Below are 72,089 nucleotides of genomic sequence, written 5' to 3' on the forward strand. Positions count from 1 at the left end.
AGCAGCAGCCAATGTAAAGGTAAAGGGACCCCTGACCATTAGGTCTAGTCATGACTGACTCTGGGGTTGCGGCGCTCATCTCGCGTTATTGATCGCGGGAGCCGGCGTACAGCTTCCAGGTCATGTGGCCAGCATGACTAAGCCACTTCTGATGAACCAGAGCAGCACACGGAAACGCTGTTTACCTTCCCGCTGTAGCGATACCTATTTATCTACTTGCACTTTGACGTGCTTTTGAACTGCTAGGTTGGCAGGAGCTGGGACCAAGCAACGGGAGCTCACCCCGTCGCGGGGATTCGAACCGCCGACCTTCTGATCACCAAGCCCTAGGCTCTGTGGTTTAACCCACAGTGCCACCTGCGTCCCTGCAGCCGATGTGGTCCCCTCCAAATGCTGGATTGTGATTCCCACTTCACTGATCTCTGGCCATGGTGGATGGGGCTGACGAGAACCTGGAGGGCACCGTCTTGGTTACCTCTGGTGGAAAAAATGTGGGCAGGCAAACAAATATTACCTACACCATTCTGTGCAGGCTCCTATGAATGCCTTCTGGAAAAGGGGTTGATCCTATCAGCTCCCGCTGGCTACATAAAAAGGACGGCTCTGAGCAGGGCTGCTTGGGTCTGGCAGCAAAGTAATGCTGCAGGGCTAGAGCAAAGCAAACAAGCCCATGAAATATGCAGAACAGATCAGATTTCTCACTCTTCCAACAACAGACTTCACAGCTGACAAGACAGACTGGATTCGCCTGTTTATTAGACCAGATGCAGGGAAGGGAATAGGGAAATGTGCTGGGCATTCACCTTCTCCAAAAGAACTTTGTAGGAAATTTAACAGGGGGTCATGGCAATGGCTTATTGCTTTAGAACAATCAAGGAATATAGAAATATATTAGTAGGATCAAAGCAGTTCTAAGCCATGGTAGCTGTGCTAGGCTTGCAAGGTCTCTCTCCCTCTCCCTCTGTGTGTGTGTGTGTGTCTGACGACATGATCCATTGGAGGCAGATGATTAATGCAGAGGCCTTTACATTTCCCATTGAGTTCGGTGTTCCAAATGCTGCAGAACCGAGCGCTCAAAGAATATACCTGGGGGCGGTCCCCCTCTCCTGCTCTGCCAAGCTTCTGGGGGAAAGGAGTCCTGCCGACACCAGACAAATCACTATAATCTTTGCTTCCCATTCCTTCCACTTGGGGAAAGCTATGTTTCTCTCCTATTTAAGTAATAGCCATCTGTTGGGAAAGCTTCCAGCTTGGATAAAGATGACAGGTAAGCTGCAGGTGCCAAGGTGTTTTAACTCAGGTTTAGCAGTGCACTTTTGGGTGGGAGAGGGAAGTGGGTGGGTGATCTCTCCCCTCCCACCTTTAAGTACCTCCCTTGATCTCTGCTGCTGTGACAAGAAGATGGAACTCTTAACCGCATGACCAGAACTGACAAGTGACAAGGGTACAGCTGGCACTGACTGCCAGGTTGATGGGTGCTTTTTCTGCACAAGCCCTAGGAAGCTGGGTGCCTTGGGCTGGTGCTGTGACTCAGTGAGCACCCATTTTGTAGGCTGAAGATCCCTGGTTCAATCTCTGGCATCTCCACTTAAAAGTAAACAGGACCACAGGGATGGGGCTCAGCATTCTCAAAAAAATCCCTTCTTCTTTTTTTTGAAGGGGAAGACTGCCTTGGCCCCAATGAGTTGGCACGCCTGGTTCTGCTTCAGGCATCAAAATGTCTTGTTAGATAAAGGCCACATTTCTTTTGCTACCTCAAAACCCAATTCATTTTCTCATTCCCCAAATGACCCTGGGGAAAGGCACAAGGAAACTTCCTCATTCACCCTTGCAATCTAAACCTCTGTTCTTTCAAGAACGCCGATTCTTCCCGGACAAATCTTCCACTCATGATTTGGTGGTGGCGAGCAAGCAGGCAGGCAGGCAGGCAGATGGGCATGTTTAGGGAGCCAGTTGCTGACCAAAAAAGTCTGGCGAGACACAGAGGGTGGTTTGAACGCTGACTCCAGGCCGTCAAGAGCAGGGCTGCATCTGACGACGCTTGGTAACAGCAATAAATATTCATATCGCTGATTAGACATAATTGGCACCGAAATCAGCCCTCCTTTGCCCGGCTCAAGCATCCTGTGTGAGTGGCATGAGCAGCAGGGAAATGTCAGTCATCAGGTTTTCTTTGCTGAGGAAGCAGCCCAAGCTGTGCCTGGCCATGGACAGTTGTGCCATCGGGGCAGGACCTTGGAGCACAAGTCCACACTCCCCCTGGGCAGAATGAGCAGAAGACCCTCCCCCCCCCCCACTATGCTCACTCGCCACAGTCAGAAACAAGTGGAACGATGCACGTTTTTCTGTTCCCACCCCTTCCAGACAAGAAAGTCCAGATTCTAATTTTAGACTCCACAGGCAGGCAAAACATTTGCTTTCCAAGTACAGTATGTGCTTGCCGGACAGCTTCCCTGCATGCTCTGCTCTGGGGCAGATTGCAGCTTGGTCAGAATGGGCTATATCTCAGATGAATTGCAATGCACTCTGCCTGTCAATATTTTCACACCCTCTCTATGCTCGGATGCAGGATTGAATTGGTGGGACGGAGGTCAGGTGAGAAGAACATCCCTACCACATCACCTGGCTGCCTCGGCTGGCCACTCTGCTCTCAGTTCTGTCCCCTCACCTTGAGGTTTGGTTAATGTCCCCCGAGAGCAAGCTCCTCTTTTTCCACTGTCCTTGAAACATCAGCAGACACTTGTGGCATGAAGACTAGTGTCATGGCCAGTCCCTGATAAGGAAGACACACATTGAATAGTTAACTCTTCACTGGCAAAAGAAACACTTACAGCAGCTTCCATCATGCTTTGGATACTGTTATGTACTGAGCTGAATCCTAGAACAATAGGATTCAGAATCAGCAGTCTGATTGGTCCGCAGGAGCTACCCAATCCAACTCCAGGTGGAAGAGAATCCGCAACCTGATTGGCCTGCAGGAGCAGCCAATCAGGCGGCTGGCAGAAGTGAATCTGCAACCTGATTGGCCTGTAGGAGCAGCCAATCAGGCTGCAGACAGAAGTCAATCCACAACCTGATTGGCCCACAGGTGTAGCCCTGAAGTAGCCAATCACGCAAGGCCCATTATAAGCAGATGGTTTTGGGAAAAGAGCCATTCTTCTTCTCTTCTTCTCCTTGATGACTATGAGCTGAATAAAGAGCATGAAATTCACTTTCGACTCCGAGTATATTTCAGATACACACGCACAAACACTTCAACCTCTAGGGTCTTGGCCCTATGGAGCAGTTGCAGCAACAGTGGGGATCCTCTCCTCTTCCAGCTTATATACCCTCCATCCTGAAACTTCTCCTGCAGGGAAGTTGTCACTGCTCTGCTCTTTTCAAGTCCTTCCTGGTTCTAGGAGATAGTGGGGCAGAGGAAGGGGGAGAATCTACTGACCCATCCCTCGCCTGACCCATCCTTCCTTCTTCTGCCTCGGACTGCCCTGGCTCCTCCTTCATCCCTGCCTTCTGCCTTGTGGGTGCTGCGACACCCCACAAACACTGGTCCCTCTCCTGGTTCATTGTGCATCAAGGCCCCGTAACCACCCTGTTCCCTAAGGTACGAATAACTAGACAACATGTGGCGAGAGAGAGACTGAAAGGCCCCATAGGCCAGGAATTTGGGTGTGGGGCCAAGCACCGCTATTGGCCAGTTGGCACCACGCCCAGGGGAACGCTGTTTGATTCTTGCCAGTGTTGGCCAATTTGGTGGCACGGGGAAGATCTGGCCTGCAATAGGCCAGTTCACAGAGGAGGCCCAGGGCCTGCCTACAAAAGTGCCTACCTGAGGAGCGAACGGACCTTCCCTGGTCCCCTGCCTCCACCACATACTCGCCAGGGAGGAGTTCAAAGAGTTTCAGTAGTAGAGATGCACAGATTTGTGGGGTGGGGGGAGTGTCTGCCCCATGCATGGTCTCTTCCCTTTACTTCCCTATGTGGGACAGGCCCCATTCATCATCATCAAATGGAGGAGGATATATTGGAAATGACACGTGCAAGATTAGACTGCGGCACATCACTGTCACAGTTGCTTAGAGCGGGGATGCAGTTGTGCTCATTAGACTCGGGCCAACTGGGAGCACAAGGCTGGGGCCACAGCAATGGTGACACAGCCCACAAAGGATGGAATTTTTTTAATCCATCTGTCCAGAAGATTTTCTGCTAAATGAAAGCCTGGCTGACGAAGGCTGATTCCCATGCTCAACTGCGTAGAGGTGAAAGGGGGGGGGGGTCTATAGACTTTCCAAGTAACCATGCCTGAGCCCACCATGGACATTTCCTGGAAAGGCAGCTATCTGGGTAGGATGTGTGACCACAGGGATGTGTACAACCTGTGTACACCATTTCGTAATTTGCATGCAGCATTCTGTGAGTGCACAGCCTGAGTACAGAATAGCTGAACTCACAAATGAACACTTGCACATGTGTATAGATAGCTTGCGCCTATGTTCAGTGGGAGCATGGGAACAACCCTCCTGTTTTGTCAGGCATCCATGGGCTGTCTCTGCAAATCATAGAATTGCAGAATTGTACCTTTTGAAGTGACCCTAGGGTCATTTAGCCCAACCCCTTGCAATGCAGGAATCGCAGCTGATTGCTGATGCTGTACGAGGTACCACCCACAGGCAGAAACTAGGAGAACTGACTGCCTAGTCTGAGAGGATCAGTTACATAGAGCAACCCACGACCATACATAGGAATGCAATGTCAATTCTAAAAGAACGCTTTATAATGTCAATAGGGCAGCAAATAATAGTATACAATATAAACAACTCATAGAAGATACTCTTCAATACATAAATAATAAATAATAAAGCAGGATTCAATAGTCTATGAAAGTCTCAACTTAATTTACTTCAGCATCGTTGGAACATTATACCACTTACCTTCCTATTTGATTTTCGACAATTGACTTTTTGAGTTGTGACCAGCAGAGACTTTCATAGACTATTGAATCCTGCTTTATTATTTATGTACTGAAGAGTATCTTCTATGAGTTGTTAATATTGTATACTATTATTTGCTGCCCTATTGACATTCTAAAGCGTTCTTTTAGAATTGACATTGCATTCCCATGTATGGTCACGGACATTGCATTCCCATGTATGGTCACGGACATTGCATTCCCATGTATGGTCATGGGCTCTATGTTTGATTCTCATTTGAATTGCAACACAGGGGTCTTTTTTATTATTATTATTAGTCTGAGAGGATGCCAAATCTGCCCTCCCTTCTCTGGGCTTCCACAAACAGCCAGCCCTGCAGGGATACCCTGTCCAGGCTTCCCTTTCCCCGAAACATCAAGATCAGAAAAGCCACTCCCACTCCCAACTCTATCTCTGCCCTGAGAGGGTGGGTCTGATGTGGGCTCCTCTCAACCCACTCAGGGGAGCCAGTATGCCTCCGAGCACCAGAGAGGAGAGGAACAGAGCAGGAAGCGGGGGGCTCTGCAGAACACAAAGATTCCTTTTTACACCAACGGCCTGAACTGGAGTTGAGCTGAAATGTCTCTGAATATATTTTTTTCCTGAGATTTCTGGCAGGAAGACAGATCAGGAGCGTTGATGTTTCAGGGATCTGTGGTCTGAAGGGAAGCCAGGCGACCATCTCCTGGGAAGATGCGGTCAGGTTAAGTCTCAGCCTTTTCATGGTGTTACCACACCTAATGCCCACCTCTCCTTCCTGCTTGATGCTCTGCTCCTTGAAAGGTCTGGGTTATCCAGTCCAACCTGTGGATATCTGTACCAAACGCCCAACTCATCCAACACCCAAGTCCCTCTAAATATGATTAATTTGGTTTGCAGCTTGCCCAAATCTGGTGGACAGTCCTAGTATGAACAAAAAGCACCTGGGACTTTGGAGTTCACAGAAATTGAGGTGGGGCCATCACATCCCGTGCCTATCTTCATTTGAGCATTTTGCGGATGTCTGCACAAGGCCACCTGCCGTTGTGGCAAACTTGCTAAGATCGCTGTTTGCTAGATCTCATGAAAGGCAGCTTGACTCCCCTGCAAGGGAAACGAAGTTGCTTCGGCCAAACTAGGTGCATCAGCACTGAGATTATATAGGCAGGACATGAACAATTTATCCAGGAGCTCAAGTATCACAAGGTTTGTTAATTAATTGCTAGTTGGCCCCTGCACCACAAGAAGAGATGCCAAAATTAGAATGGAGAAAGAATAAAATGTAAACCTATTGCACAGCCTTAATGCGAAGCACTGCAGCAGCAAACATCCTTAATATATTTTTTTTTGCCTTCAGCAAGCATTTAGGTATCTAATCTGAATGAATGCGAAACATTAAAATGATCTGCCTCGGTTTGCCTGGATTTGCGTTTCATTATAGTTCAAGTGGCAAGCACAGGTGGGAAAAAGAGCAAGGGGAATGTGGGGGTTACATTTTCTTCTCCTGAAGTTATAGAGAGCAGGAATTTTTTTGAAAATCGGGGCTCTGTGCTGTTGTCTCATGGGAATGCAGAGAGCTGCTCTACACTGAGTTAGAGTCTATCTAGCTCAGCACTGTCCACACTGACTGGCAGCAACCCTCCAGGATTTCAGACAGTGGATCTTTCCCAGACCTCCATATGGATAGGTCCGGGGTCCCTTTCAATTCCACAACTCCATGATTCCTGAATGCAAAACAGATGCTCCACCACTGATCTACATACATTTCGCTTCATGCATTCTGCAGAGTCCAACAAGTGATGATGTGGAATTTAATTACCTTGGCATTTGTTTTTTGAAAGCAAGTTTCTAGCCCTCATGGTTGTGAATTATTTCTGAAAACCGTGCATGTAGGCTCAGCAACAAAAGAGGATCTGAAATCCTCTGAAATGGGACTTTCAATAATTAGGACCTCAGTATGTGTGTGTGTCCTCCTGCCTCTCACCATGCCTACCCAACGCAGACACCCTTCTGCCATTCTGGTCCTTAGCAAAATGATAAACAAGAGCCAAGTAGATCACTTTGGATTTCATCTGGTGGGTCACGTGCTAGTTTGTGGTTGCAACACATGGAATAGGGGTTAACCCATAGTTAGCTGGTGACAGCTGGTTTGGATGAGCACAAAACCTGGCTTGAAATTGCATTTGGGATCAGGATCCACAATTCTGCATTTGGGATGCAGAATTACATCTGGAGCCCAAGACTGCTGACTTTCTCTCTACTTCCCCTTCCCTGGTGCCTGCCAAACCCCACAACAGCCCCACTTCTTCATAGTATGTTTTCTGCATCTTGTCCTGCACGTCTTTCTAAACTCAGCTGAACAAAATCCTTGGCTGGCCTCCCAGTTTCAATCTCCTCCGCTGGCAAATGATTTCTTGAAGCCCTTTAAAATGTATTATCTTTCAAAAGAGGAGCTGATAAACAGAGGTGGGAGGGGAAGGTGCAGGCGGGACAAAGCGGGAGCCTGACATATCCCTCTGCTTTATGCCCATTGCCTCCTGGCTTTTTATGAAGATATATCGACCTTTATTATGAAAATAAATTACCAGCTGCACTCAGAAGTCCTTGATGCAGGGGGTGGGTGGCGGAGAGAGAGCCCCAAATGACAGCCTTCGTTTTCTGTCTCCAAGCATGCTTGCGTTCCCAAGCAGGGACGGAAACAAGCTAGCTGGCCGGCAATCCATCAAATTTACTATCCGACAGGGGATTGTATATTCGTATATGTGCAGATGGGAAGGTGTACACAGGCGGTGAGGCAGTGGGCATGAATGGGCTGCTACAAGTCTCAATGCAGGGAACCAATAGTGATGTCTGATGGGGAAAATGTTAACATCGGACCTACTCTTGATGCCCTGGAACCAGGGATGGAAAAAGCTCACCTTTTCATTTTCTCTCCATTTCTTGTTACAGGTAGGTAGCCATGTTGGTCTGGGTCGAAGTAAAATAAAAAAATTCCTTCAGTAGCACCTTAAAGACCAACTAAGTTTTTATTTTGGTATGAGCTTTCGTGTGCATGCACACTTCTTCAGATACTCCTATTTCACTGTATCTGAAGAAGTGTGCATGCACACGAAAGCTCATACCAAAATAAAAACTTAGTTGGTCTTTAAGGTGCTACTGAAGGAATTTTTTTATTCTCCATTTCTTATTATTCCAAAATTCAGTTTTCTACATTTCCACATTGTGTGTGTGTGTGTGTGTGTGTGTGTGTGTGTGTGTGTGTGTTGGAATCCTCGTGAAAATCATCAGCATTCTAGTGCAAATGTCTCCATATACACCAGGCATCCCCAAACTGCAGCCCTCCAGATGTTTTGGCCTACAACTCCCATGATCCCTAGCTAACAGGACCAGTGGTCGGGGAAGATGGGAATTGTAGTCCAAAACATCTGGAGGGCCGAAGTTTGGGGATGCCTGATATACACCCATTTTTTTCCTCTATGGTGTTTTGCCCCATATGCACATTTTTGAAAGCAAATTCCCTGATACAATGCATTTGTGTAATAATTCCATACAGAATTGTCACCTCACCTCAAGAGGGATGTTATAGAGCTGTAAAAGGTTCCAAAAGGGGCAAACAAAATGATGAAGGGGCTGGAGCAACTCTCCTGTGAAAAAAAAGGTTCCTACATTTGGAGTTTTTCTGCTTAGAAATAGGGTGAGTTTGGGGGTGGGGCATAATAGAGGCATATAGAATTATGCAGTGCTATTTTTCTAGAACATCTCCAATGAACATCTCCCTTGTTCTCTTAGAATGGCAATGGTGCCCACCCGAGAGACGCCAGAACTGAGTTGGGAAAAAGCCCTGGAATTATGCCTGGTATGGAGAAAATGGAAAGGCCTCTCTTGTTATGGTGGAACTTGGGACCACCATTCAGGGCAGAAAAAAAGAAAGTACTTTTTTCACACAGTGCATAAGTAACTTTGGAGTTCATTCCCTCAAGATGTTATTGTCACCAGCTTGGACAGCTTTAAAAGGGGATTTGCGGCTTGATAGGACTGCTATTTGTGGATGATAGGACTACTATCCAGCTACTAACCATGATGGATATATTCTGCACCCACCATTGGAGGCAGTATTCTCCTGGGTGCCAGTTGCTTGGAATCACAAATGGAGAGAATGCTGTTGTGCTCAGGTCCCAGCTTTTGGCCATTCTGAGAACAGGATGCTGGACTAGACAGGACTTTAGCTTGATCTAGCAGGACTTTGGCTTGATCTAGCAGGGCTTTTCCGTATAGTTAAAGCTATGGTTTTCCCAGTAGTGATGTATGGAAGTGAGAGCTGGACCATCAAGAAGGCTGATCACCAAAGAATTGTTGCTTTTGAATTCTGGTGCTGGAGGAGACCCTTGAGAGTCCCATGGACTGCAAGAAGATCAAACCTATCCATTCTGAAGGAAATCAGCCCTGAGTGCTCACTGAAAGGACAGATCATGAAGCTGAGGCTCCAATTCTTTGGCCACCTCATGAGAAGAGAAGACTCCCTGGAAAAGACCCTGATGCTGGGAAAGATTGAGGGCACAAGGAGAAGGGGATGACAGAGGACGAGATGGTTGGACAATGTTCTCGAAGCCACCAACATGAGTCTGACCAAACTGCGGGAGGCAGTGCAAGACAGGAGTGCCTGGCGTGCTCTGGTCCATGGGGTCACGAAGAGTCGGACACGACTAAATTACTAAACAACAAAGCAGGGCTTTTCAAACTTTGCGAGGCAGTGGAAGACAGGAGTGCCTGGCGTGCTCTGGACCATGGGGTCACGAAGCGTTGGACACAACTAAATGACTAAATAACAAGAAAGCAGGGCTTTTCTTATGCTCTTAAAGGGGCACCACCTAGAGGGGCCGGGCTGCCCAATATTTTCAAGAATGGCCCACCCATTCCAACATGTCCCTTGGAAGGCGCTCTGGAGATCTCCCCCAGGGAAATGCCAGTGCAGAGCATCTTCATCCTGACACATCCCTTTCATGAAGGTAAGGCGGCTGGGAGTGAGAGTGATGAGCCGAGTCAGCCTGGCCAGGTTGAGAGGGTGGTGCGTGTGTGATGTCATGCATGCACAATGCCCCCCCCCAATGTTGAGGGCAACTCAGCACATCTGTGTTCTTATGGTGGAGAAGGACTAAACTGACTGATATGTTGCTTGATGTGCTATCATTAAATGCATAGGGATGCTCTGGGCTTGTTGCCATTTGGGCGGGTCTGTCTCACTTTCAAAATTAAGCCTTGCTCATGGAGGACAGCAAAAAAAACAGGAACTGGACTTCATATTAGCAGGAATGAACTCTGGAGGTGGTCTCTTCTGGGCAAGTGTGAAGAAATGAAACAAGCCCCACCCCCAACTCTCTGTGCCCTAAGAATAGATTATCTTTTTGCCGTCTCTAGCAAATACCTTGAGCAAATAGTGCCGCCCAAACTCTCCAAAGCGCTTCTGATTCAGAGCCAACCGAAGCGATTGCCAAATTCAACCTTCAATACATATCCTGCCGGTTCATTTCCAGCGGAGTAAAATGCTCTTTCCCCTCCCTCCTGTTAATGCCGCATCTGAAACCCACTGGGATTTCTATTGGGTGGAGGGCTTCATTCTCTCGATGGGTTGGAGGTGGTGGTGGGGGAAGACCCATGGCACGCAGAAGCCAGCAAAATCAATCAATAAGATCCTCGGTGCATTGGCGTCATTAGAGGAAAGAAAGACCTGCGCAATGCCGTCATTAGAGGAAAACCTCTGTGTTCTTCTCCCAGGTCTGCACGTGCCTTGACTCTAAGATACAGTCTCTCTCTCTGACTATTGGAATTAATTCAACTGCCCTGTTGCATTGGCAAAAGGAAAAGAGGAGGGGAAAGTAGATGAACTGGCTGCGCAGCCTTCGTGCTGCAGATTTCCTTGTGGACAGAGCCCCCTTCAGGAGGAGAGGTGAGAAACGAGAGTGGAGATTGCAGATGGAAAGGACAAGGAAGATAAACAAGGAAGGCCAGTGAATGGGAAAGGGCACTGGATGCCAACGGGGGAGAGAGCCAAGGAGAGGGAGGGAGAGAGGTCAGAGTACAGTAGCCTCTGTGCCTTGCACTCTGCATTTGTCGCAGTGGCTTTTTCTCCTGGCTACTGCTGCTTCACGGACCTTATCACTAGGACTGTATGCTGCTCCCCATTTCTGCAAGAAAACCACATCAAAATTCTGCACCCAGGGGAATTAAATGCCGTGTCACAACCCCCACCACGATTTCGCCACCAATTATAAACTATGGAAATGGAATAACTTTGCACAATTTCTTTTATTGACTTTACATTATGCAGAGAAGAACGAGGCAGGCCAGGGCAGCTTATCCCAGCAACTGTTTGGCATGACCTTCTGAACCTTTTGCGAGCTGATAAAAGCTAGGAACTTGCTCTCTTTTCAAAACGAAAGGAGGACTTATCAGGACACTCGGCTCTGAGTCCTCTATCACCTGGTGCTGTGGAAGTGCACCAGGCGGTGGTGGACTCAGAGCTGAGTGCTCCCATCATTCATTTGTACTTTTGTTTTGGGAAAAGAAAGCACGTTCCTAGCTCTTAGGATTGCAACCATCAGCCCAAGTTTAACGGTCTTTCCACTGCACAGCTTTGCAATAGCCTTCTGAGATCTAGGAAGTAACGTTCCAGTTTTGCAGAAGGCTGAGTCCAACTAGACACAGGGCTCATCCATACTTTTGTCTGTCCTGTGATTTCTAATCCAAGGGGCTTTTCCTCTTGTCCCACTGCTTTCCCCAAGAAAACCTGCAATTCACTGCTGAACTGGAACAAACACCAGTCAGGTTACCTGTGGATTGATGCTTGTTCTGATTCAGCAGCAAATTGTGGGTTTTCCCAGAGAAAGCAGAGAGACAGAAGGAAAACCTATCAGACCCTAGAAATCATGGAACAAACAGAAGAACTCGCAGGACAAAGGGAAGTGTGGATGAGCTGTGCTGTAACAGCTCTCTGGGTTTTCAGATACAGGGCTTTCCCACTCTTTCCGGGAGATGCCAGAAATTGAACTCAGGACCTTCTGCATGCAGAGAGTGTGTCCTACCACTAAGCTACAACTCCTTTCCGGTGGACATGACTTACGGTATGTAGCTGGGATTCATTACTCTGTATCTGGGCAAGTTGCTTGTTCGCTGGGCAACTTTTCTTATGAGATTGCAACCAATTGGATGCTATTTTGAATCAAAGACGGCGGACTGAGCCTCTTCAAAACTGCACTGATTTGAACCATCGGCTTCAAAACTGCGCCGATGTTTTGGTTTCTTCGAATTCCCCAGCTAGAAGACTGCATGTATCAAAGGGGGAAAGGAAAGAAGACTTCAGATACGCAGCACTCCTACTGCTTCTGTTTGGCGTTGATAACACAAAACAAAAACAGAGCATAAGAGGCTGCAATGTTTTTTCACATTTTTATTTATAAAGAAAAGTTGTCATTTCTCCATCTGTTTAACCCTGTGTGTGTGTGTGTGTGTGTGTGTGTGTGTAGAAAACTGCACCCTTACTCGGTGTATGTGTGCATGTGTAAGCACATCTGTCATATGTACAGTATTTTTACAATTGCTTGAATTTTATTTATTTATTGCCACTCTGGGGCAATTCATTATTACTATTATTATTATTATTATTATTATTATTATTATTATTACTTCTATTTATAATTTACATAGCACTTTCAATTCACAAAGTGCTCTACACTGTACCATTTCATAAGAATCCAGGGCAGCAGGTGCCCTTATACCCATTTTACAGATGAGAATCTGAGGGTGAATGAGAGCGATTTGTCTGCTCCTCCTGTTACGGGTGAGGCGAAACTTCAATGCATGCCTCCCAGACCAAAGCCCCAAAGTCTCAATCCACCAGCCCAGTGGCTTTCCCCAAAAGGCCAATATAAAATGACAAGACACATACAACCCACCCCTATGCTGGGACAGGCAGCTAGAACACAGGAACCACCAACTCCCTGCTTGACTTTTTACAGCCAGATTCTGCCTGGGTGGTTCTGATTCTGCCTGGGCGTTTCTGTCCTGAAAAGCCAAAGTTCAAAAGAACCATATGGCAACCTCAGTAGGCCGAAAACATAGATGGACTTACTCAGGGCAAGCACACACACACCCATTGTATTGCCTCTCACCAGATGAATTTTATCCTTCATCTTATTATTCCAAATGAGTGTTTTCATTACATACTGCAAAACTCAATTACCCGGAAGGCCATGGAATGACAAGTGAGACAGGAATCCACGTCCACAAGACTTTCCTGATATATAAGTGGCAGCTGTGCAGGTTAGTTGCTCCTTTCCATGATTCTCCTCAACCCAGATCATTGAGCAGTGAATATAAGCTTCCAATCCCTGCTCCATGTGATGCAAATGCAAGAACCTGCTATCTGTTCCTGCAAATGAGCTACAGTGTCAAGTCATGTTAGATTTTTACTCCAGGAGTGAGAAAATGAGACCCTCCATCAGCCTGTCAGTCATTTTTCTTCCTTGGAAAAGGAAGCTGAGGGTGTTTTTTGAGTTCTTTTGCAGGAAGGACTTCATGGAAGCCATTTTCCCCCCTTGAGGTTGAAACATTAGCAAGATGGTGGTCAGGGAGCTCATTTCTTGCTGGCGATCTTTTTCTTACGAGCAGCGACCAGATCATAGAATGGGTCTCGTGTGATGCTGGTTCTGGAATAAAAAGGGGTGGTGGAAATGGGAGATATTCAAGGCTCGGCCACCAGCAAAGTGTTGATCACCTTCACAGGAACCAGGAGGACATTATTCATTTATTTAGAAAATAATATGTAGCACTTAATATTTCTTTAGAAAGGGGGGGGGTCCTCTAAGCAGCTTATAAGATATTGCAAATACACATTTAAAAATCATGAATACATCATAAAAACCTTTCCGTTAATAATGCTATTGGCAGGACAATAAACAGGACTAGGCTCCTAGGCATCTGCTATGGGGAAATAGTCAAATGAGGCCACAAGAAATCCATAAGAAGGTAAGAAGATGTCTCATATTGAGTAAGGCCACTGGTCCATCTAGCGCAGTATTGTCTACACCAGGCATCCCCAAACTGCGGCCCTCCAGATGTTTTGGCCTACAACTCCCATGATCCCTAGCTTAGAGGACCAGTGGTCAGGGATGATGGGAATTGTAGTCCAAAACATCTGGAGGGCCAAAGTTTGGGGATGCCTGGTCTACACTGACTGGAAGCAGCTCTCCAGGGCTTCAGGCAGGGAACATTCCCAGCTCTGCCTGGAGATGCTGGGGATTGAACCTGGGGCCTTCTGTGTGTGAAGCTGATGCTCTGCCTATGAGCTATGGCCTAGCCCCTATCTTCCATGTTCAGAGTTGGGGTCATAGATCACTGAATACAAGTTCCTGGGAAAGCACAAGATAGAAGGGCAGTTGCCTTCATGCCCTGCTTAGGGGCTTCCTAGAGGCATCTGGTTAGCCACTGTAGGAAATAGGATGCTGTTCAGAGGAGAATCAAAGCCACCTGGTGATCAGCACAAAACTTTAAGGGACAAAGTAGAAGGAAAAGCAATTAGATAAATAGGTACTGCTCCGGCGGGAAGGTAAATGGCGTTTCCGGGTGCTGCTCTGGTTCACCAGAAGCGGCTTTGTCATGCTGGCCACATGACCGGGAAGCTGTACGCCGGCTCCCTCGGCCAATAATGTGAGATGAGCGCCGCAACCCCAGAGTCGTTCACGACTGGACCTAATGGTCAGGGGTCCCTTTACCTTTACCTTTAGAAGGAAAGGCAGGATGTTGTGGCTGATAGAATGGAGCAAAAGGCTCCCTCCTTCCCAGGGCTAGCAAAGATATCAGTACTGAAAGTGGGTTACGTGGTTTTTAACCAATGTACCTATGCTGCACTGGCCTTTAAAACCCGGAAAAGTATGGTACCAGGTTAATTCAGTATGTGTCTATGTCCTCTATACCTGTCTGGTCTTGCCACCTTTTAAAGCTAAAAGCTGGCAGTCTCTTTGGAGGTCTTTAAGCAGAGGCTTGACAGGCATATGCCAAGAATGCTTTGATGGTGTTTCCTGCTTGGCAGGGGGTTGGACTGGATGGCCCTTGTGGTCTCTTCCAACTCTATGATTCTATGATTCTTTATTTTGTTTTAAAAAGATCCTGAACCAAACTGTGAATGCCATGAGGTGGATCACACATGTGTGTTCCTCGCTTGGTGACTGCAGCACCGAAAGATGAATCAGCGTCATAGATCAAATGGCCCAGACGGGCCATTTGCATCAGTTCAAAACACTGTGCTTTGCAGTGGAGACAGTCCACACATTCTGCCATGAATTACTTACGAGCTAACGGACGATTAGAAATCAAATGAGGCCATGCAGGTGCACAGATTTGTGAGGGCTCGTGGGTGCACCACCCGTCAGGACCACATTGGGCTTTTGATTGTCACACTGGTGGGGGACTATGGTGTGCCTTATCCCCGAGTATTTCTCCCCTCCAATTTCCCCTCCTGTGTCCACTGTTCTCATAGCACCACCATGCTGCCATAGCACCCTGACAGCCTTCCTTCTCACCGTATTGCGTCAATCCATAGGTCACGCTCCTCCGCCGAGGGTGCAGAGATCTTGTAAGACTGGTGTTTGCCTTCAACCACCTTCCCGTCTCCGTCCATCTTGCAGGCCTTGATTTTCTGCCCATTGGGGTTTGTATTAAAGAGTTCAAAGCAATTCTAAGGACAGGAAATGGAAGGGAATCAAGAGACTGGAAATCAACAAAGCTACAAGATCCAGCATGTGGCAAGCCTCTGTTTCTGCTGTGCTTTAGGTCGAAGCTGCAAAGGCACCCCCCTTCAGATTTTCACATATACAATAATGCTGAAATTCTATGTGATCTCGTGGCAACGACACTGCACTGTGAAGGACTTGGGATTTATTTCCTTTTTCTGAGAAGGACTGGCTGCTTGACCTTGGGGAAACACTTCGCATTGCATTCCTCGACTGTGTATTTAGACTGAAATTTATCTAGAGAGGGAAGGCTTTGCAACAGAGAATGCCATTTTATTTACCCGTTTTATTGACTTGCGGGATTTGAACTTTGCCAATTCTGGCATGAGCTGACCCGATCCGTTTCCCCTGGGCAAATTTGTGGTTCGGAACATAGCCACCCATCTGATCTTGCACATCTCCACATCAAAATCTATTTTTTCAAGGCACATTAGAGAGAAAATACATACAGAAATGCATATATTCACATGCATATTCAAATGCATACTGTATGTGAGGCTGCCATTGGTTAGGATGCCCTAGCTGGTGCAGAATGAGGCATCTAGACTGCTGATGGGGGCATCTTGCCGAAAATGTATGACACCATTAATAAAGCACCTTCACTGGGTATGCATCTACTACCAAACCAGGTCAAAGGTCTGTGTATTAATTTACAAAGCCAAGAACAACTTAGGTCCAGGGTACTTTAGGAACTGCCTGAACCCTTATATTCCAGCTTGATCACTGAGATCATCTGCAGGAGCAATGCTAGTCTTTCTCCAAGTCGGTGCGGCTCATTTGACAACAACAAAAAATAGCCTTTAGTGCCATTGGCCCAGTGCTGTGGAATACTCTGCCAAGAGAGATTCCACCAGGGTTTTCTGTTTCAACTTTTGAAAGTCTGCAGGCTATTAAGAATATGTATTTCCACAAGAGCTCACTGTTTTCTGATTTTAACCTTTTCGTATGGTTTTTACTGTATGGTTTTATGTACTATTATTGTAAACTATTATTTTTTTCAACAAATAGTGGTATGTAAATATTATTTATATATATATATAATGTATTTTAAGAGAAAATGCAAACTTTGATTTGGAGTGATCCGAGCCAGTGTGACAGAAACCATGAGCATGAAATAAGCACAGGCAAGAAATGGAGCCCACCTCTCATCAGGGATGAGAGGAACTGCAGGGCAACATCTGGAGAGCTACAAGGTCCCTATCCCTGGCATAATGTGTAATGTGCAGCTTTGTCTCTTTCTTAAAAAAGAATAGTTACAGGTAGGTGGGGCATGAAAAACACCCCATTGCATCTTGGGAAAGGAAGGTAATAAATTTTGTCTTTCTATGTGCCTTGATACCAATACCCCTTTGCATCCGTAATCTTTTCTTCAAAGAATTTCATTTGTCAAACATTTTGTAACAAACGAGCTACGAGTAACTTGAGCACAACAAATCCTCTTTCTGACTTCATAAAAGAAAAAGTGGGGACGTAGATGTACGTTGCTACACATTGGAGAAGCGGTTCCCAAAGTGTGGTCTGTAGACCATCGGTGGTCCATGAGCTTCCTTCAGGTGGCCTAGGGAAGTAACCCTGCAAAGAGGCACAGCTACATGTGTGTGAAGAGCAGTGTGTGTTTGTGTGAAGAATTGTGAGTGTGGTGGCTGCTCCGTCATTCTTAAAACTCAATGGTTCTCCTGGAAGGTAAGTGGGGAAGACTGGAAGTTGATAGGATGGGGACAAAGCTCTGCCTTCTTCAGGGGAATAAAGTCATGGCAGGTGGCAAGACAAGGGGAGATCTCGAGAAAGGGAAAGAAGTATTAAAAAATATTAATACTGATTTTTAATTCTATGTTTATTGCTTCTTTGAGCTCTTGTTGTGTTTCATTAAAATTCCATTAAAATGCTTCAGCATCTATCATATTACAATTTCTAATCAACATGTGGGACAATTTTCAAGTGGTCCAGGGCAGGAAAAAGCTTGGGAACCATTGCATTAAAACACAGCAACATAGGAAGCTTAAATCAAGCCAGACCACTGGCCCATCTACTCAGCATTGTCCACACTGGTTGAGGGTGGTACTCCAGGTTTTCAGACGGGAATCCCGGGCTCTACTTTGAGATGCACAGAAATGAATCTGGGACTTTCTGCCTGAAAAGCAGCTGCTCCACTACTAAACTACAGTCCTTTGTGGGGCACTTAGATGGTCCCTTATAGCAGTTACTCCTGGGCAGCCCAATCCTGTGCATTTTTACTTGTGAGTACTATAAGGATTATTACTAAGTCAGTGCACATAATAAGATTACATTCGGCAGCCTTAGTGTCAGCTTTCTAATGAAAAGCAACTATTGGGCCAGGAGTCCCTTTGTGCTCATAGGCGGCTGCCCCCTTGAAGGGCATTTTGATTCCTGTATCCTTGGGCAAGGACCACCAATCCGGGCTGCTCTGTGTCCCAAAGAGATGCAGAAAGGTGGCTGATTTGGCAGCAGCTTTGTAGAACTGCCTGACTGCTTTCGCCTTCTATGGTGTTTTTCCTGATGTGGCACCATGTAGCATTTGTAAGACCCTGTTAGAAGAATTCTAACTCCCATCTCTCAAGTGCACTCCTAGTTAAGCTATCAAGTTATCTGCTGAATGGACGCACTCCAGTCTCAGGGAGAAGCTATCGGCAGAAATTGTCTCTTCTGATCTGGCACCCGTTTCCCCACCCCCCTCCTCAGTGTAACTTTCAGATGAGATCTCCTTGACAGACACCGCTAAGGGGTGGGCTCCCTCAAGATCTTGATTAGACGAGACATCAGTAACAAAGCGCTGCTACTCAATGTTCTTTTTAAAGACAGGTGTATTGCTTCCGCAGATATCCATCTCGGAAGGGACTGACATGCAAAAGTAATTGGAGGGTTTCAGGTGCCTCTTTCAATGTACCATGATGCTCCAGAATGAGCTTTTGAGAACCCCAAGAGAAGCTTACCTTCCTTCTTGGTGCATTTTCATATATGTTAAGCGTTCTACAAAATGCACCTGGCTTCCCCCAGTAATTTGCGGAGGAAACCAATGGTGTAGAAGCAAGAGGGGCAGATGTTAAGCTATAGGGAGGGGCTTTTGCGGGTCAAGTTCTTAAGGATACCCCAGTCCACTTCTCTGAAATTTTCACTTTCTTTATTCCAAAAAACCTAGTCTGGTTGTGATGGGCCAGGACTTAACTTCCCCTGCTGAACCGCAGGCTGAAGGGAGAGAAGGTGGAGTGGCCCCACCTGCAGCTGGTCAGCCTTCAAGGACACAGAGGAGAACCAGCCAGCTTCAGCCTTCTTGAACAGGACTTTGGGCAGCACTCAGATGCTGGAAACAATGCCTGTGGCTCCCAGCCCTACCTTGCTGCTTCCATTTGGACCCTTCACTTCATGACCGCTTGCATTCTGTGACCTCTGGATTGTCTGACAGTTTGGATTGCTTTTCGCCTGACCCTCAGAATGGACAGGAATTTGCATGTGGATTTGGCTTTGAGGCAAGTGTATCAGAGTCTCATCTCCTATCTACACCCTGTTGCTTGGCAATGGGACTTGGGGCGGAGCTATGATACTGGTGCCCTCCAGATGTTTTGGACTGCGACTCCTATAGTCCCTGATGATTGGTCATGCTGGCTGGGGCTGATGGGAGCTGTAGTCCAAAATGTATAGAGGGAACCAGGTTGGGGAAGGCTGCCCTATTCCTTTACGGAGTGGGTTGGGAGGGAAGAGAAGAGAATTAAACCAGTTACTCAGCAAACAGTAAATTGTCTCCTGCTTTATGGTGTTCTGAATGCCAAAGCACATGCATGATTGAAAAGCACATGGCCCTTAATTCATTACTTTTTTTTTTAAAGAACCCCACAAAGTTTTAGAGATGAAAATTATTTACAATACATGCTGACTCAGGAGTAAATTCTGCTGTGTTTAATGGGTCTTACTCTTGGCTAAGTTGGTATAGGCTTGCTGCATATCATACAGATTGGGTGACTTGGATTTTGGTGTTCTGTGGAAATTTACAATGGATCTTTTGATGTAAGCAAAGGAGGAGGTGGAGGAGAGGGAAGCTAGAGTGCCAAATCTAATTCTAACCACTTCCTTGACATTGGGAATTCAAAGAACTATCATCAACAAGGCTGTCATTTTTGAACTTCAAAAGTATAGGAACTTGGGTGTGGATGAGGGTGAAGCCAGAGCAGAGGTGGGGGGGAATCTAGTGCATCACAGGAGAGTCAGGTGGAGACTGGTTGGTCATGCAGTGAAGCTTGGTGGAACCTGTGTTTTGCTGGCTTTACAGACACCAATGAGTAGTAAGCTATTTTCACTGGGTCTTACTAATAAAGTATCATTATGTGCCCAATATGGTATCATCCACGCACAAGACAGAGATCAGCAAACCTGGAGGAACCCCAAAGTCTGTAGAACTACAAAGTAAATATAGGGGAAAGAATCCTCAGTGGGGGGAAAGAATCAGCTCACTGAGGACTGAGCAATGCTCAGTTAGCATGGCATGTTGACTGACAGTTGAAGTAGAAAAGCAAATGGAAAATCTGGGAGGAGGGACCACTTGATGTCTGGCGCCCTTAACAAGAGCTATCCACATGACATTTTATTGCAGACTCTGCTTGGACCATCTAGTTTACAACCAAAGAACCAAAAGTAGAGGCCTTGTTGACCTGGAGTTTCATGCTACAGCAAATATCTACTGAACTGGGGAAGATAAAAATATTTGTTGTGTCTAAGGAAAGGGTGATAACCACTGATCACAGTTAGTGGCAGTGACTTACTCGTTTCTTCGGGTCCTCTACTTTCCGAACAGATAGATTTTCCAGTGGAATAATCCCTAGGGGCTCCTTGTCCTAGAAAATAAATTCAAATCAGAGGTGAGTTATCTTCCCAATGTGCAGGCAGTACCTAGGAAGTTAGTGCTAGCAGCTACCCACTGACCCTGGGCTGGATAACAGAAAAGTTCCAAGGTAGTATAACGGTTGGAGTGTTGCCATTATGACCTGGGAGAGCAGGGTTTAAATCCCTACTCAGCCATGGATCCCACTGGGTCCAGAGCCAGTCACTCATGGTTAGCCTAACCTGCCTCACAAGGTTGTTGTGAGGATTAAATTGGGAGAACCGGGTATACCACCCTGAAGACAAAGGCATACCTGCCAAGTTGCTGTCCGAGAAATAAGGGACCGGAAGTAGCAGACCGGAAGTAGCGCTGCCGCCATTTTGGAACTGGGCAGAGCAGCATCAAAAGTCACTTCTGAGCATGCTCCGCCCAGTTCCAAAATGGCCACCGCGCCAGAATAAACAGGGGGGAAACAAAAAAATCCGTTTTTTCCCAGCTAAGAATAGCTGGAAAAATGGGGATTTCCTGGAGAATACGGGAGAGTTGGCAGCTATGGACAAAGGTGATATATAATTGTAATAAATAAAAGAACACCCTGTTCTATTTATGTTTTTATTTCCATATTTCTATCCCCCTATTCATCCAAGGAGCTCAGGGTGGCATACATGGCTCCCCCTCTATCTTTTATCTTCACAGCAACCCTGAGAGGTAGGCTAGACCAGGCATCCCCAAACTTTGGCCCTTCAGGTGTTTTGGACTACAATTCCCATCAACCTTGACCACTGGTCCTGATAGCTAGGGATCATGGGAGTTGTAGGCCAAAACATCTGGAGGGCCGCAGTTTGGGGATGCCTGGGCTAGACTGAGAGACAGTGACTGGCCCAGGTTCATTGGACGAGCTTCACAGCTGTGTGGTTATTAGAACCCTGATCTCCCAGGTCCTGGACCAGTACTCTAACCCCTGCACCACACTAGTATGTCCCTCACATTCTCTGAGGATACATCTTTCAGATAAAGTTTGTGGGATTTTGGTTTTTTTAATGGAAGGGACACAACTCTTACCGTGGTGTATTCAAAATAGTACAGGCAGTTGTCCGTCAGAATGAACCAACGGCGCTTCCAGGTCTTCACTCTGCCTCCTAGTGCAAAAGGAATTTAAAATATGTCAGTCCACAAACACACACACACACACACACTGCATGCTTAAGACTGGGTTAATCTTTAAGCTATGTTTTCTGTAGCTTGAGTTTAGAATTATCTTAGATGGCTTAGGTTGCACATACACCAAACATTTAAAGCAGATTCTCTTCAAAGAATCCCAGAAACTGTAGTATATTCTTCACAGAGCTAGAATTCCAAGCAACTTTAACAAATCGTGGTCTTCAGGATTCTTTTTGGAGGGGCAGGCAACATGTACTTTAAATTTCCTCTAAATGTATGGTGTGCATACAGTCTTAGTGTTCTCTGAGAACACATCAGAACAATATGGCAGATTGCAGTCACATGGCAGAAAATCAATGGCCATGTTTCCTAGGGGTGGTAAAACACTGACTGCTCATGGTCACAACGTATGTGGCTAACATTATTCTGGATGTGATGTGGTGGTGGGCTGCCATGTTTAGAAAGTTATCGTTAGGTGTAGGTTCATAGCCCTGCTTGGCAATGATGCCTTATGAGTAGTCTGAGGCAAGTTACTATCCCTCAGTCCAATCTTGCAAGGTTTTGAGACCATGATGAAACTGTAAAGAAATACTATACCACCCTGCACATCCTAGATAAGGGGTAGAAAACATGGTGTCCCCCCAGAAGTTGCTGGACTACAACTCCCATCTCCCCTGGCAATTGGCTCTGCTGACTGGGGCTGATGGGAGTTGCAGGCTATAACATCTGGAAGGCACTAGGTCAGTGATGGCGAACCTATGACACGTGTGTCAGCACTGACACACATAGCCATTTTCAGTGACACGCGGCCGCATGCCGAGACCTCACTTCCGGCTGGCGGCGGAATGCCGCAGGCGACGCATCTCTGGAGGCCTTGTGGACTTCTGGTGAGAAAAGATGGCGGTTGGCATGGAGCCGCGGAGCTCCTGAAAGTGACCAGCGCTGCAGGAGCTGCCAGGCGTGCTCCCGAGCCACCAAAACCTCTGCCGCCACCGCCCGGACACTGGGGGCCACTACTGCAGCAACCGGGGAGCTGCTGGACCCCACCCCGCGAACCTGACAGATTACCTTGAGGCACTTCGGAGGCCGGAGGAGGAAAAAGGAAGCCCCGGCCCAGCTGCCGCCATGAAAAGGAGGGAGAAAAGAAAGAAAAACAAGGCAAAGGAGAACGGGTCCGCTCTCTCCGTTGCCGTCCCCATCTCCCCCGGCTCAAGGGAGAGGAGAGGGCCCTTGGAGGAGGGAGAAGAACCCCGACCCCGACCTCACTGCTGCCACCACTGCAGAGACACCCCAGTAAGCTGAAACCACGCAAGCATAGCCGAGTGAGGGGAGAGGTGGGCTGAAGAGGGCCACAAGGAGGCACAGGCCCAACCTGAGCCCACCTCCTCAGCGGCAGACCCATTGGAGGAAGGTCTGAGCCCAGAATCCCACTGGGAAAGAACTCTGGGTTTTGCCTTATTTTTTGCCTTTTTAAATATTTTTTTAAAATAAATAAATAAATAAAACTTTAATAATTTTTTCCTCCCCTTTTTCCTTTTTTTTAAAAAGGGGAAACAATTATACATTTTTGTTATTTAAACTATAAATATCGCAATATTATGGTTTTTTTCTCGGAAGTGACACACCACCCAAGTTATGCTTGGTTTTTTGGTGAATTTTGACACACCAAGCTCAAAAGGTTGCCCATCACTGCACTAGGTTGACAATCCCTGCCCTTGATCTTGAGAACAGCTACGAAAGAACCCTAAAACAATATTCAGCATCTTTGGCTGTGCACACAACACACAATTTAAAGCATACCTCTCTCCTCCCCTCCAAATAAACCTGGGAATATTAGTTTACCCCTCAGGGAGCTACAAGTTTCAGCAAACTACAATTCCCAGGATTCTTTATGCGGGGGAGAGGAAATGTGTTTTTGATGGATGGCATGTATGCAGCCTTTGTGTCGCTGGAATGGATCCCTGCACCCACACCTGTGCTCTGCGCATCTTCTGAAAATGCCATCTCCCCAGCAACACAAGTACCGTCTCCTTCCTGTCCCAAGAATCCAGGCTGAGAACCAAGCCGGATGAGGGCAGAGGAGATCGTTTATTTCATCCAGGCTCAAGGCAGCCTGCGCATTCAAAGAAGGGAATCTCTAGGGAACACAGAGCAGAACTGAACGCCAGGGGTCACTGTCACCCCACCACAACGAAAGGATGCCTGGCTGGCAGCTTGCTGCAGTCCTAAGCTCACGAGGAAAGGCTTTGCTGGTTTTCCTTGCGAGAGACTGAGGGGGGTGGGGAGGGCTAACTTGGGGTGGAGGGGCGGCAGCGAGATTGTCAGCAAAATACAAACATGTTACCTAGTTTAAGGAGCCAGCCTTCCTGGCTGGGGTTGAAGAAAGTATGGGTGAGGTCGTTCCCATCGTCCTCTGGGATGGAGAATGGTTCGTTCTTGATGCTGTCAAACAAACTCTGCCTCGGGAAAAGGAGAAAGAGGAGAGTCCTGAAGGGGACCGCCACACAGGGACACAGGAAGCTGCCGCCTTCTAGGTTTGTGTGGTATTAGTATTGGTGATTCAGTTGTCCAGCATCATGGGCAGAGATCGTTCCCACCACCTGATCCTTCAAACTGAGCACTGAGGAGCCTTTTAGCTTTGGTTCTGAACGGAGCTATGGTTCCTCCCTCAACCCTTTCCCTTTCCTCCTGCCCACCTGTGTGTTTAATCACTTATTTCCTCTCACAGGGAGAAATCCTGTGTGGGTCAAACTCAGAGTAGACCCTAGAATCATAGAATCATAGAGTTGGAAGAGACCACAAGGGCCATCCAGTCCAACCCCCTGCCAAGCAGGAAACACCATCAAAGCATTCTTGACATATGCCTGTCAAGCCTCAGCTTAAAGACCTCCAAAGAAGGAGACTCCACCACACTCCTTGGCAGCAAATTCCACTGCCGAACAGCTCTTACTGTCAGGAAGTTCTTCCTAATGTTTAGGTGGAATCTTCTTTCTTGAAGTTGGAATCCATTGCTCCGTGTCTGCTTCTCTTGAGCAGCAGAAAACAATCTTTCTCCCTCCTCCATATGACATCCTTTCATATATTTGAACATGGCTATCATATCACCCCTTAACCTTCTCTTCTCCAGGCTAAACATACCCAGCTCCCTAAGCCGTTCCTCATAAGGCATCGTTTCCAGGCCTTTGACCATTTTGGTTGCCCTCTTCTGGACACGTTCCAGCTGGTCAGTATCCTTCTTGAACTGTGGTGCCCAGAACTGGACACAGTACTCCAGGTGAGGTCTGAAACCAATGAAGTCTCCGTCTGACTTCGTTAAATATTGGCCAAAGTGTTTACCTTTTTTGTTTTTATATAACGGGAATAGTGCCATTTTTCCACACAAAAGTTCATAGGCCATTAATGAAATAAGTAATGAAAGCGTTCATACGCACACAAGCATCGCAGGGACACTAACTGATAAGGTGCGATTAAGAGAGACCAATGGGCAATTAAGAGGCCGTTCACCAGGAATCCTGTGCTCAATAGGAATCAAGAGGTGAAACTGCCAGCAGGATGCTTTTAATTAAAGGCACAGGAGCCCCCAAGAGCACACGGGACAGGGTGGCACGGCAAATGCATTTCCAATTTAAAAACGGCCACAAATCAGGTCTGAAATATAGACCATATGACAACCTACAATTAATGACTGGCATGGAATGATTTGTTAAACATGCAAAAAGTGAGAGGGCAAAGGATGACACTTTCAGAGAAAAGGACCGGTATAGAAGCAACCCAGATTTCATCAGTTTCCACAGTATCCGTCCTTATGACTATTGTCCTCGCTTCCAATGCTTCCTACCTCAAACCCTTTTCCTCCTCTCATCACTCTTCTCTCCCTTTCAAGCATAATGAACTTGATCCTTGGCCTCCAAATAGAATAAAAAGCATCCCTTTCATTTCCATAAGCTACTCTGTACTCAGCAAGTGGGTTTCCTTTAAATGGTTCCTTTCTTTATTTTCAGAATTGGAGGAACATAAAGTCCCCAGTTATGCACATCTGACTCATTCACAAGGGGATTTTCTCATTTCTTGTCCAGTAAAATAGTGACATTGGGACTACTGGAACATGCTGTCACACATTATGTAATGTCACTGCAACTTCCTCCAAACTGTCAGCAGCAGGAAATCCAATCTTTTCATATGAAGGGCACTTCAGTGGTTGCTATATAAAATCAGAGTTGCCCCCTGAGTGGTGTTTCAGAATAATTTTTGATAGGTAGGCTATGTTGAAATCGGAAGAAATTGCAAAATTCCTACAGAAATTGTCCAGGGCTGTGTAGCATTAGTTAATAAAGGACACTGTGAGAAGCCTCCCCTGACTGAGCCACAGTTTGACAAAAGCAAATCCTGCTTAGAATATGGTCTCTCTTGCCCTGTAATCATATACAGTGGTACCTCGGTTTATGAACACAATTGGTTCCGGAAGTCTGTTCATAAACTGAAGCGTTCATAAACTGAAGCGAACTTTCCCATTAAAAGTAATGGAAAGTGGATTAATCCGTTCCAGACGGTCCGCGGAGTAACTGTTCATAAACTGAAGCGAACTTTTCCATTGAAAGTAATGGAAAGTGGATTAATCCGTTCCAGACGGGTCCGCGAAGTACTTAAACTGAAGCGTTCATAAACTGAAACATGGGTGTAATTGGTTCCGGAAGTCTGTTCATAAACTGAAGCGTTCATAAACTGAAGCGAACTTTCCCATTAAAAGTAATGGAAAGTGAATTAATCCGTTCCAGATGGGTCCGTGGCGTTCATAAACTGAAAATTCATAAACCGAGGTGTTCATAAACCGAGGTTCCACTGTACCTCCAATGTTTCCAATGGTAAGGACATTTTGTGTGTGAGAAAAAGAAAGTAAGTGTGTAAGAGCAGCATTTCCTGGTAAACCTCCCAAGTCTTCAAAAGTCAAACAGATTTTAAAAAGGACACTAATCTCACTGAAATGTAAGAAAGTTTTAGAGAGCTTTGTGCAGGCAGACACAAAGGCAGGGGTATGTGGGTGCATGTGCGCGCACACACACACACACATATCCTGCAACAAAATGATGTGGTATATCCTGACCCTTAGAAAAGCACTCCTGTTTAGGACCCGAGGCTTATAGTGCTTTTCTTTTTCTATAATTTTTATAATTTTCTTTTTTATTTTGACAAAGTAATAACAACAAACAAATAAGAATAATAATGTGCACCCCGCCCCCGATACCATTCCATTGTAAATATCCAACTTCCCAAAATTTCAACAGTTCTTGCGATGGTTTGACCCCTTTCCGTTTTAACGGTACAAATTATACAAACACCTTCCATATCTCCTCAAAATCATTTCTCCTGCATATCCCCCATCTTACCTTAATAGCACGTGCTAATTTATCATTAATAGCTATATCCCACACCTCTTTATACCAGTCTTCCATAGGAACCTTGCCCCTTCCTAGCTCTTATAGTGCTTTTCAAGACTCCTAGAGGGTCTTAGGAGAGAAGTTTTAGGAGGGAGCAACATGTTTTCCTGCCCCCCCCAAAAAAACCTTTACCTGTTGTGCTGTCCAGCACTATAGAGCAGGCATCCCCAAAATCGGCCCTCCAGATGTTTTGGGACTACAACTCCCACCATCCCTAGCTAACAGGATCAGTGGTCAGGGATGATAGAAATTGTAGTCCCAAAACATCTGGAGGGCTGAGTTTGGGGATGCCTGCTATAGAGCTTAGATTTGAGGCTGGCAGCTAGCCCTGACTCTTTTTAAACCAAGGATGATGTTATACAAAGAAATATACCAAGTTTTCTCATGTCATTTGTATATCACAATAATAGCATAATAAATGTGGGGGGAAATCTACAACATATGTTTCATTATTAGTGGTCAATGTACATGAGATTAACCCCACCCAATGGCCTAGAACAGGGGTGGCCAACTCCGAAGAGACTGTGATCTACTCACAGAGTTAAAAACTGGCAGTGATCTACCCCCTTTTGGGGGGTTCAGGTAAAAGTTGTTAAACTTTTTTAGGGAGGAGGAAGGCCCATTTTTAGGGGTTCAGGTCAGAGTTGTTGAGCTTTTCTGAGGTGGGAGGAAAGCCCTCTTTTTGGGAGGTGAAGGGCTAAAATGTTGAGCATTTTTTAGGGGAGCCAAAGTTGTTGAGCTTCTTTGGGGGGGGGGAGCCAGTGATCTACCAGTGATCTACCACAGGTGGCCACGATCTACCTGTTGGACGTGCCTGGCCTAGAATGTGGTCTAAACCTCCCTTTAAATCCCTATCAATGAAAAGGAAAGAACTCACTATGAAACTCACTTACAGATGGTATCTAACACCACGGAAATACGCTCAGGAACCTCAGCAAAATCCTGGAGAGGGTGCACCTCCACAAGCACATACCTCTACATGTGGTGGGAATACCCCAAAATCCAATTCTTCTGGACAGCAATCATACAAGAAATATTCAAAATAACTAAACAAGTATTAGAAGTCACCCCAGAACTGGCACTACTAAACATTTTCCAAGATAATAATGCCCCTCACACCATAAAGAGCTCATAACCCACCTACTCTCAGCAGCCAGAAACATCATAGCTAGCCCTGGCTCTGAATATTTTATAGCAGGCATCCCCAAACTGCGGCGCTCCAGATGTTTTGGCCTACAACTCCCATGATCCCTAGCTAACAGGACCAGTGGTCGGGGAAGATGGGAATTGTAGTCCAAAACATCTGGAGGGCCAAAGTTTGGGGGTGCCTGCTTTATAGGTATATAGTGGGTGGGAGAGTGGGTGGCATTTTGGAGAGTGGGAAAGGGGAAACGTGTTCTTTGCCCTCTCCTTTTTCCTGCAGCCTTGCTTTGTAGTGCAGGGAGGAGAGTGTAACCTCTTGGCACACAACTCTCTCACAAACCCTGATTCTCCCTCCATCATACACTTGCTATATGTTATTAGAAACTTGAGCAGTCCAACCCTTCCTTCTCCCCGGCTCCAGTTTCCTTCCCCTTCCTCCTGGGTTGATGTGTTGGCATTCTGTATGCATTGGAAGGTCACGGGTCCTTTTCATGCCATTTCTGATATTTCCCTTCTCTCTTAAATTTTGATACATCTTCAAACCTAGGGAATCCCCCAGCTTTGCACCATCACCACCTTATTTTGGGGGTGGTGTATTCCTGTTTTAAGCTGGCAGGCACCAAGTCACCCAAATTTGTTATTAGATGAATGGCTATATATAGTCATTCGGCATAGCATTCTACTAAGGCAAAGGGTATATAGGTCATAGTTAACATATATTATGTGGCTGTGAAAATAATCACATGCAATCAGATAAATAATAACTCCCATCAACATTTCCCCGGGAGAATGGGCTGAGTCAGTGTCAGTTCTGCAGAAAACCTGAGCTCATTAAGGGCTACAATAAGTAGAGGAAGCTAATATTTCTAGTGGAGAGGGGAGAATGATTCATGACATCCTCCGAAGCTTTGGAAGAAATTGCCACACCTGGGAAATTGATGGGCTATCGACTACGAATTAGTATTGCTCCCTTTCTGTACAGGTCTATTAATTGTCTGCTGGAGAGCTCATTATTACGAGGTGCTTTGAAAACCGCCTGCTGTAGAGTGAAGGAGGAGGAGTGTGATAGACACACAATTATTTTGGAGTCTCTGATGAGTTTTCAAGCTGCCCCCCTCACGTGAATACTGCATGTGTTTTGGGGTAGCAGGATCACATCTTCAAGCCATGCCCTCAGCTTCCATGCCCAGTGGTCATTCCTTGCATTCAATGGGTGAGTGATAGGGTTCTATGCATATACTAATGTACATATCCATGTCTTCTCTGTGCAGCTGGCAACCCTGATTGGTTAGGCACATGTGCACATTTGCATGTATCGCACTTCCCCCAAACATGTGGCGGTGGTGGCACAGCTGGTGGGTGTGTTGGTATTTGGGGGCCTGTCCTCTGGCATAATCCCTTTCTCCTCTCATGGGGGAGGGTGTCCTTAGTACATGCCTAAGCAAACATATGGATTTTGGACTGCTACAGGTACATATTATGTTTTACTTGCTCTATAAATTGTGTACATTTTTAAAAAGTGAGCTCAGCTCCTCTGGTGCTTTCTTTCCATGCATTAGTGGACATCTTTGGATCAATTGCCTTATAGGTTCAGAGCATCTCCCTTTTCTGCTTCATTTGTTTCAGGTTAGATACCATTCAGACATCCAACAGATGAAACCCCCTTTCACTTCATAGCCATGCTGGGGAAGCTATACCTGTAGGATTTCTGAACAATACACAATGGTCTTGAATGCAGAAATCCTGCAGGAAAACTCTCTCTCTCCTCTCTCTCTCTCTCTCTCTCTCTCTCTCTCTCTCTGTGTGTGTGTGTGGGGGGGGGGATATGGAATAGATGGCTCAACTCTAGGCACACATATTTTTTCTGCTAACATTTTTCACCCAGAATCATAACTAGTTTGTCCATGATTTTTATTCCGCCTTTCTTATTTGGATTTCCCACAGTTCAGTTTGTTCATCTATTTTATAAAATGTATAAATTGCTTGTTGTAAGAAAGTGGTTTACAACAAGGCAGTTCCTGTCTACCCTTCCTCCTTTGCTTCCCACTTCAATGCATGCATCTTTTAATCCCAAAGGAATATTTACATCTCTCAGGCCCTTTGCAGAATGGACAGAGGCTAATTTGACTGATGGTGTCATTAGGCCAGTGCCAAATATCTACTGCCTGGCCTCACTTACAATACCACTAGTGAGAGAACCCAACCTCTGAGAAGAGAGAAGCGAAACCTCTGAAGTCATTGTTCCTGAGGATTTCTGGGTAATATGGCCAGAACTAGATGGCATAGGTGAATATGTGGGCTCTTCAAGCATTCTTGAAGGTCTCTCTTTCCACTTCCAACTAGCAGGAAAAGTGGAGGGAAACATAGAGCTCTCTTACCCGCAGAAGTGGTTCATGAAGGTCCCCTCCATCATTGATGCCTCTGTTCATGGACACAAACCTCTCAAAGGGAGGTTTGTCTTTGACGTTGGGGTTGTGCAGGCTGGTGTTCAGCATTATGACGGAGAAAGAGAGGATATAGCAGGTGTCTGCCAAAGAAAGGAAACAGGTGAGTGAGTGGTGTGCCTAAAGCCTATGATTACTAGGAAGCTTGAAGAATAGGCATTGTGGCAAACTTCAAAGAGAATCTTTAGTTTGGGTAGATGCAGTTGAATATGACAGACTTGCTTCCTAAGCTCAGTGTTCATATTCAGTTGTGGTTATCTATGATGATCCTTAAATAGGATAAGTTCGTGCATAGTTAAGCTATGGAACTCACTCCCACAGGATGGAGTGAGTGATAAGCCACCTATTTGGAGGGCTTTAAAAGAGGGTCGGTGGTTATCGGTGATTTCCCACAGGCAAATGGTTGGCCTCTGTGAGAGCAGAATGATGGATTAGATGGGCTATGGGCTACTGGCCAGCTCTTACGTTTTTATGTACACATAGTAGTAAGAAAAAGAACACATTCATGGAAATTTGAGTCTTCTCAAAAACTGGAGAGGAGGGGTAAGAATTTTTTTCCCAAAAATCTTCCAGGAAGGAATCCATACTGACCTAATTTAGCTTTACAAGGTAACCAAGGATTTTTTTAAAAAAAATTAATACTAATTTTTATTGGATTTTTAAAAACATAATTAAGCAAATAAACATATAATATAACAAATGCACCAACAAACACATACATGGGGGGTGTCAAAAAAATAGAAAAAAAGAAAAAAGAAACTTTAAAACATCAATTTTTCAAATCATTATCTTGTAGACTCCCCCCCCCCTTTCTGATCTTCAATTTATAACCTTCTTTGGCAATATCCTTTATCATAATTTTCCAATCCTTAACTCAATTTTTCTTACATATATTATACTGCCCCCCTCCCCCACCCCCTTCCCAAAGATCCCCCTGCCACCAAGGAATCCTCGGGTATAGTAAGACGGAGGAGAAGACAGTCCTTTTTCTCATTTCTCATTGAAGAATTTTTAATTTTTCCTTGATTTTTCTTTTTCTTTTAAATGTCTTCAGAGAAAGTGTGTTGTGTTGCATCACTGCAAAGGGACTGTGTTTTCTACTGAGAAGTGATGTGAGGCTGTCTTCTGACTAGCCTCAGTCCTTGGCAAAAACCAAGTAGCCCCCTCCCCAAATCTCTATAGAACTTTCTCCCACTCTTCCCCAAGAAAGCACCAGAAAATTGCACCTCATTTTCATGGCCTGGCCGGAAGGGTATTTTTTAAAGGAAATTCCAGGGGGATTTCAGCCCAGCCTTAATAGAAATACCCACAGTTGGAGCATGGGAGTAGCTGTAGGAAGGATGGCCAGCAGCAGGGAGACTGGGGTGCTAGCTTGTGGTAGCATGGGGTCAGTGTGTGTTTCGGCAGAGGGGTTAAGACAGACAAAAATTTAGGGGAGAGCAAAAAAAAAAGCTAGGGAAGAAGAGCTCAACCAGAGCATCCTGGTGGTTACTAGGGTTACCCTTTGATTCATTTTGACAAAATCCTGAATTAATGTTTCCCGGCATCAGGCATAGCCAATGAGACACCTTTCTGATGTTGTGGACTACAAGTCCCATCAGCCTCAGCCAGCATGGCCAATGGGGAGGCATAATGGGAATTGGAGCCCATCACCTGGAGGGTACCACATTAGCAACTTCCATCTCACATCCCTCCTCTCAGCTACCTGTTGACTGGAAAACTCCTGGGTTGCACTGACAATACCAGTTGGCAAAGGCCTCCATCATACGGTCGATCTTCTGTGCCTCCCCAGGCAACCGAAAGCTCCACAGGAACTGTCTGGGAATGAGAAACCAAATCATCAGTCTGCTAATTGGCATAAGGATGAGAGAGTCTTCCATTGAAACTGGTATCAATCCTGGAAATCTTGAATTCTCTTAACACATGGCTGGTGGTTACTGAATTGAAGAAAGTATTAATATTCATTCCATTTGATCCTATTTGATTAGACTACATATCTTCCTGCGAAAAGTTGAAACTCTTGAGGACCAGTTTAATAGAAGCCAACATGGAGTCTCTTTATGGAAGAATTTTAAAGACATATAATCTCATGTGATGCTGTACATGGGTAATTCATGGGTTCTTTACATCCGAGGAAAGTGCATTTGACCACTACTTGCCACACAGCATGAATTACATAAACGTGGAATCATCTTTTTTGCTGGAGCAGGATCTATGCAACTTGTTCTATGTCTCTTTGTATGTGTTCAAATTCCACGTAACAAATGACTCGAAATGTCATTCATTCTTAATGACTATTTTCTTGAAAAGTTCTTGCTTTGGTTTTTAGGTGACAGCAAAGGGTATACGGAATTCATCATGTGTTAAGCAGCTCTAAGTCAATCAGTTCCTTCTCCTCACTGCTCCCTTTTCGGGAATTATCTCAAGTGTAAAAAGGAAGCTATCTCCTCCAACAAATTGTCACCAAGAGCAGATTCTCAGCTAGATAATCAGGTATTAGGAATCTGGGGAAACAGTAGATTTTCCAGTACCAGTTTTAGCTCAGTCACTACCAGTTGGTTCAAAGAGCAACAGGAACTAGAATGTATAACTGTAGCTTCAACAAAGCAGGTTCTCACCATAGGAGAGAGCATGGGTTGCGGAAGGGTTAACAAGATGACCCAGGGATGCTGGGGGCGGGTCAGTCTGGATGACCTCTGAGATGTGATTGGTGGGTTTGGCTGTTGCTGGGGAATTTAACTCGTTGCAATTGCATGATTGACAGCCAATGCAAAATATAAGGCTTTGGAGCAGTTTGTGCCTCTTCTTTGCTGCTCGCAGTGAATCTCCCACCCGCCCTCTGCTGTGTTTAGGCTCCTTTTGCTATGACCTTGCAGCGCCTGTCATGGGGTCGCCTGTATTCAGGGGCCTGGTAGGAATTTTGCCACTTGGTTGATTGGCTGGTTCCAGGTGGTTTTTGCCTACCGTGCTGCAATTAGTCACAACTTGTAAGGTTGCGGCGGTTAGTCATTGGTTCAAATAAATTGGTCGAGGGGTACGGATATTGGATGGGCCTGACCCTCATTTGATTGCTGCTGCCATATAGAAGTATTCCGTTAAAGGAATCCCGGGGCTCCACATGTTTGTCTGTTTATCCCCGCTAGAGGCCAGCCAGGACCGCGCATGAGCCTCGGGGAGCATCTGGGGAGAGGACAAGAAGGGCTTGTGCCCCCTGCCCTGTCCTCTCTCAGGGGGTGCTTACTTACTGGCTCCCCTACTAGGCTAGAGGGAGTCAGATCTGTCCCAGGCGGGGGACAGAAGGCTGGGGAACCAATGACTAAGCAACCACTCACAATTGATTTGTATTTTAATAAAGTTGTGGCCAAATTTAATGCCAAAAACCTTAAACTAAAATTTTGGTGTTTGGTGTGAGTTCTTGGGAGATCTTGGTACCTCGGCACGCAAAGCCCTATTGGGGCGTTCTGCGTGAACTAGTAATAACAATCACATGGGGAGGAGAGGGAATTCCCTGCCAAACCACGAGCCTCTGGTTCATCTTCTTCTTTGTTTCAGCTCTCCATGAGTTAAAGGTTGGCCGTATGAACTGAAAACCTGGACTTTCCAAGTTCAACTATTCTGGCTCAGCAACACCTGGATTTCTTTTATCCAAAAGGGTGTCCATCATGAAGTGTCAAGAAGCAGAAACAGCACCTGTCCTCAAATCAGCATAGGATATTGCAGGCAGGAATGAGTGAACATGTCCATTTCAGATTCTCTCAGTCAATCATTTTTCCAATCTTAAGTTTAGTTCTCCACATCTAAACATCAGTTTGCAGGCTGTTGCTTCTTTGTTTACAAGTTTCCTCATGAAAATTCATCAGCATCTTAGGGCAAATTTTTCTGAATAGACACATTTTTGTATGAAATTTCCCCCCCATAAAATGCATTTTTGTACATTATTTTCACTCATATATGCAACTCATGTGTGCACTTCACTCGAGTATATGCAATTTTGTACATCATACTAAGCTGGAAAATAGCACTGCCAAAGTCAGATAAGTGCAAATCTTGAAGGAAGGTTGTGTTTCGGTATGCATGTTGTTTCAGAAATGGTAAATTAGGTAAGTTCACCTCTTAATACAAATGGAATTGAATTTCTCCATCTGTAGGTGTTTGATGCTTTGTTTAGAACATACCTTAATGCTTGTACGAGGTTGAGATTGGCAAACTGGTGGCATTCTACAAAGGCCTGCAGAATCTGGAGGTTTAGTGGATCCCTGGTGGAAGAAAAATAACAGTGTGAGATCGGGAGAAAGCAAAGAGGAAGGTTATTTACCCCTAACTTGTTTAATCAGCATGCATTCTGATTTGCTTTCAGAATGAGGAGGTTAGAATATGCCCAGCCTTTACTGAGTATTTGTTCTGATTTGTTTGCAGAGTGGTTATACCACAATGGACATTCATCCTGATTTGTGGGGTGTTAACACATCTTCCCATTAACAATTTGTTCATCCCACACTTTTCAAACATTTCCCCATCACTCAACTAACTGCAAAATATATATCAAGGATTTGTTGCACTGCCTCCGACAGTGGAAGGAGCACACAACCATCATGGCTAGCTGCTTGTTCTGAAGGCATATGAGGCTCAAGAGAGAACTGCCATCTTAAAGCCCTTGGTTAAGGGCAAGGTAAAGGGTAAAGGACCCCTGGACGCATAAGACCAGTTAAAGACGACTATGGGGTGCAGCGCTCATCTCGCTTTCAGGCCGAGGGAGTCAGCGTTTGTCCACAGACAGCTTTCCAGGTCATGTGGCCAGCAGGACTAAACTGCTTCTGGCACAACAGAACACCCTGATGGAAACCAGAGCGCACGGAAACACCATTTACCTTCCCGCCACAGTGGTACTTATTTATCTACTTGCACTGGCATGCTTTCAAACTGCTAGGTTGGCAGGAGCTGGGACAGAGCAACGGGAGCTCACCCCATTGTGTGGATTCAAATTGCCAACCTTCTGATCAGCAAGCCCAAGAGGCTCAATGGTTTAGACCACAGTGCCACTTGGACAGAGCAACCACCTGGGAACTGTCAGTACACTGCCTTGTATTTCAGAATGCAAGAAAGGTGAATATAAATCTAAGAAAAGGACATTTTTAAATAATGAAATATTATGAAAATAATGAAACATTTCTCTACTTGAAATTGTCCCCCCCCCCCCACTAATATTTATTTATTGTGGTGGGGGAAATGATTTCAGGTGGTTACATGGGGAAGAGAGAGAGAGAGAGTATTCACCTTTCTCCCAAGTAATCTCCAATGGCTGTCTTGTTGAGACCTTCTCCTTTGTAAAGGAATTTGGCAATTTCTTCCACATTTGATGACAGTATTTTGTGTTCAATCAGATACTGGATGCCCTGTTTGTGAAAAGCAGACTCGATTTTCATGAAGTAGTCAATAATAGTAATACTATATTACCTGCCTGGAACCAGCTCTCTGTGCCCATGCAACACCCTTCTTCCACTTTCATTTTGTTAAATTCATTCAGTTTTTTCCCGATTTGCCACTGTGTTTATACTCCTTACACTGCATAAAGTAAAGGAAAAGGGACCCCTGACCATTAGGTCCAGTCATGACCGACTCTGGGGTTGCGGCGCTCATCTCGCTTTACTGGCCGAGGGAGCTGGCGTACAGCTTCCGGGTCATGTGGCCAGCATGACTAAGCCGCTTCTGGCGAACCAGAGCAGCGCACGGAAATGCCATTTACCTTCCCGCCAGAGCGGTACCTATTTATCTACTTGCAATTTGATATGCTTTTGAACTGCTAGGTGGGCAGGAGCTGGAACTGAGCAACGAAAGCTCACCCCGTCGTGGGGATTCAAACCGCCGACCTTCTGATCAGCAAGCCCTAGGCTCTGTGGTTTAACCCACAGCGCCACCCACGTCCCATTTACACTGGCTACTTTATTGGAATTAAATATAGGTGCTGTGCTTTATATTTATATTTTTATAGTGACTCTTATATGATGAAGGAAGGAAGGTAATTTGTTTTGGACATCATTCTCTGGTCAAATACTGTAAACAGGTTCTGCCGGTTTGTAGTTGCAGTGCTTCAAAACCTGTAAAACCTATGTGATCAGCGATGCCTACAGGGCAAAAGAAAAGAGCCTCAACCCTACTCAACATTCCTTATCTGCCTCCAGAATAATTTCAACCGTATTTTAGTGCCACAGTTATCAGAAGCAGTTAACCCTACCATGGTAGCATAGAATATGCCCACTATTGGAACGGTCCATTTTGAACTGCAGAAGCTCATCAGGACAGCTCCCTTATCCATGCCCCAAAGTAGAGTCCAAAAACTGAAGGTTTTGTGTTAATCCCTTACAGACACACAGAACACAAAACCCAATTCATTAGGATAGCACAAAACCCAATTTATTAGAGTCAGCTGGCAAGCATACATTAGGATGCTGACATGGTTCCCTAACTTCTTCAAAGCTTGTAGTTTAGTCGTTTAGTCATGTCCGACTCTTTGTGACCCCATGGACCAGAGCACGCCAGGCACTCCTGTCTTCCACTGCCTCCCGCAGTTTGGTCAGACTCATGTTGGTGGCTTCAATAACACTGTCCAGCCATCTCATCCTCTGTCGTCCCCTTCTCCTTGTGCCCTCCATCTTTCCCAACATCAGGGAGTCTTCTAGGGAGTCTTCTCTCCTTATGAGGTGCCCAAAGTATTGGAGCCTCAGCTTCAGGATTTGTCCTTCCAGTGAGCACTCAGGGCTTATTTCCTTCAGAATGGATAGGTTTGATCTTCTTGCAGTCAATGGGACTCTCAAGAGTCTCCTCCTCCTCCTCCTCCTCAAAGCTAGTAGGTCGCAAACAACAGTCAAACTTGAAAGCCTCATTATTGCCTCAGTCATTTTTAGGAGCAAGGAAGTCCCATTGTTTGCTGTGGAGCTCCAGCAGTTAACACCACTGCTTTCAAAGGACCAGGGCTGCACTTCCTGGCATTTCCCATCCACTGCACCGCAGAGACGCCTTTCCCCACCAGTGTATCTGCTGCTCTGCTGAGGCTTAGCTACTGCTTAATTGTGGAGCTTCTGCTCCTGACTGCAGCACTGACAGTAAGAGGGGAGTTATTAAGTTGGGAGTATTTTGAAAGAAACGGTTTGGCAGGAAGTGCAGTGAAGACTGGGTTCGGGCTGATAGACTGCACAGATGTAATTAGGCCAAAGAAAGAGAGATAAGAGCAGACACAACTTCAATTCCCTTCAGTCCAGCCAGGGTGAGTTCTGGGCTTGGGCCTCATCGACTTTCCTTGCAGGTCTCTCTCTCGCTGGGGTAAAGGAGGATTTGTTGTGAAAAGATGGCACAAGACCAAGAGCTGAAAGATCTCGCGGTTAAGAGGGCTGCAAATACTTTTATTGTTGTTTGTGGTTTTCTTTCCAAAGCAGATACTGCATGGACCACGCAGAGGAGGGAGACACTCCAGGTCCCTTTTTACTGTTCCCATCTTCTTTTTAAGGTGACATTCATTCATTCATTCATTCATTCATTTTGGTTGCATTTCTATCCCACCTTTTTCTCAAAGGAGCTCAAGGTGGTATACATGGCTCTATGTCTCCTCATTAATCCTCACAACAACCCTGTGAGGTAGTGAAAGGTCCAAGATCACCAGGGAGCTTAATGGCCAAGTGAGGATTTGAACCCCGGTCTGCCTGGTCTGGCTCTCTATGCAACACTGCCTCTCCATTCTTAGAATAGGTTTGTTCTGCCTCTTGTTGCTGATTTTTTCAGTCATTCCTAATTGTTCCTCTTCATTCTGCATTTCCTGGTTGCATCTCTATCGAGCATTCATTCTGATTGGTTTGCAGGGAGGTCAGAGACCACGTTGCATAAAAAAAAATGCCATTTGTCCCTGTGCGTTTTCCTGTCACTTTCCTTATCGCAAATGACATTTTGATTATTTTGGAAGTGGGTTTATTGCACAAGAGCTCCAAATCGAGTTTAGCTACCCAGCCTGCTGTGTGATCAAATCCTGCTTGAATATAGTGACAGCCTGTTCCGTCTCTGCCTCCCAACACCAACAGCAACAAGCCTGCACATCATGCCTCCTGGGGAGAATTATGGGGTTTCAATGGATCATTGCCTCACTCCAACTGACCTTGACTGATGCTGCACTGAATACCCAGGTGGGAAAAGCTGGGCAAGGTCATCCCACCTCCCAGGTCACCAGTCCAGGTGTCTGAGATTTACACTGGATCAGCCACCTTAGCCACCATCAAATGGTGAATGAGAGTTGTTTTTATTGTGGACTGAGCTGGCATTAAGCAACAGCACCATCAGACGGAAAGGCATGTGTAGATGACATGGAGCTAGCCGGTCTGACTAAGTGAAAGGGACTTCCTTTGTTCCTGCCTTCCACTAATTTTTGCTGTCAAGATTGTGACAGACTCCAAGTAGCCACAACATCTAAGAACCATGATTGTGAGATGCCTTCTCTGTTGGTGTCGTCTCCTACTGAAAACTGTCTGTGTTGCCTTCGTTACCAATTTCTGAAATGTCATATATCTTTTAGCTTAACTGCTGCCCGTCTTTGGAGAAGTTAGGCTTAATTGAATATATATCCAAAAAGTTCTCAGAGCACTTGGACATTTGCTTATGTGATTAAGAATCACATGGCATTGAGGGGTGGGGCTGCATCCACTGAACTAAGGGCACTGTTGTGTCTCCACACCTTGACCTGGATACTGTCTATCCAGATCACAGCAGCATCGTAGATGCATACAGCAATCTCCGCTCAACAAATGTGACTCCCTCCCCGCAAAATGCTTGTAGACAGTAGGAGTTGAGGATGTGATGGCCCCACCTTTCTTCCAGGTGATTGTAAAGTCACTTGAGAGGACATCTGAATAGGATTTAAGAGTTGCACTGATGAGTCTTCTGCAGGCTGTGCCTACTCTGTTCTTTAAAAACAAAAGCTTTACAACCTTAGGGACTAGAAACTTGCTTCTTTTTAAACGAAAACTCTGGACCTTGAATTTTACATGTAATAGTCAATCTCCACTTATACAGTACAAATACACATAGACCTGACCTGACCTGACCTTAGTAGGGTCCATGTTAAATTTCTTCCGTCCAATGCACATTTCTTTATCCCTCTGGACCAGCTTGCTGCAAAAACCAAGATGAGATTTGATTAAATATGGAACAGATTGAAGAAGAGCAGACTATGACTTTTAGACTTTTCCTCCTGGGTGCTTGGTGGCTTCCCAGCAAAATAATCCAAATCTCCTCAACTCTGGCTCGGTTGGGAGATGCTCCACCATTTTGACAAAGCGCTTTATATCATATAATATAAAGCGGATTGTGGTAGGGCTGTTAGGAAATTTAGTTCAGGGTTTGGTGGTGTACAGGCCACAGGTCATGCTGAGTAATGGGGGCGTGCGTATGCAAATCCCTGGGTTTTAATTGGTTGGTGGGGACCCCTTTAAAGAGCTTGCCCTCCATTTTAGAATCACTTTTGCCTTTGGCGTTTGAATCCCCTCCCACCCGCCCTTTTTTCTTGCAGGTTAGCATGACATTGCTATTGCCTTCGGGGCCGCCTGTATTCAGGGGCCAGTAGGAATTTTTCCAATTGGCTGATTGGCTTTGCCTCTCTTGGTTTTCGCCTACTGCGCTAGCAAATTGTCACAACTTGTTAGGTTGGTGGTTAGGCTTTTGGTTGGTTAATCGGTTGGTAGAGGGGTGTGGCACACAGATGCCTACCCCCACCTCCGTTTGCTCCATATAGAAGTATTCCGTTAAAGGAATCTCGGGGCTTACGCTCTTGTCCTTACCATCCCGCTATTGGCGGGGATGGTGGGCCCAATTATAAGAGTAAGAGCCTTGGGGAACATTCTTGGGTAAAGAGAGGAGGGAATGACTGGGCTCAGCCACCTCCTCTCTCCCAGGTATGTTTACTTGACTTCCCTTCAGGAAGTCGGAGCAGGAACTGTCCAAGCGGACAGTAGTGAGTCCTGTCCCATGGTGACAGCTGATGTGAGTCCTGCCCCAACTGGGCAGATGAGGTGAGTCCTGTCCAAAGGGGACAGCTGATTGAGTCCTGTCCTAAATGGACAGATGGGGATAGTCCTTCTTAAGGAAGGATGAGTGCATAACCAAAAGCCTAAGCCAACACTCAGATTAAAATTGGTGTATTAAATAAAGTTGTGGCCCTAAATTATTTGCCAAAAACCAAACCATAATTCTGGTGTCCGTTGTGAGTTATTTAAGGTAATTTCTGGTAAGCCTCGACACACAATTTGTTTTGGCACTGAACCCATTTATGACTCACCTTCCTCCATCCTGAGCCAGACCACAGGGTCAAATTAAACATGATGTAGGATCATTGGTGAGCATTGGTGGGCATTTGTGTGTATGCTTTGGGAAGCAGCAACTTGAACTAGGGGAACCACCCATAGGGAAAGGGTTAGGCACCCTCAACTGTTTCTCTGCTCCCAGTTATTTCCTCCTACAACAGCTTTTCATCCAAAGGTGTGTGGGGCGGGGAGAGAGAACATCAGGTTACTGTTACATGTTTTTGCAGGTGACATGTACTTGAACAATAATTAATACACATCACAGCATTGGCTAACCCCACCAAGGTTACACTGTGTAGCTTTTCAGCAGGGCCAACATATTAAAATGCACATTTGAATGGGCCATCCCTTTGAATGGACAGCTTCCCCATTCACACAACAACAACAACAACAACAACAACAACAACAACAACAACAACAACAGCAACAACTTTTGTTATTTATGTGCCACTGTTATTGTTTGTATGTGCCATTGTTTATTATTACTGGGGACTCAGCTATAAGCTGCAAATGTTTTAAGTGTGTAATAAGTGCAATGGGACGCACCGGTGGCGCTGTGGGTTAAACCACAGAGCCTAGGGCTTGCCAATCTGAAGGTCGGCGGTTCGAATCCCTGTGACGGTGTGAGCTCCCGTTGCTCAGTCCCAGCTCCTGCCAACCTAGCAGTTCGAAAGCATATCAAAGTGCCAGTAGATAATTAGGTACCGCTACAGCGGGAAGGTAAACGGCGTTTCCGTGTGCTGCTCTGGTTCACCAGAAGCGGCTTAGTCATGCTGGCCATATGATCCGGAAGCTGTACGCTGGCTCCCTCGGCCAATAACGCAAGATGAGTGCCACAACCCCAGAGTCGTTCACGACTGGACCTAATGGTCAGGGGTCCCTTTACATTTTTAAGTGCAATATACAATGTGACATTGGATGGTGAAATTTCCTTAGGTAAAATTCAATGCTTTTTTCAAAGAAGTTCAGGCTCATAGCCCAAAATGCAGTGGGAGTCAAAAGTAGGGGGTTCAACCCTGACTTAAAGGTTGGGTATCTTGTTTTGGAAATTAAGGAAATCTGTTGATTGGGAGATGCCGGGAAATAAACATGGTTCACAGATCATCGCTGGGAATGTTGGTGAAATGAATGTGCCATGGTTAAATAATGTTTAACTCGGTTCCCTTCTTTGTTACCTGCAACACATGAGCCCATCAATATTTTTTTTCAAATATAGAGAAATTTGTACAGTAGATTGGGTTCTCTTTCAGAAGAACACAAAGAGAGCATCATACACCTGGTATTTGGACAACATGGGTTAGTTATCAGCTAACCAGGAAATATACGGTCTCCCGTAAAGCTATAAACACTTAACTTGGTCATGACCACCACTCCCATCACCCCTGATCATTGATCATGCTGTCTAAGGCTTATGGGAGCTGGAGTCCTATATATCTAGAGAACCAGAGGTTTCCCATCCCTCCTCCTTGTGGAGCATCCCTGGCTCCTCACCTTGTTTGTGCTTGCTGGAAACGATCTATCTCTTCAAACACTTCTGCAATCTCATCTTTTAGCCTCTATAAATGAGAGAAGAGAGAGAGAATGAGGGGAGGGGTGAGAGAAGAAAGAACAGCACACAGAATATAGTTAGTCACTGCAGAAGTCTGACGTGTGAAAAGGAAGTAAAGACCAGATACGCTTGGTTACTAAAATAGACGTGGGGCTTCTTCCAGTCGCTTCGCTCCCATCTGAAGGGAACCCATACCTGTGGTTTGTTTTTAAAGTCAGCTGTCCATCAAGTGGCCAAATCATTTAGTAGTTTCCCCAGAAATTGTTTGCTGTAACAACCCTAGTAACTGCTGTACCATCTTTATCCTTGAGGCAGTCATAAGGGGGAGGTTGCTGAGGTTATTCCCATTTTACAGATGAATAACATCTGCAGAGGGAGATTGAGACCACCATTCTTTTTAAGCACTTGTAGCTTCAGCCAAAGAATTCTGGGAGCTAGAGTTTGTTGTGGGTGCTGAGAGTTGCTCAGAGACCCCCTATTGCCTTCACAGAGCTACAATTCCCAGAGCTCCCTGTATGGAGATGACTGGCGGTTAAACTATTTTTTGGTCCCTTTGGAGTAGCATTGTATCTATGGGGTTTGTCCTTCCAGGCTATGGCTTTTTTATTATTCATCATTTTCTTTCTTTTTGTTATGTTTGCACTTTTTTTTGGTAGCATATATATATATATATATATATATATATATATATATATATATATACATAAAAAAGGTAAAGGGACCCCTGACCATTAGGTCCAGTCGTGACCGACTCTGGGGTTGCGCGCTCATCTCGCATTATTGGCCGAGGGAGCCGGCGTATAGCTTCCAGGTCATGTGGCCAGCATGACAAAGCCGCTTCTGGCAAACCAGAGCTGCACATGGAAACGCCGTTTACCTTCCTGCTGTAGCGGTTCCTATTTATCTACTTGCATTTTGACGTGCTTTCGAACTGCTAGGTTGGCAGGAGCTGGGACCAAGCAACGGGAGCTCACCCCGTCACAGGGATTCGAACCGCCGACCTTCTGATCAGCAAGCCCTAGGCTCAGTGGTTTAACCACAGCGCCACCTGGGTCCCATATATATATACATATACATATACATATACATATACATATACATATATATATATATATATATATATGCACATAGAGAGAGAGAGAGAGAGAGAGAGAGAGAGAGAGAGAGAGATACATTGCGAGCCAGAGATTGAATAGAGAAGGTTGGTTGCAAGTAGGCTGGGACTCTTTCCCTGGGGCTACATCTGTGATTATGATGAATGCATTTTGTGTGTTTTGGGAGGGAAGTTGTGGCCTTGGCCTTGGGGGAAAGGCCTTAGCCAGGGCCAGCCCAAAACATTTTGGCACCTGAAGAGAACCACCAAATGCTGTGCCCCCACTCTGGCCAGAGAGGAAGGGGTGAGTGAAGGAACAAAGGGGGAAGAAAGATCTACATTAGAATCCGCTGCCCCCATGGATCTTGCTGACTGAGGCACTTGCTCCACCTGTCTCATGGGTGGGCCTGCCCTGGCCATAGCTCAGTGGCAGAGCCCATGCTTTACATGCAAAAGATCCTAGATTCAATCTCCAGCATCTTCACAGGTTACAGTTGGAAAAGACTCATGTCTAAAATGCTAGAGGGTCACTGCCAATCAGCATCAACACTAATGAGCTACATGGACCAGTGGTGGTCTGTCTTAGAATAAGGCAGCTTCTTGTGTTTGGACCCTTCCCAGCGATAGTCATAATTCTGGCAACGCTGCAGCCACTGCCAACCTCAAGACGATGTTGGACTACAACTCATATCATCCCATTCCATTCGCCATGCAGGCTGGGGCTGATGGGAGTTGTAGTCTAACAACATCTGCAAGGCACCAGGTTGGGGGAAGCCTTGGCCTAACTGCCCTTGGGATGGTGCCCACCTGGATGTCTGCTAGCAGCTCTTCCTTGTGCTTTTTGATGGTCTGTAGCTCAGCTTCCTCAGTTTCATTTAAATCTGATGCGCCTGAAAGAAAAAGAATCTTTTTTTACTCCCACCCAAGATTGCTCTGAATGACAAGGATATGATCCAGAAGAGAACATGGCAATTCTTTGACCTGCACATTTTCGAGCTGCTCGTCTTCTGAACAACTCAGCATACTGTACAAGGTTCTCCTCGGAAACACACAAACCCATTTTGTCCTCATAAGTTCTCTTTGGGGTAGGAGCAGCAATCAACCCAAGACCATTGAGTGAGCTTCACGGCTTAGTGGGGATTTGAACCCAGGTCTCACCACTCCTCATCTGATATGGAAATCTAGACCACCTACATTTTCTCAGAGGTGGCCCTTCAGGTGTTGTTCCCACAAACTGTTCCTTAAAGTCAGCTGAGCTTAAAAGCGGTTGGGGGACTTGAAAGTGCCCTGCGTTCTTAAACTATGGAGTTGGCTACACAAGATAGTGTGATGGTCATGAACTTGGATAGCTTTAAAAGGGGAATTAGAAAAATCCATGGGGTGTATCAGACAATCAGTAGCTACAAACCATGATGGCAATATCCCTACCAGTATCAGAGGTGGTTGCTGGGGAACACAAGTGGGAAGAATGTATGCTACTCGTGTCTGACTTGTAGACATCCCACAGGTATCTTGGTTGGTAATTGAGAAAACAGCATGCTGGACTACAGTAGTTGGGTCTTTTGTTCAATCCAGCAGGGCCCATGTTATGCTTTTATGAGGCAAATACAAGCCAAAGAGACTAAAAAAACACATAGGGGTTGTTGCCCTAAAATTCTCCCCATGTCCCTCTCTTCAAACTCCCAGAAGTATTGCTCCCAAAATATTACCAAGTCCATCATTTTATTCCAAAGCATCCAGGAGTGGGAAGAATCCAAATCGCATAAATATTTTGTTGAAATGTAATTAACAAACAATTACAAGTTCACACAAAGCGCAAAAACATTCCAGATCCTAACATTTACATTAGATCTTGGGTGGAAATACCCCTTGAGTGGGCTTGCATACCCTGACCCCTATTTTTAAGGGGCAGCTAAGGTGTCTGGTGGTTTTTAAAGGGGCAGAGGAGGCCTTGCTATTTATCAGCCAGTGGCTACACGTAGATGTTACTCTAGGTTGTACTTAGTTCCGCTTTTATTCTTAGGAAACTGGGTGGGTGATGTCAGAGATGAGAAAACCACAGAATGATTCACTACAGACCAAAAAGAAGCAGAAGTAGCAGTCTGGGGGCCAGCAGCTCCATAGTTAAATAAAGATTACTCAGAGCACTCAGCAAGATTCTGACAATAAATGGGAAGCTGCTGTGGTACAGTAGCTGAAAATAAATGTCAGCAGCATCAATATTCTCTTTCTCTGAAGTCTGCAGTGTTTGTGAAAATGGAACTGGGTATTCAGACTGGACTTCAACAGTTTTCAGAAATCAAAAGATTTATTTTCCTTGTGAGAATCAGGACTAGCTGTACCATTAGACAGATAGATAACAGATTTGGGGGGGTAACTGTTAAACTGTAGCAAATACTAACTTCTTTAGATGATGATAGCAAAAAAATAAAATAGTATTATCAAAGGACTCCTCAAGGCAACCTATATTTATTGAGCCTTTATCCTGACTTGGGGATGCAAGTGGTGCTGTGGGTTAAACCACAGAGCCTAGGGCTTGCTGATCAGAAGGTCAGCAGTTCGAATCCCTGCGACAGGGTGAGCTCCCCTTGCTCAGTCCCTGCTCCTGCCCACCTAGCAGTTCAAAAGTATGTCAAAGTGCAAGTAGATAAATAGGTACCACTCCGGCAGTAAGGTAAATGGCATTTCCGTGTGCTGCTCTGGTTCGCCAGAAGCAGCTTTGTCATGCTGGCCACGTAACCTGGAAGTTCTACGCCAGCTCCCTCAGCCAATAATGCGAGATGAGCACCTCAACCCCAGAGTTTGTCACAACTGGACCTAATGGTCAGGGGTCCCTTTACCTTTTTATCCTGACTTGCTTGCACAAAGCTTATGCGAAAGCATTGTCTCCAGCCTTTAATGACCATTTATTCCAATTTGTTTGCAGGGTGGTTATGTGAGTTACTGTGGGTTTTGTATGCATCTTCCCATTAGTCTTTTGTTCATCCCTTGCTTTTCAATGCTGTCACAGCCCAAAGCCCATTTCTGTCTTAAAGTGGATTTGTTGCACTAACTAGGGCAACAGAGCCCTTTAATTTGCAAAACCTGATATCCTGGCATCCACTTGAATCCCTCTGCAAAAAAATGCAAGCCTGGAGGCATCCAATATCATGATACATTTTAAACCATGTTTGAGTCCTCCGATTGTTTTATTTTTCAAGCTATACCAGCTTTAATGACACTGAAAACATATTTCACATGTTGTACCTTACAGGAACTGGTATTTTCTTTAAGATGCAGGGCTGTTCTCGGAAATGGGGAACAGTCATTGCTTCTTTATTCCACAATCCTAGAGGTATAATCTGATACCTGTAATACCTGGCAGGGACATATTCAGCTTGCAAACCCCATATTGCAGGGGTGGCCACATCCCAAGAGACTCTGATCTACTCACAGAGTTAAAAACTGGGAGTGATCTACCCCCTTTGGGGGGGTTCAGGTCAAAGCTGTTGAGTTTTTTTAAGGAAGGAAAGACCTGTTTTGGGGGGTTTAGGTCGAACTTGTTGAGCTTCTTTTAGGAGGGAGGGAGGCCCATTTTTGTTTAGGGCTTCAGGTCATAGTTCAGCTTTTTTTAGGGAGGAGGAAAATTTTGGGTGAGCTTTTTTAAGGGGTGGCAGTGATCTAGCAGTGATCTACCACAGACATCCAGTGATCTACTGGTAGATCACAATCTACCTGTTGGACGTGCCTACCATATTGGAACTGACCTCATGGCTACAACATCCAGCCTAATTTTTGTACCTTTTTGCTTTATTATTTCCCCTCCTTCTACTGTTTTAGGTAACATCCTGCCTGCTGAAGAATTCTGGAAAGCCTGAAGGCTCACCTCTTAGCTGGGAGAGGCTGCTTTATCCCGTCCCCGGTTTGAAGGCTTTTATGGTAAAGCGGGGAGAGAGGGGGGATTGGAGTTGTTTTGAGTTACTTCAAGAGGAGGGGGAGATTTGAGGACCTTCCAACCTCTCCAGTAATTCTTCACTGATAATAATTAGCAATAATTCTTCCTAGGGTGAGCCTTTTTTATCAGAGCAGTTTGAAAATAAGACTCCTACTCACGCTGCCGCAATGTGGGAGCGACTTGGCCCGGCGCCATCTTTCCCGGAAGTCCAAGCTCACCTCAATTTCATGACATTTTGGTTGGTCCTAACAATGGTTTATGGCCCAGTTTGCAGTCCCCCCCTTTATGGACTGACTTTGGCTCCTTATGCTTTTCACACATTATGGCGGAATCTACACACATATAAAAACCGTTCTGAATTTTTTTAAAGCCTTTTAAAAAATACATTGAATTTTCCATAAGGCTCACCACCGCCATCTAGTGTCACATTGTATATTGCACTTAAAACACACTTAAAGCGTTTCATTTGCAACTGTATAGCTGAGTCCTGTGTTTTCTTTCCAGACATAGCCACTGCTACACCACCAGTCTGTGGTAAAGCATTCTTTTATTTTTATCTTATTTTCTCACGTCTGGATAAAAAAGGGAAGTCCCACCCATTTTGCCCTGGAAACTCTTTATCTATGCTACAGTGCACATGCAACACCATTGCAAAATATATGGTCAGAAAAGGGGAAGCAATGACCTAGATTTAGAGGTGTAGAGGTAGGAACAAGGAGCCTAGTCACATATGTCCCTTAGTATGTGGGTTTGACCCACTCAAGTAAAGTCCCACCCTCATACATTCCTGGTTATTACCATTCGACTGCATTTGGGGAGCAGTCACACAACTATGCGTGTAATTTCCACTTTAACTAACACCATTGGTCACATTGTAGTGTCATAAACATAAGCTGAGTTTGAGTTGTGCTCTGGGGGTGAGGTCATCACATCACCTTTGCACTGCTGGGATGGACAGGAAGGAGGCATGTAGCTATCAGATGTTCTTCATAGAAGGATACAGCAGCTCTGTGTGGTTGACCCATCACCTGGAGGCAAGCAACACTTTTGCAAAGTTAGATGCTCATCCTCAGATGAGCAAGGTGACTAATGAGAGCCAACAAGCTTTCTCCAACCTGGTGCCTTCCAGAAGGAATCCAGCTTCCATCATCCCTGACCATGGGCCATGCATTGTGATGAAGGGTACCAGGTTAGGGGTTAGAGCCTTAAACTAGAACTTGGGAGAGTTTAAATCCCCACTTAGCTGTGAAATTCTCTGCATGACCTTGGGCTAGTAACTATATTTCATATAAAAGGACCTCACGGGGCTGTTGTGATGATAATATGAAGGGGCTTATGCAGTGTTATTTTTCTAGGAAAAGAGGTGCCAGAACTCACCATGAACACCCCCTTTTTCTCTTAGAATGACAATGGTGCCCACTTGAGAGGTCTCACCTGCACTAAATATTTTGTACAGCCTGACCCTATATTTGTTTGCTCAGCTTTTAGTCCCACATATTCAATGGAGCTTGTTTCTAAAAAAAAGAGCATAGGATTCAAAGTCCCACTGATTTCAATGGCACAGAGCCCCCGCACTTGCTAGACAGAACAGGTTAAATGTGCATAAGTCCCAATGAAAGCAAATGGACTTCAGTGATTAAATGGATGCTGAGGTCTTGTTAATTGCAAAGGGCAAAAAATAAACTCCAGAAGTCCTACTGAGTTCAGTGGGGTTCAGGTCTGGTGGTGAGCGGGTATAGGATTGCTGTCCCAAACATTTTTCTAGGACAGAGGTGGGGAACTACGGCCTTCCTGTTGTTGTCAAACTACAACTCCCATCATCCTTTACAACTGGCAAGGTTGGCTGGGGCTGATGGGAGTTGGAGTCCAAAAACATATGGCGGACCACAGGTTCCCTATTACTGCTATAAGCACTTAACTTGGAACTGCCGTCATCCCTGACCACAGATTCCTCACTCCTGTTCTAGGGCACAAGGGAAACTATCCATGGAACTGGCAAAGCCAAATTGTACCAGCCTCTGAATTCTAGCTGTGAAATAGAAATGTAAAGAGCTGCCTTATACCAAGTCCACCTAGCTCATTGTTGTCTGCACCAACTGGCATCCCTCAAGGGTTTCAGACAAGAACATAGCTGCCAAGTTTTCCCTTTTCTCGCGAGGAAGCCTATTCAGCATAAGGGAAAATCCCTTTAAAAAAGGGATAACTTGGTAGCTATGGACAAGAATGATCCCGCAGACTACTAAAGCCATAGCTGCCAAGTTTTCCCTTTTCTCGCGAGGAAGCCTATTCAGCATAAAAGAAAATCCCTTTAAAAAGGGATAACTTGGCAGCTATGCTAAAGCACCTGATAGCAGGAAAAAGAGGCAGCTGTGTAGATGGTCAAAACTGGATAAATAGAAGATGGAACATTGCATCAGTACCTTGACATGCCCAAGGTGGTGGGATTTTCCACAGCCAATGTGAGAAGGAAACATTAAAGAAGCTGGCTGTGGCTGAGTATTTTTCCACCTTTCGAAATCTCCCTTGTGTTTCGTCAAAAGTGCCCTTGGACACAGAACGTCCCCGGATGGGTACTTTCAACTTCCTACTTCAGAGATATTCTTTGTGCAAATTCCTCTCCGAAAGGCGTTCTGCAGAGCCGTCTGCTCAGTGAGGGTAAGTGGCATGTTTCTGAAGCTATCCAGAGCACCAAGCTTTTCACAGATGGCATTTCGATCTGAGGAGACCAGAACCAGAGGCTGTAGGAAGCTCTGGAAACATTCAAAGTCATGGGGCTGAAATTAAATAGAGTTCTCAAATGAGAGCCCAAGAGATAGCAATTAAAAGATCAAGATAAGCAAGCTGCTCCTAGGAGGCCTGAGGCTTGTTCCAGCGGATGAAGGCGTTCCAGGATTCTTTGAACTGGTGAACTTCCGAAGGAAATTGATTCCAAATACAGCAGCTGAAGGTTGCTATGCAGAGGCTGCAATGCTATACATCAGGGTAGAAACCCCATAGATCTCCAGTTGTGGTCAAACTGTGCCTTCCATCAACCCTGGGGAGGTGGATTGAGACACTTCAAGCAGCAGCAGTGCTAGGTTGAACTAGCCAGGTTGGCGCTAGCCAAGGACCTCTCAGTAGCATCATTGTGGGGGCTCATTGGTGTGTGGCATATACAAAAGCAAACGGAGAATCCTCCTTGATCAACCCCAAAGTCCATCTGATTTAACATCCTGCTTCCAACAGTGACCAACAGCCATGCTAGCTTGAACTTATGGGAGGTGGAGATCTATAAGATTTGTACCATTGCTCAGTTGGTAGAGCCCGAGACTCTTCATCTCTTAATTGCTATCTCTTGGGCTCTCATTTGAGAACTCTATTTAATTTCAGCCTCATTACTTTGAATGTTTCCAGAGCTTCCTACAGCCTCTTTTGCCCATCTTGGGCAAAAGATTCCTACATTGCAGGGGTTTGGACTAGACAATCCTTGTGGTCCCAACTAATTCTATGATACACCAAGGAGTCGACCTGGTTCTTATTTAATAGGAGATGAGGCTTAGGAGCAACTATGTTGACTACCTGGTCATCTCTATATATTCCACAGAGCAACCAGGGTATCAACAGTCCTGCTAACTTTTAACTCGAGAATGGTACTCATGAAACCATCAAGGGGAGAATAGTTTAGCCCTGTGTCCTACCATGCAGAGGACAGGTTTTTCTATCTGAAGGTCTACCTGGTTTCCAAAGAACAAAGAACCCTATGAATGGAGAACAGGGGCCATGAAGTTGCACATCAACAGTTAGCACCCGGACAACAGACTGAGCAGGCTGACACACAGGTCATTCAATCACAGTCCTCCTCACTATGGTGGGGTGTATTGTATTTCTATTTAAATCACAACACTTGTTTCTAAATTTGTAGCTATATACATATTAGCACATGCACATTCTATGAAAATCTGCGTCCACTTTTGGCACAACTTCTGCCCTGGGGGTAGACTATCTCAACTGGTCCACCACCCTTGCGGAGAAAGAGTGATTTGGCCATTTAAAACGAGTTAATAAAAATTCCACACCCTCCTGAGACCTCAGTCTTCCTGCCCAGTTGAAAATAAACACATGTTTTCCATTTAACCACCATGGTTAGCAGCTGTTGAGATACATCTTCTTCGTGAAGTCACCTAACTCCCTTTTAAAGCCTTGGAAGCTAGTAGTCACCATAATTCCTGGCAACGAACTGCATAAATTAATTAGATGTTGTATGAAGAACTACCTTTGTTTTTTAATCTATCCTGAGTCAACTAGCAATCAATCTCACCGAGAGACTGCAAGTTCAGTGTTATGAGTGAGGATGATTAAAGTTGCAATCCTAAATACACTTACCTTGCAGTAAATCCTATTGTATTCACTGGAATTTACCTCTGGGAAGATATGCCTAGGATTGCACTGCTAACCCCTCTTTCTCCACTCTCTCTGCACTTCTGTGGCTGTCAGTTTTCTAAATGGCTCTGGACACCAACTGTTTACACAAACATCCTCTTGATTTCCTGCTCTGAGTCACTTGATTTAATTACCGTATTTTAAGGGGGTTGTTTTATTGAATATTTCAATTAGGGTTGTTTATATCTTAATGGGATTCTTTTATTGTGTATTTTAATTATGGTGCATTATTAATTATAATGTATTCTAACCATGTTGCATGATTGGGTATTTTTTCCTGTTTTTAAAAAAACTCCTTGGAAGCCTGTTTTGATAGGAAGTGGCACATAAATAATGAACCACCACCACAACCACTGGAACAAGGGTCTGGCACCTTTAATAGATGTGTAGATGGACTAGGGGCCCACCAGCTCTGTACTTGTAAAGTGGCACCATACCATTTTAAGCTTCTTCCCACAAAGAATCCTGGGGATTGCTGCTTACTAAGGATGCTGAGAGCTGTCAGGAGACCTCCCCCCCCCCCGAGCTGCAATTCCCAGAGTTCCCTGAAAAGAGGGATTGATAGTTGAACCATGTGGAAAGGCACAGGTACATTACTCTAGTCTAGCTAAGTTTAATATACAGTGGTACCTCTACTTACGAATTTAATGCATTCCGAACGCACATTCGTAAGTCGAAAAAAATTGTAAGTCGAATCCCATAGGAATGCATTGGGAGAAAAAATTTGTAAGTAGAAGCAACCCTATCTAAAAATTCGTAAGTAGAAGCAACCCTATCTAAAAATTCGTAAGTAGAAAAAATCCTATCTAAACCACATCCAAGATGGCGGACGGAGCTCCATTCGTAAGTAGAAACATTTGTAAGTAGAGGTATCACTGTATCCCTTTTCATTCAATGGCGATACTTTGGAAGGCAACTTATGGACCTAGATCTTGGTCAGATAGTGGATAAAGTGACAATTTTTAAAAACCTACTTTCTTATAACAAAATCCAAAGAGAGAGGGGGGAGGAGGCTCCCCAAGATTAATCTTCCTTGAAAAAACAAGACTTGCCTTCCCACTCTTTTAGTTGGGAACCAGTGATTGGCCAGTTTCTGATTTGCTCTTCTAAGATAGAGGCCCCAAGGGTCTTCTTAGATTTGGAGGGAAGCGGGTCGCAGCTTTCCTGTTACCCAGACCTAAGACAGCATCACGACTTGAACAGCCAAAGAGAACATGGGGCCTTGGGAGGGGAAGGATCACAGCTGGCCTACTTCCACAAGGGATCTCCTCTAGCTGAGGTTAGCTATAGATGCTTTGGGGTGGTTGGGAAGAGGGGGAAGTAGGCACATGTTCCTTACCCATTTTTCAGAAGGCCCTGAGGATCTTGTCATAGACCCTTGCCTCGTCTTGGTGAACTTTCTCCACTTCCAACATTCCAGCCCATTAGGATACAATTTCTTTGTGATATGTGATAACAAAGGCAGATGTCAACTGCCTGCCTGGTCCGCGCCCAAGAGGTGGGAATCCAAAACAGAAGCCTAGCTAAATGTTTATGTATCCCTGACAGAATGATGGGTAATTGTAGAAATCAACTTTATATATTGAGAGAGCACCTTTCCTAAACTCTGACAGGTGGAGGCTAGTCCATTAGGGCAAATGGGGCACTGCCCCACCAACCTCGATCTGCCCTCATGCCAACTACTAGTCCAAGGGATAGTGCTTCCTGCCAGCATTCTCCTCCTTAGGCCTCAGTGTTGCCTTTGTAGGGGGAAGGAGGGAGCACAAAACTAGAATTAGTTGGCTCTGCCTGCCCTCGGCTTTGGCTCCACCTACTCTCGCTCCCAAACCTTCCAACTTTTCCCAGTGCAAAACTGAGACACGTGTATTCTGGGACACAGTCCCGCGTGAGTCACTTGACCCGCACCTCACTGTTGCCCCGAAAAAGAGTTTATTCAGGGGTGAGATCTCATGTGCCCCTGAAAAAGCTATTTTGGGTGGGAGCAAGAGCGCAGCACAAGAGAGCAGCACCCAAAATGGCCGCCGAGATTATGGGATCCCTCCTTCTGCCCTACTAGGCATAATAATAATAATAATAATAATAATAATAATAATAATAATAATAATAATAATACCCCGCCCACCTGGCTGCCACTCTGGGCGGCTTCCAACAGAAATATTAGAATGCGCTAATTTCTTGAAGATTAAAATCTTGCCTAAACAGGGCTGCCTTCAGGTGTCCTCTAAAAGTCTTGTAAGTTGTTTTTCTCTTTGACATCTGGTGGGAGGGCATTCCACAGGGCGGGTACCACTACCGAGAAGGCCCTCTGCCTGGTTCCCTGTAACTTGGCATCTCTCAACGAGGGAACCACCAGAAGGCCCTCGGAGCTGGACCTCAGTGTCCGGGCAGAGCGATGGAGCTAGAGATGCTCCTTCAGGTATACTGGACCAAGGCCATTTAGGGCTTTAAAGGTCAGCACCAACACTTTGAATTGTGCTCGGAAACGTGGGCACCAGCCACCTCAGTGCCTAAGAGTTGCCACAGTGTGAAGACCCACATGGGTTTATTTCCCTTGCCTACGCCCCACAAGAGGTTTTTGTTTGTGTTCCACCCTAAGTGATACAAATTCCTCACTGCTTAAGCCGCTCCCTTAAAACTTAATTCAAGAAAAAAAGCACTTAAATTAAATCAACAGTCAATAAAAACAGACTAGCATCACAAAATCTAAATAACGACATGCTCTAAGAATATATCACCTGGGTAGAAGTAAAAGCACACCTACATGTCTTTGAAACAAGGATAAGGTACAGCTGACATATGCCGAAAGAGCTGGGATCACCATGGAGAGGCTCTGAGCCCTCTAGAGAGAGTTCAGTCATGGCAACTGAGGTGAGATGCCACCAACCCAGTGGGTTCCGTCACCCTCACCACTGCCCCATTCTGCCTCTCTAGGCCCTGGCAACTGGTGAGGCTGCCACAGCTGGGAGAGAAGCAGAGTATCACCTCAGCTTACATGCCACAATTGCAGAAGGTTTTCAAGTAAAATAATTAATAGCAAAGCAGAGAGGATGCCCAACACATTCGGTTGGATCCAATGCAACTCAGAACAGATCCATTGAAATTAATGAACATGAGAAACTTGGGTCTATTGTTTTCAAAATGTCTACGGTCTCCTCCTGAGTCGGACTAACTTTTTTTGTAAACTGCTTTGAGGATTTTTTTTTTTCAGTCAAGGGGTATAAATTTTAATAAATAAATAGATACAATCCAACAGGTTTATGGCAAGTAGGGACTGAGGGGAAATTTGATTCAATGCACATTTAAAACCCAGTCTGCACTTTCTGAAACAACACGTGAACCATAACGCAGCTATCCTTCAGAATCTGCACTTATCTGAAGTTTGCCAGGCAGTTCTCCAACCAAAAAAGGTTTGCAAAAATGCACATTTTGGGGAAACATGTGGATGGCAATGAATAAATTAGTGAAAACAACATACAAAATGCATTATATGAGAGGAAATTGCTTGCATAGGAAACGTGTTTAGGAGAAATCTTGCTGGTGAATTTTTGTGAGGATTCTTTTTCTTTCTTTCTTTTGCAAGTTGCTGCAAAAATAGAGAACTGAATTTAAGTCTGGTAAAATGAGAAACTGAGAAAACTGAAATGGGCAGAGGCTTCCTAGTTGAATACAACCCCTACTTCAAATGGTATCCAACTAAGTTTTACTCAGATTAGACACACTAAAATTAATGGACCTAACATAACCAGGTTAATTTATTTCAACGGGTCTCCTCTGAGTAACTCTTACTTGAATACCACCCTTCATTTCCAGCATTCAGCAAACCCTTTCTCCCCTATAAACTTGACTGTTACAAATTTTCCTATTTTTTCTCAGATGTAATGGAGGATGCAATGGAGGTCTCAAAACTCCCATGTAAAGACCATTGACACGAACAGCATTTTCACACATAGGCATCCACAATTGGGGGGGGGGAAGCAGTGGAACAGTCCCCACCCCACCTCAGATAAATCATAAAACCCAGGTTCCCAACTTTAGGTTTGTTTGTTTGTTTGTTAAAAATGAAAATAAGTTTTTACCAATTGTAGAATCTGAGACTTGAGGCAAAATGTACAGGCAATATGAGTCACACACCCCTCCCTGAAAAACTAACCTGATCGCCCCTTTCAGTATTTTCTTCCGCCACCCCAGGAGAAATCCTGCGGGCACCTCTGCTTGCCCAGTTTGGATCACCCCTTCTTCCAGTCTTTCCCCTTAAGGCACACATCCTTTCCCTTCATCCCCAAGGTGCCGGGTCTGCTCAACCCAATCTCAATATTATGCAGAAAGGTCAGCAAACTGGGGGAGCACATTCACAATCTGAGCCAGAATAGGTGTACTTGTAAGCACGCTTCAAAGAATATGAAAGCTTTCCTCTAGGTGGCATTTAAAAAAAAAAAAAAGTACAGGGTGAAATCTGCCTGTCTCCCAACAGCATCTGTGTGGACCAACAACATTGGAATGCTGAGATATAGGAGAAGGTTGCCACCCCTCCTATTCCACATCCAGAAACCAAGGAAACCGGTGGCGCTTGAATCTTGAGTCAACACTGGGCCACAGGGCAGCATCCTCCACTGCACCTCCACAGTCTAGTTTAGGGGCACATCAGACAAGCTGTGTGGCACAGGTAGCTCTGTTGTCCAATGCCCTTGCTGCCTCTCCCAGCATCCACTGCCTGAAGCAGCCACCTCCTTCTCCCTAATGGTAGAGCCGGCCCTGGTATCCCTCCATTCACACTTCGCCATAAAGCATCAGATGCAGAAAGGACACAGGAGCCAGACCTCTTTCAGTCACAGGCGGCTTTGGGAGGATGGAAGTAAAAGAAATAAATCCCTCAGACCAGATTGGCAAACCTTAACATCTTGCCCAAGAGATCCCTGTTGTCTCATTTCTTTTCGATAATTGGATTAGGCTGGCGATGATCCTTCTGGGTCCCCACAGCATGTATAACTTGGAGGCAGAATAAAGACATGACCCCCATTTTCTAAAGAGTTGACTCACTGGTGGGATGTGCATCCATTCTGAAGCCGGGCTGAGAAGACAATCCTCCCAACTCTGGTACAGCTGTGTGGGTTTCTCTTCCCTTTGTGCTTCTTCGGAATTAAAGTGACTCCAGAGGAACAGTAACTAAAATGTAGAGAGCAGCCCAGGAGGACTGCACTCATCTGTGACTCCGCCCCCTTTCTTTCTCTCTGGTTCCTCCTCCTTGTGGGTTCAGATTGACAGAGGAAGCCATGTGGTCCTGGTTCAGAAACGAGTGCAAATGCTCTTTGGTTGCTTCCTGAAAAAGAAAGCCGCAGTATTGCTGTCACGAGCAGCCGTTCCGTTCTTGCTGAAAGGGGTCTTGAACTGCAGATGTGCAGCAATGCAACAGCTCTCAAGGTGTTTACAGACAAAATGACTGTAATGGCTGAGGAAAATGGGATTTTGTGGCCTGAGCTGTCATGCAGCCTAGGACTGAGCAGTTCTGTGGTGGCTGTTTTACCCTGCATGCTCTGGGAAAGAAGAGGGAACTTGGAATTGCAAAAAGGATTTGCTTATTAAGAGGATGATTTGGTGCTGCAAATGTATCCCCATCTGTTTTTTGGTCCTCAGGCTCCACACAGCAAATCAACCGAGTAAATAAAAAGGAGGGAAGTTTTTCAGTTCTTTGCATCCTGGATCTCTGGGCTTGTTCACATGAGGGTTTAATGTGGGTTTGAAGCTGAACATGATCTTCCTCGTTTAAGTGGCAGCCCACACATTTTCCCCAATTGAGTTGGATTTCCCCCGTCTATGGTTAATCTGATAAGGGAAGAAAATCCAATATAAAATTGCAAGGTACCCAGTTGTGGATGCAATAAAGTGCATTGTGTGGGTGGGAGGCAGCGGTTCATGTGTGTGGTGATGTTTCACTGGGTGCTGTCTACTGCCACACTTCTTACTTCCATTTGCTCCTTGCCTGAGCACACCTGAACTATCATGTTTTCATCAGCAGAAAGAAAAGGATGCAGTTGACAGTGTTCCTGTTTCCACCAGTAGTTGCTGAAGGCACATACATGGTAATTTTATTCTATTTTTATTTTAAAGCTGTTTTGTACAGAACTGCTCTTGCACAAAACAGCGATATGGATATAGATATTAAAAGGCCTTTCAGGAAGAATCAGCAGCTGCAGGAGGCGTGAAATAAAAAGAAAAAGGAACACACTAATTTATCCCCTGACCCCAAAATTGATCTCCCCGTCCTTTCTTGACCGTATGTGTATATGTGTGAAACATACTGTATATTTTCTACTCTACCTCAACTTCTGGTCTGGGTATTACAAATAGCCATTGCTGCTCTGTGCCCTGGCATTCTGGCACAGTGCTTGGCTAGATGCAACACGCTCATGTTTGTTTATTTTTGAAAATGTTGTATGTTTATTTTTGAAAATCATGTAAAGCCAGAACATGGAAAAACACATCTGTATTTATTTACTTTAAATGGCCATTCTGCCCACCATGAAACAGGCTTGAAATGTTTGCTTTGTCAGAAGTTACTTGTTGCACAATTCCATAAAGGTAAAGGGACCCCTGACCATTAGTCCAGTCGTGACCGACTCTGGGGTTGCGGCGCTCATCTCGCTTTAGTGACCAAGGGAGCTGGCGTACAGCTTCCAGGTCATGTGGCCAGCATGACACAGCCGCTTCTGGCAAACCAGAGCAGCGCACGGAAACGCCTTTACCTTCCCACTTTGAGGTGCTTTTGAACTGCTAGGTTGGCACGAGCAGGGACCGAGCAACAGAAGCCCACCCCGTCGCAGGGATTCGAACTGCCAACCTTCTGATCAGCAAACCCTAGGCCAGGTATCCCCAAACTTCGGCCCTCCAGATGTTTTGGACTACAATTCCCATCATCCCTGATCACTGGTCCTCTTAGGTAGGGATCATGGGAGTTGTAGGCCAAAACATCTGGAGGGCCGCAGTTTGGGGATGCCTGCCCTAGGCTCTGTGGTTTAACCCACAGCGTCACCCATGTCCATAGACAATTCCATAGACAAAATATTTTTAAGTGCACCTATGCAAATTGTTCTAAACTCTTAATATTGTATTTTACTGTGTTTGTTTGTTTGTTTGTCTGTTTCATTTGTACCCCACCTTTCCTCCAAGGAGCTCAAGATGGCATACATAGTCCTGTCCACATGATTTTATCTTCACAACAACCCTATGAAGTAGATTAGGTTGAGAGGCAGTGACTGGCCCAAGGCCACCCAGTGAGCTTCATGGCCAAGTGGGGATCTGAATCCTGGTCTCCCAGGTCCTATTCTGACATTCTAATCACCATTCCACACATGCTCTCTAGGACCTTACAGTGAAGGGCAGGTTAATAATAATAATAATAATAATAATAATAATAATAATAATAATGTGCAAAGATAAACAAGCACACCACAGAGCAGCTCAGGTTTCCAGAACTTCTGGAGGTGGGGTAGTAATGGAGAGGAGAGGACAACAGCACACTTTACAAATACATCCCATAAAGTGCTGCCCGTGGTTTGGACAGAAAACTTCGAGATAGATTTGGGAGGCATAAAATTAGAAATGCTCATACATGGGGGAAAGTGCACCAAAGTGATATGGAAAAAGAGGCCCAAGGATGCAGTAATGCCCCAGTGTGCGCACAGTCTCTGTTTCCCAGTGCTGCCCATTAAAGACAATATGCACAACTCACTTCTGCTTCTTCAACAAAGCAGGAAGCCATAAGGGGGTCTCTGGAGAACTGAGAGTGTGTGCAAAGCACAAAGATCCTAACCTGACACTTTTCTGACTTCTGTATAGGCGCCTACCGTGCAATTGCAATAGAAATTGTGGTCTGTTGCCTCAATATTATCCATGTTGGCCCCAGTTTGCAGCCATAACACAATCTGATTTTTTTTGGTAGGATTTGTGTAGTTTATCCCTTTCCCCTTAATCTGATACGTCTACTCAGAGGTAAGGCCCACTGAGTTCCATGGGCTCACTCCAAGCAGACTGCCAATGGAGTATAGCAGTTGGTGTGTCAGGCTAGAACCTGAGAAACCAGGGTTTGGATCCCCACTCGGCCATGAAGCTCCCTGTGTGACCTTCAGCCAGTCACTGCCTCTCCGCCCAACCCACCTCACAAGGTTGTTGTAGGGATTAAACACAGAGCCATGTACTTGAGTTTCTTGGACAGAGATGTGGGATACAAATGCAAGCAATCGACATGGCTCCACAAATGAGGCGTCATCAAGTTGAATCCCAACACCTTGATGAATGGGAGTGAAATGATGTGTTGATCATGTACATATGTAATATTTTAGATCCATATTTTCATCATTTGGGAAGCCTCTCTGATCATGAGTCTCCACCGAAGACAGGCCATGAGCACTGAAGTCCTGTCTTTCCTACCACATTTGTTTCCTCTGGGTCACAAGGCACAGCCAAGCGGCGTCAGCATGTCAATAATTCCTCTTCCACTTCCTTTTAGCATCTTCTTCCTCAAACAGCAAGGCTGAGAAATAGAAGATGGCACCACCCTTTCTCCACTTGCTTCTTATGTACAGGACGAAGAGCCCTGGGCAACAGCGCCCCTGGCTGGACAGAGAAGAAGATAAGAAGAAAACTGAAGGCTTTGTGCTGGTCATCAGGTAATGGCTTTGAAAAAAATCTGCCATTTGATGTCGATGATCAAGTGAAGATCAGGTATTTGCTTTTCTGGCACCAATAAGTTCGTGACAGACAAAGTTGCAAAATTTGCGATTGCAGCCCCAAAACTGAGAAGAACACTCATCAAAGACAATATGGTGGACTGTAAAGTCTGGTCAGCAATGTAATGTAGAGACTCATTTGTGTAGGTCTGCACTTTCAAGTATATAGGTATAAATTGGTTAACAGCGTATCTGTATGCATTCATTTTTGGTTGACAACAACAAATCCATTTTGTACCTTTGTACCTGCCTTGCCCCGCCCTTCAGCCCTAGGAGCCTTGAGTGTGGAGTTGCTGCCGTGAGCATTATGTGTTTGTGTCTTTTGATGAACTGAGCAGAAGATTATGGGTTATGGGGTTGGGGGGGAGAGTTTGTGTGAATTTTGTTTTTGGTTGTTCATTTGTTAATGTGAATGGCGTTTTGTGGGTTATGAGTGCTGTAATGCTTTGTGAATCTTACAATATGACTTTTGTTGTGGCTGTGCCATTTAGCTTGTTTTTTAGTTGTATTGTTAATAGTGTTTTATAGATTGTGGTTGTTCTACTAATGATCTGTTAATTGTTTTACTGATGATCTGTTAATTATTTTATATGATTTGTTTTTTCACTGTTATATTATGTTATTGTTTGTAAGCCACTTTTTGATGTGTGTGAATGAAAAGAGGCATAGAAATACCTTCTAGGGAATGAAATGAAATATGGCCTTTTGTGCAAATTTGTAAAAGAAAAAAAATGCAAATTGAAAAAGAAATGGGCCAAACTGAACTTGAGGTTGGAAAAATCAGAAGTTTTCTGGGAGATGATATATAATGAAATGAAAAAAAAAATGTTTAAAATAACCTTTGGTTTAAAAAAAAGAAAGAAGTGTTTTTATTAGGCATCATAGGTACCGACATCCCAAAGGATCAGAAAATACTTTTTTTGTATGGGACAACAGCTGCTCGGATGCTACTAGCCCAGAGATGGAAAGAATATAAAGTCCCTATCAGAGTAGAATGGCAAATCAAGCTGATGGACTATACTGAAATGGTAAAAGGTAAAGATAAAGGTGGTAAAGGTAAAGGTAAAGTACCACTGACAGTTAAGTCCAGTCACAGACGACTCTCTATGGTTGCGGCGCTTATCTCGCTTTACAGGCCGAGGGAGACGGCGTTTGTCTGCAGACAGTTTTTCCGGGTCATGTGGCCAGCATGACTAAGCTGCTTCTGGCACAACGGAACACCGAAACCGGAGCAGCGCATGGAAACGCTGTTTTCCTTCCCGCCGGAGTGGTACCTATTAATCTACTTGCACTTTTTGTTGTGCTTTCAAACTGCTAGATTGGCAGGAGCTGGGAAAGCGGACTGTAAAACTCAGGAACCAAGAAGACAAAAACTTTTTAAAAGAATGGCAAATAATTATAATTTATTTAGGAGACCACTGCAAGCAGATGGAAACATTAGCAGGATTTTAATCGCACTTGTAAGGTAACAAATACCATGGATAATATGAATTGATATAAAATATAGATTATGGAATAATATGCATTTATAAATGTTGAGAATAAGACCCATGGAGGGGGTGGAGGGAAGTTGGGAGATTCAGAGTAATCTCTATATATGGATATGCATTTGGTTTGTTATAATTTTGTATTTGTAAAATCAAATAAAAATGATTTTTTTAAAAAGAAAAAATGAGAAACTGAAATTTGCGCAAGGATGTGTTAATTTGCAAATTTTGTCCATCCAGTAGCTTGTAATGAGACCACTGTGTCCCAAGTCTGAAATGACCAAATTGCACCACTATGGGTGATGCCCCATGACAGCAGAGTGGGGGGGGGGGATTTGCAGAGGAGAGATCTTGAAAGTGCTCTGGAAGAAAGTCCTGCAGAAAGAAGAGATGGAGATGGAATAGGAAGACATATTGATGGTAATTTAGCAATTATCTTTTGAGTTGTGTAATCACTGTTGTTACAATCCCTTCTTCTGAAAGCCCGAGAATACTGTGGGAAGCCAAGCCAGCCTCATAGCATCTAAGGACATGATCCAATTGCCCCTCCACAGGAACTAAATTACCTCACTATGGTTCAGTAGCTGACACATGACAGATCACTAAGGTGCCATACTGTTCCCCATTGTTTCGTAATGACATGAGACAGGCAATGGCAGTAATTAATTGTGTGCTTGTTAGCGGAGCAGAGTGACGACTAATGAAAGCTGTAATTTGTCAAGTGATAGCTGCAGTGATCACATGGACAATTCACCCTTCATTAAAACACACCAATTTGCTTTTAAAGGGGCGGGCTTCCAGTGAGTGGGCACAAACTCTCTTCTTCGGTCACATTACTTATAAGAACATAAGAGCCTGCTGGATCAGGCCAGTGACCCATCTGGTCCAGCATCCTGTTCTCACGGTGGCCACGCAGATGCCTGTGGGAAACCCTCCAGCAGGACACAAGCACAAGAGCCCCCCTCCTGTGGTTTCCTGTTCATCAAAGAATAGACATAAACTGAATGATTGAAAGATTTATGAATGGGCTCATGGCTCAATTTTAAGAGGCCCCTTTTTTTCTTTTGGGAGGTGTTGATTTCATCCTCCAGGTGATCTCTTTAATGAGTATCCATTCAGACCTGTTTGCTGGCACAAAGCTTAGACAATGTTTGGTCTTTATTGAGCATTTGGTCTAACTGCAGAAAGTTGATTTTGTGGATTGCACCCGGATGACAGAGCACTTTGATCCACTTTAATTGCACAAACCTAATTTCCGGTATGCTCTTGAATCCCTCCGGCAAAATATTGGAGGCAACCTGCAACTTTGTCAGTGTCTTATTAAACATGGAAAGCCTTCGTTCCCTGTTGGAAGAAAGTGGCTTCTCTCTTTCTTCACCAGGGGATCGGAGAGAGCTATGAGCCCAATCCATTCCTCACCCAGATATCTTCTCCTAAACTAGGAAGGCTACAAAAGAGAAGAGGCTCCCCTTCTGTGCTTCCCCCACCCCTCCATCTGCTCTTCTGGATGTTTGGAAGCCACACAAGTAGCTTCTCCTATAAGTCCAAAGCCTGGAGTCACAGAGTGTGATGAGAGGAAATGGCTAGCCATATGGGGCAAGCAAAGACAGAAAATATCTCTCGAAATGGCATGCTTGCACATGCCCCTCCCCGGCTGCCTGGTGGGGGGAAGGGACCAGTGGGCGGGTTGAGAAACAGCCTCTCTTCCCTTTCCTCCCTAACCCACAAGCTGCTGTTCAATTCAGCTTCGGTTTTGACATAACTGCCGGAGGCTTTCCGCCATCATCGCTTGCAAGCCGTTAGATTTGACCGTGGGACTCAACGGAACTCCCCAAGTCCGCTAGGCCACAGCCATGCAAGCCATCAAGTGTGTGGTGGTTGGAGATGGGTATGTACCATTTGCTTGAGGGGACAGGGGAGAGTGATGGAAGGTGTGACTCTTCCTTGGAGTAGAACCTTCCTTGCTCCGATGCCCCAGCTCTGACAGCTCCTCTCTGTGTGTCTTTCAGAGAGGCCACGCAAGTACAGGAAGGAACTGTGACTTGCTTCAAGAGCAATCAAGGGGGGGGGGGGAGATCACTCCTTAGGCTAGGAGTGGGTGACTTGTGGCCCTGTCATATATCATGGGGCTCCAGCTAGTGTGAGCAATGGTCCACCAAGTCCCAGCTAGAATGGCCAATGATCAGGGATGGTGGGAGTTTGAGTCCAGCAACATCTTAGGTTTCCACAGGTTTCCTGCCGCCATTTCAATATGTTGCATAAGAAGGAAGTGCTTTCTGATAAATTCTGACTTGAATACAGAGTGTGTTATTTCTGTGTTGCATTTTATGGCGTTGCTTGTGGGGTGGAGGACAGATTGCAGAAGGTTATTGTCCACTTCCAAATGGTACGTGGCTACTTTCTGTGGGAATTATTGGAGTGCTTCCCTGGTCTTTCTGACAGCATTTCCAGAAACAGTTCCATTCTTCTGTGGGTTGGCAGGTTTGAAGGGTGAGACAGCAGAGTCATCTCTGAAATGAAGATGTAGCCCTTGTATTGGCAACCTTGCATTTAGGCATAGCTGTCAAGTTTTCCCTTTTCTCGCGAGGAAGCCTATTCAGCATAAGGGAATTTCCTTTTAAAAAATGGAGAACTTGACAGCTATGCATTTATTTTGGGCCACACTTTCTCTGCATTAGACCCACATGCACCACACACACATTGCTTTCTGAATCCTTCCCTGGGATCTTTCCCTGCTGCGCTGAGAAGATTGATTAATCTGAAACACCCTTAGGAGAAGGGCCACAGCTCAGTGGTAGAATATCTGCTTGGCACACAGAAAGTCCCAGGTTCAATTCCTAGCATCTCCAGGTAGGGTTGGGAATGGCCCCTTCCTGAAACCCTGGGGCGTCACAGCCAGTCAGTGTAGACAAGGCTGAGCTAGATGGACCAACCGTCTACGTTTCATTGGGCTTGTTCACACATTACGCCAATCTGCCTCGACACATGTACAATGAGTGCTTGTGTGAAAGTGTACACCTCTTGATTTGTGCAGCTTAGGTTATCGGGTACATAGAATGGGCACTTATTGAATGTTACATGTGGATCACTGTATGAGGGTACAGCTCAATTATTTACGTACACAGGTTGTACATGCAGGTTGAATGCAGCATGTGAACACCCCTAAAGGTTCTCAAGAGAGAATATGTATTTGACCATCCACGGGCAAAAGCTTACATGGGAAAGCGGAGGCCTTTGCACACTGGCAGCTTTCGGCACTAAGAGTTTCTATAGTGTATAAGGCACCTATGTGACCTTTAAAGGTGTAACATTAAAGGTGTAACCTATGTGACCCTTAAGGTGTAACCCTTAAAGGTGTAACCAGAACAATCACTTCCTGGTGTTGCTAAAGATTGGGCCAGCAGCTGGAGGGACAAGGGCTAAATGTGGGCCTCTGGGAGAATATTACCTGGCCCAACAGTTTCCAAGTGAGACAGGACAACATGGGGAGCCCAATGGATTGTGGGCTTCCCACCATGCAACAGTAGACATGTGCAGGTGGAGTTAGGCCTTTGGCCTGACACACACCTCTTCCTTTTTCTAAGTACTCCCCCAGTAAAACTAGTTGCTGATTGGAGAGGGCCAGAGTCAGAAGCCACCATGATGGATAGTGGGGTGAGAAATGAGCAGTACGAAACAGGAGCATATTTTACTGCGCCAGCTTGTGAACGGTTCAGCTCAGGAAAGTGCTTGCAGTACAAAGACTTCTTCATTGGGCAACAACTTCACCTCCTTTCTGCTGATGTGCTCTGAGTGACTCAAAAACATATTATTTTCCACAAACAGAAGCTAGCTCCATACAAGCTTTCAACTTCTCCATGTCTGAGATTTGCAGCCCGATTCTACGCATGTTTTCTTAGATGAAAGCCCGACTCAGTTTAGGAATGTACAAATCTGTCAGGTTCTGGTTTCCCATTTTTGCAATCTTAAATTCACTTCTCCACTTTTCCACATCATTAAAAAAATGCACATGAAATTTAATCAATATTTTAATGAGAATTTCTCCTAATGCATACATTTTTTAAGGCAATTTCTGCTAATGTACATATTTTTTTGGGGGGGGAGGTGTCAGTTTCCCCTAATGCAACACATTTTTGCATGTTATTTTCTAATGAACACATTTTTATACACACTTTGCCCCAGAATATGCATTTTGGTGCACATTAATTGGCTGAAGAACTACAATGCAAAATTCATAGAAGTGTGAATTTTGAAAGATGCCTAGGTTTTCATTCAAACATTGTTTTGGAAAGTACCAATTTGATAGGTTTCCCTTTAAAAGCAAACTGAATCCCATTTCTCTCCCATCCCTCCACTTCCTTGTACTGCAGCTTTAGTTTCTTGCATCTTGGATAGGATCTGTGCATGCATCTGCTAAGTAGCACTATGGACAGTTAGGGAGGAGGAGAGAAGCTTGAAGAGCATATTGCAATGCCAGGAGTTTTGGATAAGGGTGTCACCTGGGCCAGCAGCAGACAAAGAGACTTTCCCACTCTCTGCACTTTACCATTCCCTTCCTCTTAAAAATACCCCAAGGAGGAAGTCTGTAAGCTCTCTTTCTCACATATGCATGCAAATTTTAGAAAACAGAAAGCAGTTCATTAGGGCAAGTATGTGTATGAACTAGATTACATATTCAATCTCTAACTAAAAGGATCTGGCAGATGCGCCAAATAGTGGGGGCTGAGGGGTTTTCAGACCCCCAATTTTTTTTCAAGGAGGGGGCTGCCCTCCCCAAATCCTGTGTCCCCACTCTGCCTCCTCCTCCCCACCCAGTGTTGTGTGGGCAGCAGGAGGCCAAGCACAGAGCCCTATTCTATTCTACTCTGCAAAAACGGCTTCCTATTTTGGCCATCGTTGAGAGCTCACCTGAGCTTCATTGGGTTCAGGTCCTAGTTTAGGTTACAATCCTATACCCACTTACCTGTGAGAAAGACCCGTCGAAAATGACACTTGTTTCAGAGTAGACACGTATAGGATCGCCCTGTTAAAATCTTGTATGAACCATGTCACCATCCCATGTGATGTCCTGCTCTATATACCTTCTTTTAGAGAGGCACAATCTGTAAATATGTAGAACAGGGTATTTTCAGTGGTGGCACCCACAATGTCACAGAATATCCCCAGGCAAACCCACTAATCCTTTTCACTGCTCGAGATTTGTAGCAGATTGAAACCCCACTCCACCAACCTGTTTCCCATTGATAACATCCCCCCAAAACCTATCCAACTATCCCAGCTTTTAAATTATTGAGAGTTTTAAAAAAATATTTAAATTATTTTTATTTTACTATTGCTGTGTATTTCAACTGGTTTGAAAACATACCAGTTGCTTTGAGTTGTTGTTGTTGCTGTTATTGCGTTCCTTCCAGCTTTTCATTACCTTTTTTCAAAACTTAATTTTGATGTATGTAATCTTATTGTTTGAGTTGTATTTTAATCAGTTGTTTTATATTTGGTGTTGGCCTCTTTGAGCCCGGCTTTGGCTGGGGAGGGCGGGGTATAAATAAAAAATTTATTATTATTATTATTATTATTATTATTATTATTATTATTACCTTTACCTTGGAATTAGAAGGGGGCCTCGGAGGGAGGCTCCCCCTTTCCCTACTGTCTGTACTTCATGCTCTGCTTCGTTAGCAGGCATATTACTGCAGAAACTGGAATAATATGTATAATAATATTCTTTCCCCTTTTCTACAGAGCTGTGGGTAAAACCTGCCTCCTGATCAGCTACACCACAAATGCCTTCCCAGGAGAATACATCCCTACCGTGTGAGTATGGCACAGCTCAGAAGCAAAGGATCTGGAGGTTGTGAACCTTGAGCTTTCGAAGAATTGAGATAAAGTAGAAAGCTTATTTTTGTTTCTCCACTAAGTCTTTGGCCTGTAGAGAGAAAATAAGAAGGTAGCAAGTCCCCACAGCTCATGTAAATGCAGTGTCTGTGGGAATGTTGTGGGTAGTAGGAGTGGATATATTGATTAAATATTATCTTTCCTCACTCACGCTAGTGAGCTCTTAGCAGACTACATTCCCCTGTATATTGCAGGAAGCTAATTGGTAGATTCATTAAGCAATCCAGTCTGGCTTGTCCAGATTGGATTTGTTCCTGGTAAATTCCCCTTTATTCCCTCTTAAAAACAATAAAGATACAACAGTCTTCTTTCAAAAGTAATGAGAAGTTTACTTACATTCAGTTCACAATATGATCCTGAAGGCAGGCTTTAGCTTGTAGTTGCAAATACAGAGAAAGGTGTGGATTTCTCTTGTGAGAAATGAGCCCATGTGCTGCTGGCTGAGAGCCAGCAGACAGCAAAAGCATCAAGAGTATCAAAAGAAGGAGAAGGGAAGATGGCTGCATGACTAGCCCCTTTATGGGGTCCCCCAGGGTCACACCCCTCTACCTGGTCACATGCAGGGGGAGGAAGCTCCAGACCAGGTGTGACAGGAAGTCCTCCTGGCTGGAGTAGCATCCCCCTGTCTGTCCACACTGGGCAAACAGGCAATGTTGTATTTGACTGCCTTTCGTGATGTTACATCCCACAGTATCACGATGATTGCATTCCCTCAGGTGAAAGCTAACAGCGGAGCAGTGTGTGTGTGTATGTGGATCTGCCTAATAGTCAAGGTCTTGATTAGTTAGCCAGAGGCCATCCATTGTACAAACCCTGCTCCCCCTACACATACATACACTGAAAACAAGATAGAAACAAAAGATCCCATCCAGCCTTCTGCACAGCACATGAACAAAAGCAGGGCCGTCTCAAGTATGTCGCGCACCCTGGCGCCGTGGTGCCGAGATCGCTCCGGCGCCCCCACTCCGGTCCGTTTCTTGGCGCGGCTGGTGGGCGGGCGCAGGGCGCAGCACAGCACCCCCCTGTCGGGCTGGCGCCCTGGCGCCCCGCACCACCCAGCCTACGCCTAGAGCCGGCCCTGATCAAAATGAAGTATATTGCTACATCTATTTGTAATATGACTCTGTCTATTTCAACTGAAAATTGTGCACTAGCTTTTTCTCAAGTGGAGGACTAGCACACCACCAGGTGGGCGGGCCATTTTTTTTTTAATAGACAGGACTGCAGTATTGATGGCAGACCGTTTATTTAATCAAAAGGCTTCACCATCCATAACTCTGGATAGGGTAGGACACTCTGGAGATCTATCCAATAATATCCGAACCTCCAGGGATGTGGGGCAGCGTTCTTTAATTTATATGTAAATAATAGTATTACTGCTCTATCCAGTGTTACTTATAGTCCAGTGTAGAGAGGCTAGTTTCTCTTCTGCGGTATGTTATCTTCTCAGTATTGGAATGTGTGTTTTTTTGAAATGTTCTTATGTTTGCTTTCCCCCCTGCTATGTTATTATGAAATGGTTATTATTTTTGCTATGCCATGAAATGGTTGCCATGCTGTTGTTTTGCTATGCTATTATGAAATTGTTTTTGTAGTGTGTTTGATATGGATCCCTGTTTCTTTGTTGTGAGCCGCTTTGAGCATGATTTCTTTGTGGGAAAGCAGTATACAAATAAAACGAATGCAATGGTGATACAGTCCTTGTATCCTCCTCACAAGTGGGCTTAATATGGGATTTTTGCTGTTCGAAATTTGAATCACTTATTAATTATGATAAAACACACTTCATGACGGTTGGGAAAGCTCAGAGGACACATAAGGCGTTGCTGACCACAACACTCTGACCATTGGGCATGCTACCATCTTGAGGTAGCCTTGGGCTGGAGGGACATGGTAACATTCTTGGGCTGTTCAGACTATAGCTGGGAACCAATTGCTTCATTTGTGTATTGGTTTAGTGTAGAGAAGGTGTTTGGAAGCTCAGGCTTCCAAGGCTTCTCTATCTTGGCCTTTGGGACACTCCCTGGGTCACACCCCTTCTCCTTGTGTGTTTTCGCCTGACTGGTATGTGTCCTTGAAATCTGATAATTCAGAAACGTGCGTGAAGAAATTAGCCAACTGTGCAAAGGTAACATTGACTTGTATTGCTCCACCCACTTTTGTCTCTGGCCCTGCCCATCACTGGCATGTTGCCCTCTGACTGACAAAGGTTTAGTTTAGGCTTAGTATACATGCAAGGGATGTGAGTGGCGCTGTGGGTTAAACCACAGAGCCTAGGGCTTGCCAATCAGAAGGTCAGCGGTTCGAATCCCCACGACGGGGTGAGCTCTCGCTGCTTGGTCCCAGCTCCTGCCAACCTAGCAGTTCGAAAGCACGTCAAAGTGCAAGTAGATAAATAGGAACTGCTACAGCAGGAAGGTAAACGGCGTTTCCGTGTGCTGCTCTGGTTTCGCCAGAAGCGGCTTTGTCATGCTGGCCACATGACCTGGAAGCTGTATGCCGGCTCCCACGGCCAATAATGCGAGATGAGCGCCGCAACCCCAGAGTCAGTCACAACTGGACCTAATAGTCAGGGGTCCCTTTACCTTTTAGTATACATACAAGGACTTGCTTATATGGGAGATGACTAAAGCTTTGACACATAAACACCCCTCCAATCTGAAGTGGTGCAGCCCAGAATTCTACCACTTGAGTTAGAACAGGCAGAGTAGTTGAGAGATACTTTTGAGTCACCCTAGATGCTGTTGTTGCCTGCTGCAATGGAAAAGGCTCTTGCAATGTAACAGGCTCTCTTTGCAGGCTGAAATGGAACCCATTTGACTGATTTCCAAGGCAGAAGCTGTAGTACTTTATCCCTTATAAATGCACAATAATTCAACTTAATCCAGATCGTGATCATGTAAAAATTAACCAATTATTAATTTTAAAAAAACAAAAACCAGGCCACTGTTGTGATGCATGGGCATACAGTACTGTGGTATCACTGCAAAGGTTACGTGTTGGAATGGCATGTTACTTGTCCCCTAAGGTAGCAACCATAGAAAGTTAAGAGGTTTATAGAGGGCTGTAGTTATATTTTTCCCCAATGTGTGTTAAAAGAGGGGTGGAGGTGGGAAACTTTCCTGCCATTAACTTCCTTAAATTAACTTATTTTAGGATCTGTCATGCAAAACCTATGAGGCTGCATATGCCAGTAAGCCAGAACAAGAACTTTATTGCCTCTCTCCCTTAAACGAAAAAGAACAGTAACAGGAAACGCCCGACTCCACCCAGATACAATAAATTTCTGTGCCACCTACTATATCATGACACTTTGCACACATTCTCCCATGCCCAATTTTAAGCAATTCCCCTCCCCCCTCGCCACAGCCGCCCCATAAACCCATTCCCTCTGGAGAGGCTTTCTGTGGGACACATGTGGCTGCTGGGTGCAGAAGGGGGTAGGCTGAGATGTGTTCCTCCTAGGAACTTCCTAAATTTGATTTAAGACGGGCAAAGATCCTCCCCTTCGAAACAGCTCATGTGACTGTAGTTGGAAGCAGTTTCCGGGTAGAAATTGGCAGAAGCTCAACTTTGTCAAAAACAACAACAACTGAAGAACTTTTGTGTCCGGATTTCCATTTTTTTTTTTTAATATGGCAACCCTATTAACTTTAAGGAACTGACACCTGCTTTTGTTACAGATTTGATAACTACTCTGCCAATGTAATGGTTGATAGCAAACCTGTAAACCTGGGGTTGTGGGATACGGCTGGCCAGGAGGACTATGACCGCTTGAGACCTCTCTCCTATCCTCAGACAGTGAGTTCCTCTTGCTTACTCATATGCTTTTTCTCTGCAGTTTTGGACTCGGTTATCCATACTCTGGTCACCTCCCTTATAGCTGGACTACAGCAATGCACTGTGTG

The 72,089-nt window shown here is 45.1% G+C and overlaps 2 protein-coding genes across 2 annotated transcripts in view; one reads left to right on the forward strand and one right to left on the reverse strand.

Moving 5' to 3' along the window:
• Positions 1-11,243: 11,243 nt before the first annotated feature.
• On the reverse strand, positions 11,244-57,228 carry CYTH4 (cytohesin 4). The gene is made up of 13 exons (XM_060279860.1): positions 57,114-57,228; positions 44,531-44,613; positions 42,573-42,637; positions 39,828-39,894; positions 36,019-36,137; positions 34,920-35,000; positions 32,450-32,562; positions 30,679-30,827; positions 24,067-24,178; positions 21,624-21,700; positions 20,503-20,574; positions 15,521-15,675; positions 11,244-13,648 (listed from the first exon to the last, which is right to left on the reverse strand). Exons 1-13 carry the CDS (start codon positions 57,130-57,132, stop codon positions 13,576-13,578), a joined length of 1,185 nt encoding a protein of 394 aa, XP_060135843.1. The 5' UTR covers positions 57,133-57,228; the 3' UTR covers positions 11,244-13,575.
• A 6,779-nt stretch (positions 57,229-64,007) lies between these two features.
• The window catches only part of RAC2 (Rac family small GTPase 2), a 21,677-nt gene continuing 13,595 nt past the window's right edge, over positions 64,008-72,089 (forward strand). Inside the window, exons 1-3 of the mRNA XM_035128052.2 lie at positions 64,008-64,174; positions 68,029-68,100; positions 71,865-71,982. Of these exons, the coding sequence (XP_034983943.1) occupies positions 64,140-64,174; positions 68,029-68,100; positions 71,865-71,982 (225 nt within the window). The 5' untranslated portion in view covers positions 64,008-64,139. The remainder of the gene's footprint in view (positions 64,175-68,028; positions 68,101-71,864; positions 71,983-72,089) is intronic.

The sequence above is a fragment of the Zootoca vivipara genome, chromosome 10 (genome assembly GCF_963506605.1).
Source record: "Zootoca vivipara chromosome 10, rZooViv1.1, whole genome shotgun sequence".
NCBI classification, from domain to species: Eukaryota; Metazoa; Chordata; class Lepidosauria; order Squamata; family Lacertidae; genus Zootoca; species Zootoca vivipara.

Bases quoted from the DNA above. Each gene is read 5' to 3' on its own strand.
- CYTH4 (XM_060279860.1), bottom strand. The intron at 39,895-42,572 runs GTGAGGAGCCAG...TGGTTTTTGCAG, and splicing joins TTCCAGCAAGCACAAACAAG to CAAGCTGGTCCAGAGGGATA. The intron at 24,179-30,678 runs GTAAGAGAGCTC...TTCCCGAGGCAG, and splicing joins TTCATGAACCACTTCTGCGG to AGTTTGTTTGACAGCATCAA.